General features: G+C 36.7%; 1 protein-coding gene and 1 pseudogene across 1 annotated transcript; both read right to left on the reverse strand.

The window, feature by feature from the left end:
• Positions 1 to 21,896: 21,896 nt before the first annotated feature.
• LOC114459329 (protein canopy 4-like) lies at positions 21,897 to 25,207 on the reverse strand (annotated as a pseudogene).
• Positions 25,208 to 43,637: 18,430 nt separating this feature from the next.
• On the reverse strand, positions 43,638 to 44,437 carry LOC114459321 (protein canopy 4-like). Its single transcript, XM_028441618.1, has 2 exons — positions 44,232 to 44,437; positions 43,638 to 44,080 (listed from the first exon to the last, which is right to left on the reverse strand). Exons 1-2 carry the CDS (start codon positions 44,286 to 44,288, stop codon positions 43,895 to 43,897), a joined length of 243 nt encoding a protein of 80 aa, XP_028297419.1. The 5' UTR covers positions 44,289 to 44,437; the 3' UTR covers positions 43,638 to 43,894.
• Positions 44,438 to 72,089: the final 27,652 nt, after the last annotated feature.

The following is a 72,089-nucleotide window of genomic DNA, read 5'->3' on the forward strand; positions in this document are numbered from 1 at the left end:
TATTGTCAAAACCGGTCAAAACTACAAAAAGCAAATTATTATCTTAATATAATACTGTCTAAAAAACAATTCAGCTTTGGTTATAACTTAGAAGGTAAAATGATTATTTAAATAAAAAGTGCAAATGGTCAGACTGACCATGTGTGTTTCAGAGCTAATACTAGCTTATTTTAGCAGGAATCTCAATGGAGTCTGGCACGACACAAATACACAAAATGCATAAAAATACAACGTGGATCGACTCACCGATGAGTGGGGAGATGGTGGGGTTATAGATGAAGATATTTGTCAGGTTATTTTTGATGGAAGGTTTGTTTAACTGATTATTTTTAATCAAAAAGCCAACCAGGTCGACACCACAGTGAGAGCAGCCATAGCAGCAGCAGCAGCTGAGCAATCAAGAGTGAGGAGGAGGGGCAAAGGAGCTTAAAGGCAGAGCGTGCCCATCACAATAAAACTATGACAGGAAGTGGGCTTCTAGTTCACATGGTTACACCTAGCACTGTGGACGCCACACACCACGCCAGGAATGAACGTGGCTTTGATATTGATGATGTCATCAGCTCAGTATAACATGTTCTCTGCACACACTTAGATCTCAGAGCTCATCCAGAGGCACAAGATAGAGCAAGTCCAACTTTTAGCTGATGATACAGATGTGGAAACTAAAAACATTTCCTCTCTAGCTTTGTCAGACTCATCAATGACTGATTATTTGGTCAAATTTACACTTGTTTCTGCTGAAGTAATCAGACTTAATGCTGCAGTTACAGCAGAATTAAAGAAACGATGGAAAGCGGACACAGAGAATGATGACTCAAAGGTCCCAGGTCAGGACCTGACCCAACCAACCGCCGACCCAGGAGACGTGCTAACACAGAACCAGCATCATGTGATGAAGACTGCACAGAGAAACAGGCTCACAATTCTTCATCTAAATCTTCTGTAGACCAACATTTTAAACTGAAACAAGCATCAGAAAACTACGATGATGATGGTTGGGGTACGGTGACGCGTCAGGATCAGTAGAACCAAACGATCCGTGCTGTTGTTAGGGGCAACAGAATACAAACCAACATGGAACTTTGTGGACTTGATGTTAAAAAGATCACTATGCAATGTTTTAGATTTTATCAGGGTTTTCTCTGGAATCTCTGGTTTCTTTTCACATTCCTGTGAAATGTTTAAAAAACTTTATTTCAAACATAGACTCGTCTTCTTTCCTCACACGACTTCCTGTTCAACCAATTTTGTAAATGTTTATATATTCTCTTGATTATCTGTTTAACACTATTGTTACTATTATTCCTACTATTACTATTTTTGATACTGTTATTGTCATTTTTCTTTTGTTTTGCTTTATCCCTGATCCTGTTTTTTGTACATAATTACTGTATGTACGAAGTGTGGAAAACTTTGTTAATTGAATGCCAAAAATGTGTAATAAAATGAGTTTTGAAAATAATAATTGTATATTCTCTCTTCTTTCTGTGTTTATATTTTATATCGACCCTGTTTGCAGTTTTTTCTTTAAATGCTGCTGGAAAAGAGGGACACACACACACACCAGTGTATTTGAAGTTTAACACATGAAGACATCTGTTAAAGTAACAGTAACTCTATACACTAACAGTTGTAGTTAAGATGTGTAAATAGTTTTGAGGATTTTTTTGCATTGTTTGCCCAAGTAAATGACTATGTGTACCTGTTTATTTTTAATTTATCATTAAGCGTTACATTTAGGATACAACAATATAACCTTTATTTGTCCTACAAAGAGGAAATTTACAGTGTTTCAGCAGCAGTAGATAAATAAACAGGGTAATAAACAATAGTAGATATTTACACACACATGGTCCTGTACACAGTACAGTGAGAAAGAGGAAAGATATTGGTGCATGAAGGGACATTACACAATAAAAAACATGAAAAATGTAATTCTTAAATTGTCTTTTTTCTAATATGTTTAAAGTCTAAGTTAATTTTTTTAATTCTAATTTTTGAAGGTGAGCAAAAACATGACAACAGTATAATGTACATTATAGTGAATTATTTTCCTTTTTAAAAAACTGCATTTATTACACTTTGATCGACATAATTCAATAAATATTACTGTTTTTTATTTTCTAAAAGTTCTTACATAAGTATTTTCTGTTATTATTTTTATTTGTATTTTTTTTTACTGTCTGCCCTTTTGAAATGTCCAGTTTGCAAACCAGAGCAAATAAAGATATTTGATGATAGACTACATTAACTGTCACTTTTAATCTTAAAGTACATATTAATACAAGAGCACATCTCAAACAAATACATAACAATTATAATGTAGTTGATAATGTAAAATAAAAACACATTTTCCTGATATGTTACAGTGAGAAAACACAGTTGGAGGATGTGGGAACCTCTCACTTACACAGGTATAATAATCTTATTATTATCCTGCTGTGTGAGTGTGTGTGACCCAGGCTTTGTGTTGGCAGCAGGTTGTGGGTTTGAGTCCAGCTCACAGCAAGGAGCACGTCTAGTGACTCTGTTAAAATACACCAGAAATATCTATATAGAGGTACAGGTGACACTGTCTATGATATTTCACTATTGCTTTTTGCATCTTTTCCTTTGTGTGAGGGAGTGTAAAAATTGTCCAATTGTGCAGCTAGCGCTCTACCATTTGAGCTTCATGATTTTGATTAAATACACACAATAACAATATCACATACTTTCAAAATTGTCACACAACATAAAGAGATTTTCTTGATACTTTCTTTTAAATTGCCTGATATTTGTATTCTTTCAGTGATGATTCAAATGAAGAAAATCACAGTGTAAAAAAAAAACAATGAGCACTGGAATCAATGTGTCACATTTATTTATTTAACCAGACCAGATCAACAACTTCCTGAACTGTTGGTGTCCATTTTCCAGCTGACAGCAGGTTTATGTTGGAATCCTGTGCAGCCTGATCTCTGGGTTCTTCAGTCCAACACTGGAACCAGAAGGTGTCGTCTGGGATCTGAAGATGATTCCTGCTCCATGTCTCCATCCACACAGAGATGTGAGTGGAGAACAGATGAAGTGCTGAAGGTCTTCCCACAATCGTCACATCTGAAAACATTCTTCTCATGAACTTGTTGGTGTCGATTCAGGTTATATTTCCTCTTGTAAGATTTTCCACATGTGTCACATTTATGAGGTCTTTCTGATGAGTGGCTGATTTGGTGATGTTTTAACTGTTGATATGTTGTAAAAACTTTGTCACACTGGTCACAGGGACACACTTCATGTCCAGTGTGAGATCTCAGGTGTTCAGTGAAGGTTTGTTTGTGTTTATATATTTTCCCACAGTGGTCACAGCGAAACAACAAGGTTCTAGAGTGAGTCTTCATGTGCAGCGTTAAAGATGATCTTTGTGTGAAAGTCTTTCCACACTGTTCACATCTGTGAGCTTTGGTTCCACGATGAATGAGGACATGTAGACTGAGGGATCCAGATTGACTAAAACTCTTTCCACACTCATCACATTCAAATTTTTTAACTCCAGTATGAACGACTTTGTGTCTTATTAAGTTAGAACTGTGGTTAAAAGCTTTTCCACACTGGTCACAGTTAAATGGCTTTGATCCAGAATGGATTCTTTGATGTCTAGTGAGGGATGATTTACAGCTAAAGTCCTTCCCACACTGGTCACATGTATGTTTAGCTTTAACTCCAGCTTGGCTCTGCTGTTGAACTCTTTGCTCTGAAGTTTTTCTCTTAGATTTGTTTCTTTGTTGTGGCTGAGCTTCATGGTCCTGAGAACGTTGAGGTGTCACTTTGTTCTGGCTTCCAGAGTCCTGTAGAACAGTTAGAGATTAAACACAGAGAAGGAACCAAACAAACATTTGTTTCTAAATGTGTTCCTAGAAAGAACAGTGGCTGTTAAAGATGGATCAGACATAGCATTAGGTTTCAGTAGGAGATCAACTTCAATAGAACATCCACATGGACGTCAGCAACCAAAGTTTACCAGCAGAACATTGACCAAAGCATCACTGCCTCCACAGCTCAGTGGCAGAATGGACATTAGCACTTGTCTCTGATCAAATGAAGGGATTTGAAGATTATTTACATATTATTAAATAATGAGGAGAAAATATGAGGAGAAGCTCAGATTGGTTTGCTGAAAAGGAGCAAACAGACAAGTTGTGCTTTAAATGGTAACCTGTCTAACTGATGACCTCCTTCTGATTGTGTTACTGCTTGTAACTGTAGCTTAGGCGGTAATACAGTAATACCTTGCACCGCGGTGTCTTAAGAATTCAATGAAATCAGTTTCGATAGTAATTTAAAAAAAATAATAATAATTACATGTTTAAAAAAAATGCAATGCACTTATATACAGTATATTAGTGCATGTGGGTCACTCTATTAGCGTTATTGTATGTAATTAATTTATTTCCTGATTTGAAATAAAATTATTTTCTAAAAAAAAAAAAAAGCACATGAAAAGCAAAACTAACTCCATTAGTGTTTTTACTGCTGCTGAATCTTGTTTCATTTATCTGATAATGAGTTACATAAAGTTATGACTGATAAATAACGATGATTTCTTATAATTTAACCAGATCAAGCTGATGATTTAATCATTCAGTATATTTAGGTGTAATAATCTCAATAGTTACATTAGTCTAATGGGACCAGCTTTGTCTGTGAACACGTGAAATTAAGTGGGTTAGCTTAGCATAATTAGCTTTAGTTGAGTTTTCAGTTCATAATCGTTGCTACAGGTTCATCTCTGTCCCCGTGTTTGTGGAACTTTGGGTGGATCTGATGGAGGAACATGGATTGGTTCCCTTTGTTGGATGGTTGTTTGGTTTTAACCCAACAGTGGTTTATGATGTATCGCAGCACGGCAGCTTCTGGTAGCTGTGACGAACACCTCACACACACAGACAGACGGCGGTGTGTGAGGGGGGCGGTGGAGGTGCACGTCAGAGCTTCCGTAAACAATGTTCCGCTCCAGAGAATAATAAGTTGACAACAAACAGGGACAGTTTTGGCCTGTGGAACACGTTTTTTTGGGGCATTCTTGGCTAAATTGAGGAACAAATGGCCCTTGGTCCTCGCTAATTTCCAACATGGGAATTTATCGTTTACATCATGGGATGACAAATTCTTAACGGTGAGAACATTTTTGACGATAAATCATAAACGATAAAATATTGCACATTCCTACTTCACCTCCTGCAACATCTACTGACCATCAACTTTCCTGCACCTGTGGCTAACCTTAAGTTTTAAATCCCTGGTAAGAAACTAAACCAACAAAAACACTATTCTGGAAGAAAAGAGAGATTTTAATTGTGTGGGGACAAGTGTTGTCAAAAAACTTGATACTGAATAAAGTATTGATACCAAAAAGTGAATATCGGATACAGTACGCACTTGCAAAAGTATGAATATTAACAGCGCCGTGTTCATCTCTTAATATATCTATGGTTCATCTCCAGTTTTTTTCCCTCACCTGTTTCAAGTGACAACTTTATTCGCTGCTGCAGACACAAACAGACACACGTGAAGCCCCTCCCCTCAGCTGCAGCTCAACACACTAATAGGGAACTATAAATCCAAGAATCGACCAATGAAAACGGTTAAACACAAAAAGGAACAGAATCAACACAAAATACCGTCACTGTGAGGTAAGGAATGTTTTTTATGGGAAATGTTCCGGGGACCACTGAAGTGCACCACCCTCCCCCTTCCTGCCCTGGTTGCATTAAACACTGCCTAAAACACAAACACTCTAAAATTGCCAAAAAAACCCTGCACAGATCATCACTGACTCTTAAATACAGAACCATCAGTGCCCGTTTAACTTTGCTGTGCCTGTGAAACTCTGTCCTTTTCTCATCAAGCGCTGCGGCGCTCCGTGAAAACATGAGTCAGCTTTAATCAGTTTCACCTGCTCAGAGCGTTTAAACAACATCTCATCAGAGCTACAGAAGATCTGGATAAAGTTGTTCTGTTGTTGTGGACGACACCATCGATACCAAGGATTGTAGAGTCTGAAACATGTAGATTAATGATAACTTCTGATACTGTAAAATATTCTGACCTCTAGTGGTGAAACAAACTGATGCATCCTTGTCAATTCATTTTTATTTAATCATTATGGTCTGGAATGATGTCATTAAGTTAAATTAAATTAAGTTTTGATAAACTTAATTTAAATTAACCTAAACAATAAACCTGATCAGATTCAGTAAACCATTGATCCCTGAGGGGAAATATGGTGACTGTGACATTAATGTTGTTTTCATACATTTTTATATGACATAAATAATTAAAAATGAGCAGTCAGAATAATCAATGTCACTTCAACTTAAATCTGCTAATCATAAATCCACTTATTGTGTATTATATTATGTATTATTTTTTTTTCTGAAAAAAATATTAATATTTCCAAAAAAAAAGAATTTAAAAAAATTAAAGTAGAAAACATGGAACTTGGAAAAAATGAAACAGATTTTCTAGTGCCCTCATCATAACACTGAGTAAGCTGATGTCAGCACGGCTGCAGCATGGCTAGTGCTGCTGCTGGAGGGCCTGAGCAACCAGTTTTAGTCAAAAATGAGAAGGGAAAATTTGCTAAATTTTGCTATACTTTCTCAAAATTTTGTTAATAGTTTTTATTAGGGATGTAACAATTCACTCAACTCCCGAGATGATTCGATTCATGATACGATTTGGGACTGTAGACAAATGATGACTGAAAAATATTCCTTTATTTTTTGGGGGGAAAAAAATAGAAAATACTGTATTATTTTCCTTTTATTTTTCATTGTCAAAAGAATCCCTTGATAAACTATTCAAAACAATGCAATTTAACTAAAAATTAATCTTGAAATAAATAAAGGAATATTACAAATGAAGAAGAAGCCTATCTAACTAAAAAGCAAGGAATGTCTGTGTGTGTGTGTGTGTGTGTGTGTGTGTGTGTGTGTGTGTGTGTGTGTGTGTGTGTGTGTGTGTGTGTGTGTGTGTGTGAAGCAAATATCTCGCAGATGCGGTGCTAGTTCGACCTGAAACTCGGTCAACGGGTTCCAAATACCCCGAGTGTGTGTATCTGTTATTTTGGAGTAATTTGGTAATTTTCCAAATGTTTATTTTAATTTTATTTCACTTCTGGACGGCCCCGAAATGAAACCTATTCAGCTTTTGACCTCAGGGTGTGAGAAGGCGCTAGCACACCATCTATATCTATTTCACTGCACAGCTCCTCATGCGAGCAAGAGTCACGTGTGCAGCCAGAGCCAATCGCTGCGCTCACAGCAAAGCAGACACGGACTGTAAACACGATTGAGAGAGAAGAAGATAGACTTGACCTAAACACGGAGCTCTCTGAATAGATCATTTGAAACCGTCAGCCACTGGTGAGTCTTTTGCAGACACGTTTCCCAACCCGTTAAATATTCTATCTGGAAAACTGCGGATTCTCTGTGGTGCCGTGCATGGAAGTTAAGCTCTGATCACTCGGTTCAAAGGTAAAAAAAATGATTTTTGTTTTTATAAAAAAGACAGCCGAATTGTAGATAACACTTTAATTTACTTACTCATGTCATTTGGAGCTTTACGTTTTGTTTTGCGCTGTTTTGTTACTTTTCTGATTGGCGCTACAATGTCTATGGAGTTTGGTTATCAGCGTCTCAAACATTTCACGGGAACACACAAGGTATTTTTTTATTTATAATAAAAATATACTAAATGAGTAAAAAAAAACAAAAAAACGAAACAATAATTATACAAAAAGTTCACAAAATTACTCCAGAATCACTCTATAATGGCAACCAAAAACAGTTATACACAAAAAGACAAATGAACAGCACACGGCTGATGTGCGTGCATGGAGTAGATGGATGTAGACACACACACACACACACACACACACACACACACACACACACACACACACACACACACACACACACACACACACACACACACACACACACACACACACACACACACACACACACACACACACACACACACACACACACACACACACACACACAGTTTTTATAGTAAAAATATACTAAATGAGTAAAATAAAACAAAAAACGAAACAATATTTATACAAAAAGTACACAAAATGACAACAGAAATGCATAAAAATATACAAAAAGGCTCCAAAAACACACAAAATTACTCCAAAAAACATACATTTCAGAAAAATACACCAAACAACAAACATGAAAATGACTAAAAATACACAAAACTAAATATTTATACAAAAATACACAAAATAACAATAGAAATGCACTAAACTACACTAAAAAAGATACAAAAATACACAAAATGATTCCAGAATCACTATAATGGCAACAAAAACAATAATTATACAAAAAATACAGAAACACACAACAAAAAGATACAAAGTACATTACAGAAAAATACACCAAACAAAAAAATATAAAAGTGAGTTTAAAAAAGAAAAAAAAAAAAAAAACAAAAAAAAAACAACAAACACATTTAGCATGTACGCGTCTCATAGAATTAAACCAGGAAAATTGCACCCACATTTTGCACCCACAAATATATCTATGTTCCCACATGAATGCATACTTCTGATGGGCACTGTACTAGTTAATTTAAATTCTGGTTCTATAGTAAATAATGCAAAACTGCATAATAGTTCTTTTTCTTTTTAAAAGTGCAACTAAAATGTATTTTGTGCCTTAACAATTGGACTTAAAAAAAAAAAAAAAAACAGTCATTGAACTGTATTTACGTCAGATATTTGTTTTGACCAGCAGAGGGCGCTGGTAACCCAGTGGTCGGTTGGCATGCAGTTATTCTACCAGTGAAGAAGAGATGCTACGCGAGCAGACAGAGCTAATAGAAAAACATGACTTTACAGATATTCTTTCAGTGCTAAAGGGGTAAGGAATCATTTATGAACATGTTTAAGAGTAGAAGGCGGCCAGAAAGAAAGTAGTAGCAGATTCCGCCCTCTGCCTCAGCATTTGGACTAGAGAAGGATAAATATATAGCACCCTCTACTGTTTAAAAAAAGTACTGCGATTCAATTTTCAGAAAATCGATATGAACCGTGATACCTATGAATTGATTTTTAACTGCCTTACGATTAATCGTTACATCCCCAGTTTTTATTGTTTACAGGTGCTGCTAAATTTTGTCATACTTTCTTAAAAAAGTGTAATAGTTCTTGTTAAATGTTGCACTACATTTCACCTAATTTAAAAATACTTTGTATACTGTTCATAATTTTATATTTTCAACTTATTGAAGGAAATTATGCAATTATGAAAGATGCAAAATACTGTTTTATTTCTAGATGTCAGTTTATTTTATTTATTTTAAACTCTTAGAATAATTAAATCAAACAATATTCTATAAAATTTTAACTGTATATAATTTAATACACTGTATTGTCTTCATAGAGAAGGTATTTATGGCTCCAGGAGGACTTTAATCCAGGTGAGATGAGGTTAAATGGTTCCTTGTAGAGTAAAGGTTACAGACCGCTGACCAGGGGAAGAGGGTTAGGAGACCCCACTATCAGAGCTGGACCCTCTGAATTTAATTTATGGGGTGAAACAATGCAGATGATAAGTTGGTTATGCTACTGTTAACTTAATTCAAGTACAGCCTTTCTGCAAAATAAAAAACACAGAATACATGTAAACTGTTGTTATGATTTGCTGTTATTGAAAATATTTTTGTTACGTCTTTTAAAATTATATAAAAGAAATTACCTGTTATTTCAGCCTCTGCTTTCTTTTTTTGGTTTCCAGCCCCCATCCCACCCCAACCACTCCCCCATACATTCATACCACAATCACAACTACAATCATCCACACATTCATCGTGTTGTGACAGGAAAGCCAAATATAAATATAAATTAAAAAAAAAGCACAAAGCAAACGAAAATGAATAACATAACAGAATAATAAATAAAATAAATTAAATAACACTAATCAAAAATCAATAAACAAAATACAATACAATTAACAAAACAATTATGACATAACAAATGACACCTTTAAAGGGGGGGGTATTATGTAAAAAATAAAACTGCAAGATACTTTTCATCACTCACGCAATTCAAAGTCTAACACTTTGTTAAATGTTACAGATTGGTGTTTATACTGTTTATTTAAAAGGGGGGGGGGGGGTATTATGTGAAATCGACTTTTTCAAGATTTATATCATGTTACTATGTCATTCATTAAAAACATACCTGGAGTGTTGCCTTGGTTCATTCATGTATGTTTGAGTAATCTTTAAAAATTCTGACAGCATCCATTTTAGGTGTAAATATGCCTGAGTCCTCCTAGGAACAGCCCCAGCTCCTGGAGACACCTCGGACCTTTCGTTACCACCCACCGCCCCACAGCAGAGCCCCTCCCCCTCCTATGTTCTCTTCCATAGTTCAGCCCACAGCACCCACTTATTTTAAATGCTTTTGTAAGAAACCCATGGCTTATGTTATCTGTACTCATTAATGTATGCATTAAAATAAAAAATAAAATAAAAATGTACCCCTCACCCGCTTCCAGTTCCATCAAATCAGCTGCAGTCACAACAAACAGATGAGCGATAAGTGCGTGTTGATTGGTTTACTCTGCTCATTGTAGTAGCTGCTGCCTTTTCAGATGCCTGCTTTAAAATAAGAGCTTATTTGAAAGTACACAGACACAATGCAATCCCTATTCTGGACTATAGCACCAGTAGCACGGGTAAGCGCACGCGCGTGCGTGCATGCGTCGGTGACAGGCAACGTGTAATTTGAGCGATGAGGTCGAGCAAAAACCTGCGACAAATCCCTCGTCCTTTAGTGTCCGTAGATCGGAGGCTGTAGCCCCTCCCTGCTCCCTCCCGCTTCAGTATAGACGGCTGCAGCCGAGGTTGTACGGCTTCCTTAATTTATCGGGGCAAAATTAAAGCGGTTAACTTCTTGAAAACCACAGTAACTACTGATCATAACACATTCTGAGTGAACTCATCCTTTGATATCTCCGTAAGTTGATCATTTAAACCGTAAAAATGAAGCAAGAAGGAAAATAAGTGATCAACTCTCTCTTTCCTGTCACCGGCACACGCACGCGTGGGTAGCATAGCTATTTGAGTATGTTATAGAATGTCCCTGAAAAACATGATACCCCCCCTTAATGCCTGATACCTGAAAGACAGTTGTTTTTTGGGAGTTGATATATATGTAAATGATTGTGTGTAGGACTGAAAGGATTCATAGTTACTTAATGAACTTGATTACAAAAATTCCTCGAGGCAAAAATTGTGCCTCGAAGCATTGTTACATTCCTATGACGCGCACTATATGTGCAGGGACCGCATACCGCTAGAGCATCATCAATGCACAACAAACATTCTGCATTTAGCGCCAATGTGGAGAGTAAACGACAGAGAACGTCTAAAGTCTGGGATCAATACATCCTCAAAAATGAAGAAAACAAAGTGCAATCATGTGTTTACTGTAAACAATACCTGTCATACCACAGCAGTACGACTTCAATGATGCAGCATCTGAACCAAAAGCATCCACATGCTGTTTATACAAGTGTCACTGAAACAAGGTAATGTAGCACTAATTTATATCTGGGCCGATCATCAATAAATACATAAATTAACCGGACAACATAAGAAAATGAACGCGGAAGTTTTCAAGCCTCGATATATTGACATATGCATGTGTATTTGGCTGTGTGTCTGTCAGCTGCTGCTGCAGAGGTTAGCGTTAGCATGGATATAAAACAGCAGATAACTCAGTCAGTTCTGATAATTTATCAGTGAACCTGCAGCGTAATTACTCTAAAATAGTACACGACCATCAGGTAATCTTAGATTTATGTAAATCAAACAGTTATAGTCCAATAGATGCGGCAACTCTAGCTTCAGATTGCTACAGCAACTACACACAGTGGTCTGTGTAGCAGCTGAGCCTCGTATCAGTGGTGTCCGCCAGCGGAGGAGACATAAGCGGTGTGATCAGAAGCATGAACTGCACGCGTGTACACACAAACCAATGTGATGTAGCCAAATCTAAGGCCTTAAAAGCTTTACATTTGAGAAAAAAGGCATTAAATTAGAGAAATTGTAGTATTAAATATTGTGGTACACCTCAGTGCATGTGCTCTGAAGTGTTGTGGAGTTTAAACGCTCTCTGATCATCACTGTCGAAAATGGAAAATGATCTTTTTATTCCACGTCAAAGTAAGGTGAAATATCCTTAAATTTGTGATCTGTACAGAATTTCAACAGTTAAATAACATTCTCTCTTTAATTTTAGTTTCTTTTAAATACATTTGACGAGAGAAAAAAAGCTGCCTGTAAAAAATTTACTAAAATATTAAAACTACTACTGCTACTGATAAATTCACAATTATTCTACATATTTGAAAACAAGATTTTTATGTCAGCTGAATGTACAGCAAGTGTTTAAAAGTATTTCTGCCAAGAAATAAGATGGTGAAACTAAATAAAACAAACTCAAACCCTGGAACAGTCATGTGGCAAATCAATCAATAGTTCTTGTTGAGAAAGATTATTATTATTCTGGATACAGTGGAAACAGAAACTATAAAAAATAGTTATATTGTGAACCTGTTTATATTGTCGGAAACATATATCTAAATATGTAAACGCCACTTTAAAAAAAAAAGCCAACATTATTTAAAATGAGCCTTAAAAAAAACATGGATATAATGAAAAGAGTGGATGAACAGAGGCATAAACATGCAGACTTTTACACGGACACACACGAACTTATGAAACACACACAGACTTATTAAACACACACGGACCTCGGTAAACAAAACAGGCTTCATTGGACGACTGGCACTAGGACCCAGAGGTGGAGTAAATGCGTCCCCAACCTGCATTCACAGGCTGTAATATCACCAGTTTATCATTTTACGTGTTGTTAGAGCTACTGTCTTTACCAGGGAGATAATATTTATTCATGGTGATTGTTTTCCAGTTTTACTGGGATTTTTACAAGTGATTAGTTTCTATCTCCCTTTTGCTCCGCGGTCCAAACTGAAACCGTAGCAACTAGGGATGTAACGATTCACTCAACTCCCGATACGATTCGATTCACAATACTGGGTTCACGATACGATTCTCTCATTATTAATTTTACAAAATGGGACTGTATATAAATGACTGAAAAGTAATCCTTTATTTTTTTGGGGGGAAAATACTGTACTATTTTTCATTGTCAAAAGAATCCCTTGATAAACTATTCAAAATGATGCAATTTAACTAAAAATAAATCTTGAATGAAATAAAGGAATAATACAAATGTAGAAGAAGCTTATTATTTAAATTCTGGTTCTATAGTAAACAATATAAAACTGCATAATAGTTATTTTTCTCTTTTAAAAGTGCAACTGAAAATGTATTTTGTGCCTTAACAATTGGACTTTAAAAAAACAAATACAGTCTGCACTGTATTTAGGTCAGATACTTGTTTGGACCAGTAGAGGGCGCTGGTAACCCAGTGGCCGGTTGGCATGCAGCTAATCTAACAGTGAAGAAGAGATGCAATGCTAGCAGACAGAGCTAACCTAAAAATGTGACTTTTACAGATATTCATGTAATATTACAGATATTCTTTCGGTGCTAAAGGGGTAAGGAATAATTTATGATTATGTTTAAGAGTAGAAGCCGGCCAGAAAGAAAGTAGTAGCAGATTTCGCTCGCCGCCAACACTTCTGGATAGATGAAAAAAAGTACTACGGTTCAATTTTCACAGCATCGATGTGAACCTTGATACCTATGAATCGATTTTTAACTGCCTTACGATTAATCGCTACATCCCTAGTAGCAACACACAGACACAGAGACACAGAGACACACTAAGGAAGGTTGCGGTCATTATACGGGGTGGATTAAAGAATGAATAAAGGATTGTTTTATCCCGTTCTTCTCCTTGTTATTATCACATTATAAAAAAGGTTAAAAACAGCAGGAATTAGTGCTGGTCTCGAACGGTCTTGAGTGAAAATCTCGAGTCCGGGCAGCCCGAGTCAAAATGCTTCCGGATCCGAGACCGAGACCTTTAAAATTTGGTCTCGAGACCAAGACCGGTCTCGACTACTACAACACTACTATGAAGGATTAAGTTCATTAAAATATGAATCATGGACTACTTATGGAAAAAAACGTTATTATTTTACTTCAAATTTAAGTGAAATGTCTTTAAATTTGTGATCTGGACAGGGTTTTGAAAAAAGATTACTCAAAAAGTACACAGTAAAAGTACTCAATATTACTCATGCAAGTAGTCTAGGAAGTACTAAGTTCAACGAAATATGAATCATGGACTATTTATGGAAAATTATCTTTTTATTCCATGTCAAAGTTGGGTGAAATATCCTTAAATATGTGATCTGTACAGGATTTTGACAGAGGATTACTCAAAAAGTACACAGTAAAAGTACTCAATATTATTCATGCAAGTAGTCTAGGAAGTATTAAGTTCAGTGAAATATGAATCATGGACTACTTATGGTAAATTATCTTTTTATTCCATGTCAAAGTTGGGTGAAATATCCTTAAATTTGTGATCTGGACAGGATTTTGAGAGGATTACTCAAAAAGTACACAGTAACAGTACTCAGTATTATTCATGCAAGTAGTCAATGAAGTAATAAGTTAAGTAACATATGAATCATGGACTACTTACAGAAAATTATCTTTTTATTGCACGTCAAAGTTAAGTGAAATATCCTTAAATTTGTGATTGGAACAGGATTTTGACATGACTACTCAAAAAGTACAGAGTAAAAGTACTCAATATTATTCATGCAAGTAGTCTATGAAGTACTAAGTTCATTAAAATATGAATCATGGACTAATTATGGAAAATTATCTTTTTATTCCACGTCACAATTAAGTGAAATATCTTTAAATTTGTGATCTGGACAGGATTTTGACAAAAGATTACTCAAAAAGTACACAGTAAAAGTACTCAATATTATTCATGCAAGTAGCCTACGAAGTATTAAGTTCAGCAAAATATGAATCATGGAATATTTATAAAATATTATCTTTTTATTCCATGTCAAACTTGGGTGAAATATCCTTAAATTTGTGAACGGCAGGATTTTGACAAAAGATTACTCAAAAAGTACAGAGTAAAAGTACTCAATAATATTCATGCAAGTGGTCTATGAAGTACTAAGTTCAGCAAAATATGAACCATGGACTACTTATGGAAAATTATCTTTTTATTCCATGTCAAAGTAGGGTGAAATATCCTTAAATTTGTGATCTGGACAGGATTTTGATAAAGGATTACTCAAAAAGTACACAGTAAAAGTACTCAGTATTATTCATGCAAGTAGTCTAGGAAGTATTAAGTTCAGTGAAATATGAATCATGGACTACTTATGGTAAATTATCTTTTTATTCCATGTCAAAGTTGGGTGAAATATCCTTAAATTTGTGATCTGGACAGGATTTTGAGAGAGGATTACTCAAAAAGTACACAGTAAAAGTACTCAGTATTATTCATGCAAGTAGTCAATGAAGTAATAAGTTAAGTAACATATGAATCATGGACTACTTATAGAAAATTATCTTTTTATTGCACGTCAAAGTTAAGTGAAATATCCTTAAATTTGTGATTGGAACAGGATTTTGACATGACTACTCAAAAAGTACACAGTAAAAGTACTCAATATTATTCATGCAAGTAGTCTATAAAGTATTAAGTTCAATGAAATATGAATCATGGACTATTTATGGTAAATTATCTTTTTATTCCATGTCAAAGTTAAGTGAAATATCCTTAAATTTGTGATTGGAACAGAATTTTGACATGACTACTCAAAAAGTACAGAGTAAAAGTACTCAATATTATTCATGCAAGTAGTCTATGAAGTACTAAGTTCATTAAAATATGAATCATGGACTAATTATGGAAAATTATCTTTTTATTCCACGTCACAATTAAGTGAAATATCTTTAAATTTGTGATCTGGACAGGATTTTGACAAAAGATTACTCAAAAAGTACACAGTAAAAGTACTCAATATTATTCATGCAAGTAGTCTACGAAGTATTAAGTTCAGCAAAATATGAATCATGGAATATTTATAAAATATTATCTTTTTATTCCATGTCAAACTTGGGTGAAATATCCTTAAATTTGTGAACGGCAGGATTTTGACAAAAGATTACTCAAAAAGTACAGAGTAAAAGTACTCAATAATATTCATGCAAGTGGTCTATGAAGTACTAAGTTCAGCAAAATATGAACCATGGACTACTTATGGAAAATTATCTTTTTATTCCATGTCAAAGTAGGGTGAAATATCCTTAAATTTGTGATCTGGACAGGATTTTGATAAAGGATTACTCAAAAAGTACACATTAAAAGTACTCAGTATTATTCATGCAAGTAGTCTAGGAAGTACTAAGTTCAACAAATAATGAATCATGGACTACTTATGGAAAATTATCTTTTTATTCCATGTCAAAGTAGGGTGAAATATTCTTAAATATGTGATCTGGACAGGATTTTGACAAAGGATTACTCAAAAAGTACACAGTAAAAGTACTCAATATTATTCATGCAAGTAGTCTAGGAAGTACTAAGTTCAACGAAATATGAATCATGGACTACTTATGGAAAATTATCTTTTTATTCCACGTCAAATTGGGGTGAAATATTCTTAAATATGTGATTTGGACAGGATTTTGACAAAAGATTACTCAAAAAGTAAAGAGTAAAAGTACTCAATATTATTCATGCAAGTAGTCTAGGAAGTATCAAATTCAGTGAAATATGAATCATTGACTACTCATAGAAAATTATCCTCTTATTCCATGTCAAAGTTGGGTGAAATATTCTTAAATGTTTTTTTTCTCTCTTCCAGCAGCTCTTCAGGGCGGTCTCATTGTGAATACCGTCAGTATATTCGTGCACAAGAAAACAGCGTGCGGCTGATTTGACCAGACAAATGCGAACCACGGCTGGCTTGACCGCAGTAAAACTTAGCCACATGTAGACAAAAATAAAACACATGCATCAGCCATTGCTTGTTGCACTAAAACATTAAAACATTTTGCAAATATCATATACTATATGTTGTCGACTGCTATTTTTGAAAGACTAAATTTGGTTGGTTGTTGAATTCCAAAAAAAAGTGGGCCGTGATTTCATGACCGTGGAAAAATGAGGGTCCCAGGGTGAGACTAGTTGAGAACCCCTGGTTTACAGGATAGTAGATGAAATTACTCTTTAATTACAGTATTGTTATTTACAAACTTTAAATAGAATAATAATATTCATTCATTTTCAGACCCACTTATCCCTGTTCAGGGTCACGGGGTCTGCCGGTGCCAAACTCCAGCTCTCATTGGGCGCTGGGCGGGATAAAATAATAATAAAATAAAATTATAAACAGTATTTGTGTTAGTATCTCTTCTGTAGTACTTAAAGGAAAAATATTAACTATTTCCTGTGGTTTTCAGAGTTTATAAAAATGGTAGAAAGTCACGTTTCATACATTTATATACATTTAAAAGGGCAGACCCAACAAAGACTGTCAGTTGTTTTCAGAGTACTATAGTTATTTTTTAAAGTTATTACTAATTAATGACATTATTACTGGATATTTATGAAAACATAAATCAGATAAAGTATCTTCTTAACTATATTTGCTGTAGTAAATAGAGAGCCCTAATAAAGACTGTCCACAGGGTTATTGGTGTTATTGTTGACGCTTCCTTTGGGGGTGTGACTTTGTAGACGGTCCCTGCCCACTCCTTAGCTCATTAACATAAAGTGTGTTTTTCTGTAGTTTGTTCTCTGTGTTCCACTGAGTACACACAGGTTGTTCCACCTTTACATCGTCACATATTGATAGAGAAATGTGAGTGTGAATGAAGTGGGTCACCAGTTAAACTAGTCTCCAGTGTGTGTGTAACAGCGGATGAATGTGGTGAGTGAGTGAGTGAATGAATGGAAACACACGGAGTGTTCTAACCTCTTCCTTCACAGAGCACACATCTGAAAACTCCTCCGTTTCTTCTTCTCCGCTTTTCTCCATCTTTGGAGCAAACATTCCGTCCCACACATGGTCGGGATGACGAAGCTCCTCCAGCACAGCTTTCCTCCTGCAGCCTTCATCATCATCATCATCATCATCATCACTGTCCGTCTCACTCATACTCAGCTTCATTTTCCTCAATAATATTTGTTCCTTTTCTTCTTCTTCTTCTAGTTTAACGGTAGTCATCATCCAGCTCTGTCCGTCCTCCATTTCACTGCTTTGTTCCTGACTCTAGCTGGTTGCCAGATACAACCGACGATTCCCCGCATGAAATATGTTGAATATCCACAGAAATGCCCTAAAAACCATCCGTTCATCATCCAAATAAAACATAAATATCACCTTTAACCAACGTTATTCACTGTTTGATCACTAAGTTAGTTATTTTATAATCTCACAATCAGCGGGAAAATACTCAACCTGGCAACCACTCAACTGTTGCGCTGACGTCACAATAAACTTTTTATAGAATAAATGTGTTTAATGGTGATTTAAGAGTGAATAAAGTAGTTACAGACTGAAGGATTTGGTCTGTGGATGATTAATAGATTTCAGAGGAAATTTGTTGATTTATTTATGATTAAATTATGTTTGGTTTGTTCTCAGAAACAATAGATATTGTAGATTAATATTGTACAAGCATTGACAGTAAAATCACTGTAGATCACATTAAATCTACAGTTGCTTTTACCTTATTTTTAAAAAGAATATGTTTTATTACTTATTTTTTAAGGAAAGTAAATTATTTAAACAAGCATTGAAACATAATCCTTTTCTTCTTCCTTTGAAAATAAATTATATTTTAAAAGTTATTCCCTCTTTTTGTACATATAAATACACAAATATGTTATGGATTTATGAAGTTTTTTTTTAGTAAAACACAAATGTAGATATTTTAAAATGAAGCTGTTTTTACATTTTCTAAATGAGTTGAAAATGTTTATAAACTATGTAAAATGTGTCTTTTCCAAACATTTTGTTAAATTAATTATTTTAGTTTTAAGTTTAGTTTTTTCTGTTTCTATCATGATTGTCAATGTTGTGTATTGTCTTTTGATCAGTCTGTACAGTCTACATTCATATACAAACATCACACCAATCCACTTATCCAAGCAGCAATAATAATAATAATAATAATAATAACAGGGGTACATTACAACTTTCTCTTCTGTTTTGTAATGTTTTCAATGACTTCAACACATTTTTAAGATCACTTTTAAAAGCTTTAACATTTGGGATAATTTTAAAAAACTACATTTATGTATCAAATGTTTTCCAAATATCATCAAATTGCTACATATAAATTCCACATCCTTGTCCTTCAAAATAAAAGCAAATGTAACCAAATGCTAATCAAAGCCAGGTATCACAGTGTGTGTGAGCAGCCAATCATCAACTCTTTCCTAAAACCTCTTCACCACAGAACAGGAAAAAAAGACGTGTTGTTGAGTTTCATTATTAGTTTGACTAAACATGCAGCTGTAATCATCTATATTAAACCTAATCATTAAAAATATATTTACATGGATAAACATCATTCATTGTTTTAAAATTAATCTATTTCATTTTAGGAAATAAAGGAAATGATAAATATTTGTCCTAATTTTGATAATATCTGTTTTCTAATAGTTTGAAGATATTATTTGTCTCTTTACTTGAAGATGAAAACATTGTTTAATAAATAACAGTGTCTAAAAACAATAACTTCCAATGAACAGTTTATTGATCTTTGTGGATACTGATGAATACTGTAATATTCCTTTAATGAAATGAATCAAGGCAATAGGAATAGCCCTGACTACTAATGAATGTTGTTTCTGAGAACATTTATCTTTAAAATCACAATGATTGTAAATATTACCATTGTCATCCATTAAATGTATTATTGTCCCTTTTCAATCCAGTCTTTAAAGAATAAAGTTTTCCTCTTGTATAAAATACAGCTGTTATTCCAGATTGTAGCTTTATGTGGACTGAAGTGGTGCTTCTAAAGCATTTTATAATATAATAACACCTGCATATGATCATGTGATCACTTAAAGGATGAAAATCACAAGATGTTTGAATGTTTTTACATGATGATCTTTTTAATGACGTCCTTTCTGTTGCAGACAAGGAGAGCTGAGGTAAAGGTAGCACTGCCTTGGGCCACAGTGTTTTAAGTGGGAGCCTCTGTCATCATCAACATCTGTGATAAACACCTACAACATGAGACATGTCCCCAGATAAATGATGGACAGTTGGTTGAAATGAAATATTGACAAATAATATTTTGTCAAAATTCTTGTTAGTTTTCATTTGTAATTTGTGGTTGATTAAAACTAGCATTAGGAGGCCACAGTGCAGGGAGAGCCACTGTCATGGAGGTGATGACATCATTCTGAAGGTAGAAATCAACGTTAAAACAGGACAAAGTCATGTTAAAAAAGGACATGTTTTTCTTCCCAGAACGCATCATGTCACTAAAATCTCACTCTTATCATTTTCTGAAACTTGGCAGCCTGTGAATACTGGTGGATTTATTTAATAAATATCATTCTGGATGATCAAACCTCCATGGAGGTTCAGAGAGGGATTTGAAACTGAAGGAGCCACTGGGAGAATGTAGAAAGTTCTTCTGGTCTAGACCTCATCATTTCCTCGTCTCCACAGACAACAGACAGAATAAAGCTCAGTCAGCATTAGACGATGTGATGTAAACTTTCACTGTCATTTATTGAAGTGTATATAATGATTATTTAATATTCTGTAAACCCTGAGTTTTTTTCTTTCTTTTTCATTTCTAGATGTTTCTCATTGTTTCAATGAATGAGAGATTTTAAGAAGGTAGACATGAGATTTTTCAAGGACAGATTGTAATAAGACATGATAAAGGGGAGTGACTTCAGTCTTCAAGTATTTGTTATAAAGAGATACATTTAGTTTTAAACCTTATGGACAATAACAACTTATTTATTTACTATATTATATTTTGCCGTTACAAAGTAGATTCACGAAAACATTGAGTACTTTGTGTATGTTGAGGTCAGTCCAAATGTCCTCTTTTTAAAAGTCAAAATATGCTAACTGCTCCAGTTCTCTCTCAGGATGGACTTTCAGGACTTCTGTTACTTCTTCACAGACGTGGTGGTTTGTCGCCTGGTGGAAAAAACTCAGCTGTGGCTGCGCCGTCACTGGAAAGAAACCCAGTGCTTTGGAGAGTGGACTCCAGCTCCCAGAGACCCTGGAGCAGCTCCAGGGGCCACCCGTCACATGACCTGTGCACTCAGTGTGGATAATAAAAACAAACCAACACCTGTGGGGACACAGCAGCGAGGGAACAGGAAGGAAGCTCGCCTCAGAGAGAGTCAACTGGGAGGAGCTAAACTGGTTAAAACTTACAAATTAGAGCAGCCAAAACAGACAGAAAAAGTGGTAAAAAGGTTTCAAAGTGTCAATATTGGAACAATTGGTTTAAACTGGCAAATGATGGGCATGACAAATCATGAATGTGGTTAAATTGAAGAAAAAAAAATGAGCATGAAATATGGTGAAAAGAGGTTAAAAGTGACAATAATGGGTCAACATATGCAACATTAGGTGGTAAAAATGATGGAAAGGGTTTATAAGTGCTGAAAACGTCTTGAAAGTGGAAAAAATGTACAGAAAAGACATTGAAATTTGATGAAGAAGTGTCAGAAATGGGAGCAATGTAGCAAAAATGCATTAAAAGAAGCAAAACTATGGCAAGAAAAAGTGATGAAAACGGGTTAAAATATGGCAAGTTTGGTGTAGTTGCAGAAAAAAAGTGTAAAAATATGAGCAAAAATGGGCTCAAATTGTTCAGAAAATATTCTGACGACCACTTCCCAGTGTCTCGGTTGAGAACCCCTGGTATCTCAAGGGTCTTTCTGGTTTTTTTTTAAGTTGGTACATTTAGCACCTCCTGTGGTTCTAATCAGGAACTGCTGCACTAAGGAGACTTGGTAAGTTTAACTCTCAAATACGGTACTTTCCAATCCTGGTGCTTTTTTGATTCCACTCTGCATTGTCTGCTCTTTCTTTATATTTGTCACTTTGCTCTGACATCTTCAGGATGTGCTTCTCACACAGGAAGTTCTCCAGCCTCTGGTCCTGGTGATGGAAGTACCAGTCCTCCACTACGTCCTCGTACTGCTCCAGCATGGTCTCACACTGAACACACACCCACACAACTGCATTAGTAAACACATGTTATTTAAGACACTAAACTATTACCTATTATGAATGACTCTTGTGTTGATTTAACTTTTAACAAAAACAAATAAATGTCGTCTAAAAGTTTTAAATGATCAGGTCCACCTGTTTCTTCATGTCGGTGACCTCTGCAGACGGTTGGTCCCACAGCTCGTACGGCATTCCCAGGTCCACTTTCACTTATTACCCACCAGGTTTTTTAGTGTGGTCATGGTCTGACTGGTTCCCTGTAGTCACACCAACAAAACACTGACTTCCTGCTTGGGTCACGTGATCAGCTTTAAAGGGATCGTCCACTTTTTTTTTTTTACAAGTTTGGTCTAAAATGATTGAAATATACTATTAGAAGATCTATACCAAACAAAACTTATTATTATGCACCATATTTATTTTACTAACTTTTAAAAATGGGACTATTTTACCGTTTAAGAACCTGTGTTCCACCATCTTGAAATCAGGTGATTGATGATGTCACACGGCCCCACTGCCTGTAAACATCCTATTGGAGTGAAGCATTCAGCCTGCTTTTTAGATCCTTTAGCAGCTTTTTCAAAAAATGCCAACTCGTGCTGCTTTTAGTTGTTCTAAATCAGGGGTCACCAACATGGGGAGCCCACATGGACCATTAGAGGGGCCCTCAGGCCTCTTCTCGCATTAACCAATGAGCTTTGTTTAAAATCTGATTTACTTTACTCAAACTCACAGAGATAAATACAGGTAACAAATGTTACCTGTAGGGCTGCACCATTTTGACAAAAAACCTCATTGCGATTTTTCTGACAGATATTGTGATTTCAGTTCAATTTACGATTTTTAAAAATATTTCATACATTTAAATGCATATGCTTTTTTTTTTTTAAACCAATTTCTGTTTTCCACATCAGTTTTTTCAAATTCCATTTTTTTAGAAATATTAATCAATTTTTTCAGAAAATATTAGTTCCTGTAACTCCTGTGAGGAAACAAAATACTAATAAATAAAAATAACCCCATAATTAAACAAAAATGGATGAGAAAAATAAAGTAAGATACAATTAAAAGGAAGATATAAGTTGTACTGTGAGGAAACAAAATAAATACCAATAAAAAAGAAAACTATAATTAAACAAAAATCTATGTTTAAAATAATGAGTAAAATACAATTAAAAGGTAGATATAAGTTGTAGTGACATGGATTATTCTGACTGCTCCTTTTTAATTATTCATGTCATATAAAGATGTATGAGAACAGCATTAATGTCACTATATTTACCCTCAGGGATCAATGATTTACTGAATCTGATCAGGTTTATTGATTAAATTTTGATCAAATTAATTTAAATTAACCTAATTTAAATGATCCTGATGACATCATTCCAGAACGTAATGATTAAACAAAAATAAATGTGCAACACATCACGTGTAAGAAGTGTTTTTTCACCACTAGAGGTCAGAATATTTTACAGTATCAGAAGTTATCAATAATCTGTGATGTTTCAGACTCTACAATCACTGGTATTGATGATCTCGTCCACAACAACAGAACAACTTTATCCAGATGTTCTGTAGCTCTGATGAGATGTTTAAACACTGAGCAGGTGAAGCTGATTAAAGCTGAGTCATGTTTTCACAGAGCACAGCAGCGCTACAAACAAACGGAGCTTTATAGACACATTAAAGTTAAACAGGCACTGGTGTCTCTGATTTAGGAGTCAGTGATGATTTGTGTAGTTTTTTACCAGGTTAGACGGTGTTTGAAACAGACAAGGATGAGAGTGAGAAGAACATTTCCACATAAATAAACATCCTTTCCCTCACGGCAGGGCCAGATTAACACCGCTGTACCCTGGGCAACAATATTCAAGGGCCCCATCATCACGACCCCAGGATTACTATAATATGGCAAAGAATAAATAAATTCCAGTAATATACATACATTTACTCACTGCACCAATGTCTAACTGTCATCATGTGCATTATGACGTACAGATGTGCAAATGCTCATAGAAATACAAATGTACCACTATGTCATCTTATCAAAGCCCCTCACTCACATATGATGCTATGAAAATAAAACACATCAGCATCAGTTTAATCTGGCAAAACATAAACATCTGGAAACCTGACAATTTCTCTCAAAGAAATGCTGATCTGGCAAAATACACTGGAGTGAAAAAATGACCTATATTCAGTTTATGCTTCTTTATATGTTTCTGTTTTAGTTTCTGTTTAGTGCTCCCACTGAGCTGCCTCTACATGTTTGTATTTTTTAGTTGTGTAGATCAGTGGTTCCCAGACTTTTAGTGCCCATGGTACACCAACGAACAAGTATAAATCTGTAGCCACACCTATTGTGTAAAATAGCCTTTATAACACGTGTTATCACTCATATCATGTACAATATCTGTAAATATGCATCATTATTTATGAAAGCCAAATAAAAAAAACAATAATTAAACAAATATGGTTTGGTTAGGCATAGATCTTCTAATAATTACATTTCAAAGGTTTTAGGCCAAACTTGTAAAACCAGTGGAGGATTGTTTAAAGGTAACAATGAGGCGGTGGACTGACCTTGGCGTAGCGTAGACTTCCAGGCCTCTATGCGTGAACGCTGTACTGCAGGATGCGTTCACAGATGTTGTCCACGGCCTCAGTCAAACGGGTCTCCCTAAACATCAACACACAGATCATCAACTACCCACGATGCAATGCTTTAAAATCCTAAGCATTCTAAAGCTATTTAAGGATAATTATGGTTGATGAGTGTGTTGTTCTTACAACGTGTACTATTTAATATTGCGTCTACTCTTGCCCGTGTCCAGCACCTCCCCCAACTCCAGCACCTCCTTGGACCGACCTGTCCTCTCCAGCGCCTCCTGCAGCTCCACCGTCAAGAACTTACACACTAGAGGATGAAGAAGATCCATTAACAGCTGCTCTTTTTTCTTTGAACTTTATTAATAAATAGCTTTATCATTACTGTTCTAAAATAACATTTGTGATTGCAAACTTTACTTTTATGAGATTTGAAGAAAAGCCAAAATGTTTCTTTTTTAAAAGGTTACACTTTATTTCTATTTTTAATTGCCACAATAAGGGCATTCTGCAACTGCACCAAACTTGCCATATTTGAACCTATTCTCATCACTATTTCTTGCCATATTTTTTGCTCCTTTTAGTGCATTTTTTGCTACATTTCTGTCACTTCTCCAACAAATTTTTATTACCTTTTCTGCACATTTTTTCCACGCTGAAGACATTTTCAGCACTTACAGTATAAACCCTTTCCACCACTTTTTCCACCTAATGTTGCATATGTTGACCCACTATTGTCACTTTTAACCTCTTTTCACCATATTTCATACTTATTTTGCCATTTTAACCACATTCACCATTTGTCATGCCTATTATTTGCCAGTTTAAACTCATTGTTCCAATATTGACAATTGAGTCATGTATTATTTTTTTTTTTTAACCACTTTTTCCGTCCGTTTTTGGTCACTTTAATTTGCAACCCCTCCCCCCCTCTTTTTCCCCTTCTTTTCTTTTTTCTTTTACTTTTCTCTAATTTGCAACTTTTAACAATTTTCTGTGTTTTTTTAAAATCCCATTTTACCACCTTTTCCACCGTTTTGTGGTCACTTTTTAATGCATTTTTATTTCTGATTAAAACAAGGATTTAAATTTTTAAGATGCGAATAATGATAGAACTTCCTGGATAACACTGGATATTATTTAAATAAATAAATGTGGTTATCACAGATTCATTCATTTTACAATTAATAACAAGAAGAAGAAAAAAAGAAGTATTATATTTACTATCAACATCTTAGTGGCAGATACCATAGCACACCTTCAGGGGTGAGTGCATTCCCTGTTGCTTTATCAGTATAAATAGATTTGTATCATTATGTTTGGATATGATTATTACACATGTTATAAACACGTAATGACTCATTACTCTCTGTTGATACACAGTAGTAGAGCCTGATTAAAATAATCCTACCTTCACATTTGTTGAGAAGTCTATCTCCTTCCTCCACACTGACTCCACTATAAAGACCAAACAGCTGTAAAACCATAAAAAGCTTCATTATTTCATCCTAAACTCTGGGTGACGTCAGGAAGGTCTGGAAGACAACGGCCACATCGGCATGATCGGAGCATGCGCAGTGAAACGTTACAGGCATGGCTAGTCGAGCATCGATCAGAACAGGGAGCGAGAGAGGATGTTCAAAAGGATTTAACTTAAACTTACACATATAAAACACACATACCGGTACATATCTACGCTTATACTTGTTTTTGAGTTGTTTACTATTCCCCGTTTTACTTTTGTTGTTCTTTTAGCTTTTGACGGTGTATTTATTGTTTTTTCCCCTCATTTTGTTGTTTTTTGATTTATTTATTTTTTTGTGTTTTACATTACTTTCATTGTCTTGTTCTCCAAAAGTTTTTATTTGGCATTGTTTTTGGGTTATGTATTTTTAACCCTAACCCAGGCAGGTATCTGAGGGTATGATGTACTTAAATCCTCTCTTTATGGTCATGAACACGCTGCATGATAACTTTACAGAGAGAGCACACACGGAGAACATCTACACCCGGACTGACCGGAAACACTACATTACCCACACGTAAACAACCCGGTTATGCCGCCACCTCCCACAATGCAACACCTCTCTTAAAGAGACAGGCCGTGCCTGTAACACCTGTCATTAACTCCAGGTTTGATGTTATATTTTCAGTAATTATATTAATATTTTATAAATATATGATAATAATGGAATATTATTGCTGTCATTTTATTTGTTTTTAATTTACTGCGTTTTTCATCAGGAATTGAGGCCATTTTTGTTTACACATAATTTTAATATTATTTAGGTGTTTATTTTAATGTTTTAGTGTTTTGTTAGTCTAACTCATTAATTTAATAAGTGTTTTTAGTTTTCTATATTCTACTTTAATTTGTAAAGTAATTTAAAAAAAATGAAAATTCCCACATATTAATTAAAAATCTTTTAACTATCTATGCTTTTGCTATTCCAGGCCACACGAGGGCGCCAGAGCCCATTGCATTATTTGAATAAGTTTTAAAAAGTCTTTAAAGGTACACCACTCATAGGTCGCCAGTCCACCTCAGGGTTAACACACAAAGACACACATTCTTACATTCAATTTAAAGATTAAAACAGTTTTTTTTTTTTTTGTAATGTTTTTTCATCTCCATGGAGAAATTCAGTTTTCCATATATGAACAAAAAGAAACAGAGGAAAAATAAATCTTGTATTATCTGTTCCTAATAACAACTTAAAAATGAAATCAATTAGATTCCACAACATTCCACCTTAACTCATCACCAGGTCACAAATCATAACAAAAACACCATCATTTCTCTTAGAGTTCTACAGTTATATTCATGTGTTTCCAATTTTTTTTCATAACCTCTGAGAATTTTGTCTTTGTACATTTTCTTAAATTTGTAAAAACTTATACAACGTTTAAATTCCACAGTTTAATTCCATAAACAGACAGAGATTTCTGTTTTAATGATGTCCATACAAACATATTCCAGAAGTTATATTTTCTTCTATGGCAAACGTCATGTGCAACATTGTCTAGAAATTTTTTTTTGTTTAGCTTTCCACATAATAATCAGAATTTCTAATTCGACATGATCCTTAAATTTAAGTAGTTTATTATCAATAAATATATGATTGGTGTGCTCTCTGTAACCTTTCTTACTGATGATTGTAATGTGGTAATGATATATGTGTTACACCAGACTTCAGTACAATAACTGAAATATGAGAGAATCATCAAGGAATAAATCCTCCTCAACAAGCTGCAATCAAACACATCTCTAACTTTATATAAAATGACAATACTTTTGCTGACCTTTCTTTGTACATAATCAATATGAGCTTTCCAATTAAATTTTTCGTCTAAAACAACACAGAGAAACTTAACTTCCTTGACTTTTAAAGGAAAAACGTAATGAACCCAACCCTACAGTTTATGCACCATGGAAAAGATTACAGTCAGACTATGGTCGAAGTTAGGAAAATATGGGAGCCAATTTAGCCAAAAATGTAATGGGCCCTATATCACTGTAAACCCAAATAAGTTACTAGAACTCAAAAAATTTGAGCAATCGATTACCTCAATTTTTATTTTTTTTAAAAATTGATTAACTTCAAAGTCAAAATGTTCCAGAACTTAAAAGGTTGGATGACTGTCTACTTGTACTTTTTGATAATAGTTAAATTAAAGTGCTGTATGGATGAAGTTGAACGTTCGGGCTTACAGCGTAGACTCTTCTATTTAGATGTGTGTTATTTATTTATTCATTATTTTTGCTTGATGTACTGTATGATTTTTTGTGTGTGTTTACTTTTATTAATCTAATTTATTTGTATCTGTCCTGTCTTTATGTGTGGTGAAATGATGAAGATGAAGCAACAATTAAATGTAAAAAACAAACCCCTATTTTATGTAATTAAACATTTTAAAGAAGTTACCACGTGCACGCACGTTAGTTTGGGTGTGGCCTCAGCTCCGTGGGCCCTGTACAGGGTTAACCTGGAACTGCACCTTTTTGTTCTGTTTAGCTGACTCGTCAGGTCCAACTTTCAGTTCTTACTTTGTCAATCGTTACCTTGTCTTTCTTTGTTTTTTTGTTAGTTTTGGGACATGGGATTTAGGGCTTTGTTGATAGCTCCTTTTTCCTCAGCAAACAGTGGAAACCCAGCAATCCTGGCACTGCATAAATAAAAACGTTAAAATTGTATATCCTGGTTTTCCCGTATCCTTTATAAATATGTTCATTCCTTTCGGGTCGTAACAGTGACCAACACATAAGACTGGTCTAAGCGCTAATGCTAACCACTTTATGAAAAGAAGAAACTATTTTAACTAGTTTATTTATAGTAAATCAGTGAGATATTTATCAACCATAACTTTATGTAACTCTATCAGATATAAAATAAACTAGATTCAGCAGCAATAAAAACACTGTTGTAGTTATTTTTTTTTTCATGTGCTTTTTATTTGTTTCTAAAATAATCATTATAAATGAGGAAATAAATAGATGATATACAATATTACTAATGCAGTGATCCATATGTACAAACATGTTTAATAAATATCAGCTCTATGAGTCAGCAGATATTGTAGCTTTTTATAATGAATAAATGTTATTAATGAAGCACATTCTGGTGATGATTTATTCAGTTTAATTTGTGTTTGTAAGGAACCTGTTTACACTTAAAGGTGAGAATTGTTTTATTCATTTATTTATTGTTTTTATTTATCGTACTTTGACCCAAGCCAAATGTAAAAAAAAATTGTAGCAATATAGAGCAAATAATTGTACGATTTGTCATACGATTAGTCAGTTAATCGTTTCAATAATCAATGACTAGTCGACTATTAAAATAGTCATTAGTTGCAGCCCTAGACTCTACACCATGGCACTAGCATTGAGATGCAGAAAGCACAAGTAACCAATAAATATTGTAAATACAGTACACTGACTAAAATGAAATACATATGATAAAATAACTAATAACTTTCATGTTTTTCATGTTGTAGGCTGTCAATCACTGAGTTTCCTGGTTTTACTCCTTGGCCATGTTTGCACTTTTTTATTTATGTTAATTTATTTTACTTTGAAATGTGACCAGCAAAGTCTTGTTTTAAGATTCACTAGGATTTAACTTCAGTGAAAACAATTGATATTATTTATTTTAATTGTATTTTTCTGTGTTTGTTAAACCGTATTTCAAAATTGTGCCTTTTTGTAAGACTCTACATTTAATTATCATTAATAAATATTTATAATATCACATAAGTCATTATTTCACAATTCCTCTCAACTTTTAACATTTTTTTTTTTTTTTACAAAAACACGGTGGGCTTCACTATCCCCAGACTTAGCACATATTCTGGGGCAAACCCTGGGTCAGGACCCAAAAGTGGGTCGTGAACAGCTGGTCAAAATAAATAAATACTTGTTAAAGTAAAAAGTTAATGTCTCTCATGTTGGACTTGTCTTTTATTTTTGAAAGAAACTTTTCTTTTGATAGGCATGCTGAGAAATGCATGTTGCACAGGAAAATATATAGATTTATATTTTTAAAAATATTATATATGTGTGTTGTCGACAGCTATTTTTGAAAGACTAAATTTGGTTGGTTGAGTTCTAAAAAAAAAGTGGGTCGTGATTTAATGACCAGTTGAGAACCTGGTTTACAGGATAATAGATGAAATTATGGTTATTTACAAACTTTAAATAAAATACGAATAAAATAAAAAAATAAAAATAAACACTATTTTTGTTGATAGTTCTTCTGTAGTACTTAAGATAAAGTATCTTCTTAACTATTTTTGCTATAGTAAATAGAGAGCCCTAATAAAGACTGTCCACAGGGTTATTGGTGTTATTGTTGACGCTTCCTTTGGGGGTGTGACTTTGTAGACGGTCCCTGCCCACTCCTTAGCTCATTAACATAAAGTGTGTTTTTCTGTAGTTTGTTCTCTGTGTTCCACTGAGTACACACAGGTTGTTCCACCTTTACATCGTCACATATTGATAGAGAAATGTGAGTGTGAATGAAGTGGGTCACCAGTTAAACTAGTCTCCAGTGTGTGTGTAACAGCGGATGAATGTGGTGAGTGAGTGAGTGAATGAATGGAAACACACGGAGTGTTCTAACCTCTTCCTTCACAGAGCACACATCTGAAAACTCCTCCGTTTCTTCTTCTCCGCTTTTCTCCATCTTTGGAGCAAACATTCCGTCCCACACATGGTCGGGATGACGAAGCTCCTCCAGCACAGCTTTCCTCCTGCAGCCTTCATCATCATCATCATCATCATCATCATCATCATCATCATCATCACTGTCCGTCTCACTCAGCTTCACTTCCCTCCACAATATTTCTTCTTTCTCTTCTTCTTCTAGTTTAACGGTAGTCATCATCCAGCTCTGTCCGTCCTCCATTTCACTGCTTTGTTCCTGACTCTAGCTGGTTGCCAGATACAACCGACGATTCTCCGCATGAAATATGTTGAATATCCACAGAAACGTTCCAAAAACCATCCGTTTATCATCCAAATAAAACATCAATATCACCTTTAACCAACGTTAAACTGTTTAATCACTAAGTTAGTTATTTTATAATCTCACAATCAGCGGGAAAATACTCAACCTGGCAACCACTCTCAACTTTTGCGCTGACGTCACAACCAGCGTTTTTTAGCAACTTAATTGACAAACCAGTCAGAATAAATGTGTTTAATGGTGATTTAAGAGTGAATAAAGTAGTTACAGCCTGAAGGATTTGGTCTCTGGATGATTTAATGGATTTCAGAGGAAATTTGTTGAGTATAAATTAATTCATGAATAAATTATCATTGGTTTGTTCTCAGAAACAATATCTATTTTAGATTAATATTGTACGAGCAATGAAAATAAAGTCACTGTGTAGATCACATTAAATCCACAGTTGCTTTTGCCTTGTTTAAAAAAAAATTGTTATTTAAATTATTATTGTTATATTATATTTTTTAAGGAAATTTCATTACCATGATGTTTTTCTTCTTCCTTTGAAAATAAATTCTTTTTTTTTTTTTTTTTTTTTACAAGTTATTAACTCTGATTTTAGTAAAAAAATATTCTGATGATATATTTGTGTTTGCTGAAAGCTAAAGAAAGTCAATTTAAACTGTTAAATAATATCTACACATGTAATGATTTCATACATCAATTGTTTATTAAATGAGATCCATTATTTGTCCCACAAGAGAAAATTTACATTTCAGTTTTATCTCCGTCCAAGAAACATTAAAACACAATCACATATAACATGGAGGACAGGAGGTATATTTATATTTATAGTAAGACAGTTGAGCTTTGTTTTGTTTTTGTTTTGTTTACATGTAAGTATGGTATAGTCAAAAGATGCAACCACATTTGATATTATTTTATAAGTAATTGTTTTGATGCCACTTATTATTATTATTATTATTATTATTATTATTATTATTATTATTATTATTATTATTATTATTATTATTATTGTGTACTTAGTAAAAGTAGTCCTGTAAAAATACTATTGTAGAGGAGCGGAACCTTCGGCACTATAGATTGCAGTTCCCCGGTTACATTAGTGTGGACTCACTTCCTGTTTCCGCTCATACGTAATCTGGGAGAAGACGAGTGTGCATCGTGGTTCCTACTCTAACACTCTACATGTACTTTACAGGTTAGTGCTTGGTTTAAAACAACTGTTTATGAAAGCTTTAGGCTTTCATTACTTTATAAGTCACTTTGTTTTGATAAGTTGTGCAACTTGTGATGTCAGTTTTATAGACTTTAACAGCGGTAGAGCCGAGCCGCCTCGCCACGGTAGTCTCGCGATATTTAGTGCAATTCCCGCTATAGTTAAAGGTATTGTGGACGATGTTTACAAAAAGAAACGCCCTCTCCACATTTTGGAAAAAAAAATAAAAATAAACGCGCATGCGCAACACATCTACGTGTGCGGGAGAGCGTGCACGAGCCCCGTTTTCCTCGTGGACAGCTCTGTTTACAAGTTGGTGTGGACATCGGTCATACAAGCTTACCTTACAAAAGAAGATTTGCACTTTTCCCACTATGTCAGACTCGCCACCGGTAAGTGAAAATCTATTTTCAAAGGACCCGGTGCGCACCGGGCACGAGCACGTACGACGGCCTTTAGTAAACATGATTGACAATTAGGAGGACCAATAGTCTTGATGATCCACCCGGAAGCTAAACATCGTACAATACCTTTAATATATGTAGCTAGAGGCACCGAAGGGTAACTGAATTTTGCACTATTTACATGGAAACCTATAGCACATTAAAGCTGCAGTATGTGTAAATTTCTGATATTACAATCAGTCATCTGGAAATGTAATAAGCAGTAATTACATATGATTTTGGATAACAAAAGATGAATAAATATAGAATTGCATTCTATTTTGACTTAATTTGTAATTGTTTGTACTGGACATTGAAATGTATTGTAAATGAGCTTCAAAGAGAATTAATATACACAATCTGGTAAAAGACAAGAGTGCTGTGTGGTTCTTACTCTTAAACTCTACATGTACTTTCCAGTGTTTTGCAGACATTCTCTTTGTTAACGTGGTCACCGACCGGGACTCGTAACATAGGCAGGACCCTAAAAGCTCATCCTGTACATTGCTTTGGTTAAAGACTTATCTTTTAATATAACCCTTAGTAAGATAATGTACTTTCATGTGATTAACTGAATTTATAATGTTCAAGTTTTTAAAAAAATATTTGAACAGATATGGACAAATCAACACGAAGGGGAAAAAACCCAAGATTTATTAATTGTAAGATTATTATACGTTAATATTACCTTGTTCTGATTACATTTTCCTGCATGGTGAAACACATTTATTAGCTCTTATTAGGGGTGGGCGATATGGGAAAAACATCATATCACGATTTTTTATTTGTAAAATCACGATCACGATTTTTTTAATTCAAGTCATTAAGACTATTTTAAAGTTATTTACTAATAAAAACAAATTAATTCACCTACTTAAAACTGTCGCCCTAAATAAGAAAAAATGAATAAAAGATCATTTAAGACACTGTCATTTTCTAATAATTTTTAAAAATGTATAAGTTATTTATCAAACTGGTTCCAAGTACAATTAACATCAAACAAAAAGGGTGACAAGTTATTTTAGTCTCAGTCTTTTTACTTTGTTTAACTAAAGTGGTTTAGCATTAGCATCACTTGCTACATAACAAGGCATCATATCAGTCTAGTGATTTGTTTGTTATTGAGTAACACACTCATAATAATAAAATCCTACTTTAAACAGTGTTTAAACGCCTCATTTCACACAGTTTATACAATCATATCCTTTATAAGATAAAACGTTACTCCTTTGGTTACATTAGGCCTGGGTGATATTACGGAGCGTATTTCTGACCTGTTTAAGCACTTAATAATTCTTTGGTGTCTGTAATGCTGACATGCTGACTAGTAGTGGTGCAACGAATCAAAAAACTAACGGTTCTGATCGTATCACGGTTTTGATTCATGGATCGGATCATTTTTCTGATCAGCAGAAAAAAAAGAAAAAGACGAATAACTTTACTCTCCATTTATTTAGTAGAACACTTAGTGCAACATTTCTCTGCTCATTAAATACAAACAACATTTAACTTGAGGTGTCAATCCAATGCTTAAATAACATTTTTAATCATATAAAGTGTAATATAAGGCATGATACATCATCCTTTAAACAGGTAATTACCTGTAATTACATACACATAAGTGTATAGTAATTACTATGCACATAAGTGTATGGAGATAAAAAAAAAATACAAGTTATGACACCTTTTTTAAACATAGAGAGTGAATTAAAAACGAGCCTATGCCCACATCATCAAAAAGAATGAAAGAAGAAAAAAAAGCAGATCTGAGTTTATAATTTAAATTTCCTACAATAGTCAAGGATGGCCATCTGGACTAGAGCTAATATTTATTTAATAAGAGCTTTAAAAGACATGGATGGAGACATGACGACATTCATACAGACTTATTACGCACACAGAACTGTTCCTTTCTCTGCCTCCCTCTGTGTGTGTCTCTCTCTTCAACTCTCACACAATCACACACAGATACACAGGCAGGAGCGTGAATCACACATGTGTGGGTACGGTCGCTCTGTCACGTGCGCGCGAGCAAACACACAAACACACACACGGACGTCGCAAATGGAACAGGCTTCATCGAGGCATTACTAATAATGATTTAAAAATAATAATAATAATTTCTTCCATCAACCAATCCGTGGACCACGTGCGTGCCGAACCGTGGAGAGTGATCCATGCCGATCATGGATCAATGATGATCCGTTGCACCACTATTGACTAGCAAATGGTGTGATTTGGCAGAGAAAAACCTTTGGATGTGCTGTGTATTGACCACAGACGGCACCGCAAGGGTTAAAATGTGAACTACAGACGGTTTTACAATCTCCGTGATTTGGGAGATTGTCATGTTTTAATCCTTAACTACGGTGGCTGGGAAGTGTCAGGTGAATGCATTTACAGAAACGAACACAAATGCAAAAAGGTCACAACACGAATGCAAACCGGCCACAACGGAAGTGTTTCTGACGGACCGGTATTACAGTCGGACGGGTATTATATGATAGACTGATATGAAAAATATAAGAGTATCCTCATCAACTTTCACTTACTTTCATACGCGTTTCGATGTCTTCTTCTTGTTCTTCTCTGTTCTGGTGGATTAAAAAACATCCGCGTCTGTAATACCGGTCCGTCGGAAACACTTCCGTTGTGGCCATTTTGCATTCGTGTTGTGACTTTTTTGAGTTTGTGTTCGTTTCTTTAAATGCATTCACCTGACACTTCCCGGCCACCGGGTTTCCGCAACTATAAGTTCCTGGACAGGAGTCCAAAGTAATATTTATGCATCATATTGGCTCTCATTATGATGAAATCACTTTTTATCAATAATTTACAGTTTTTTTTAGAAACAGAACATCTTTCTGTGTCTTTTTAAGAGATATAAAGTATTTGTTGTGTGGATGGGAAGTAGCAGGTTCTAGACCAGAAATGAGGGTATTTTATATTGACTGTTTTCTGTTTCCATCTTAACATATAATGTCTATGTTTCCACAGGAGAATCAACAGAAGTGTAAATGACATGGATGGCAGCACTGCACAACAACAGGTCAGTGTAGCTGCTCTCCACATATTTTAACAACTGTACTGGCTGCACAACATGCTATATTAGCCAATCATACACAATAATGCTTTGGTCATTTTTTAATTCTTCACTTTCATAAAAACACAATCCTAATATCACACAGTGGTAAATGAAGTAAAATACACTTAATATGATACTACTGATGTCTTTTGTGTGTCTTGTTGCTGAAATATATGCCTAAATATAAATCCTTCATTTAAAACCTGACTCACTGATCATGTGACAGTACATTTATCTCCCTGGTCCAGTATAAGAATTCATATCAACAGTCAGACGACAACTATAATGTAACAGTAATAATTTCATCTCCTTCCTAAAATCACCAGTTCTACAGATCAGTAAATGAACAATTATCAGTTGTATAATGATCCATGCATGCTTTAGAAAAGAAGGTACCACATACAATCATCACCATCAATCTATGATCAGCTGAATCTATACACATGATCAGTGTGAGTGAGTGAGTGATGTCAGTGTTTCTAAGGTGAGTGTGATATGATGAGTGAGTGAGTGAAGGACAATTGTTATTTGTTCATCTGTCTTTGTGAGTGGATCATTTCTCAATGACTGGTGTTGAAATCATTGATGTCTCATGTTATTTTATTTTTCTATTGAGATCATAACCAGAGCATTGAGGCCATTTTATGTCATTATATTCCTATGGAAATATTTGATCATCTTTAAAGTTAAGAAGCACATCAACATGCTGATGAATAGTTGACTTATAACTAGCGTATTGTAGTTTAATGAGATTTGCAAAATGTTTGAATGTTTTAGTGTCAATATTAAGTTTTCAAACAGTGGCTGAAATAACAGGTCATTTATTTTATATCATTTTAAAAGACATAAGCAAAGCATAACAACAGGTTACATGTTTTTTATTTTTATTTTGCAGAAATTCTGTACTTGAATTAACTTAACAGTAGCATAACTTAACATCTGCATTGTTTCACCCCATGGAATTAAATTCAGAGGGTCCAGCTCTGATAGTGGGGTCTCCTAACCCTCTTCCCCTGGTCAGGGGTCTGTAACCTTTACTCTACAAGGAACCATTTAACCTCATCTCACCTGGATTAAAGTCCTCCTGGAGCCATAAATACCTTCTCTATGAAGACAATACAATGTATTACATTATATACAGTTATAATTATATAGAATAATGTTTGATTTAATTTGACTTGATTTTTTTTATTGATCATGTAAATAGAAACCTAAGAACAGCTTAAAATAAAATAAATCAACATCAAGAAATAAAACAGTATCTTGCATCTTCAAATTCTTACACATCTCAGTTTACATGAACATAGAGCTCGGCCATTTTGCCTAAAAAAAATCTCAGATTTTTAAAAAGAAAAATTCAAGTTTCGATTTGATTTTCAATATTTTTTTTAATGCACTTTAAAATGACTGCAGACATCAGATTCATTGTCAAAAGTGCAACTTTATTTCTGTGATTGTCCTCAAGAGTTAAAATGCATAGAATAATCTCAAAATAAAAGTAAATAAGGCTGTTATTCAACAATTTCAAACTTTAATCCAGGTTTAAGCAAAAGTGCAACAACAACTTCACAGATGCTTAAATTTTCTGATTAAGAAATCATATAACTACATATTCTATAACATTACAGTTAAAAAAAATAATAAACTCTTCCTCTGTTTCGCTGACTCGTCAGGTCCAACTTTCAGTTCTTACTTTGTCAATCGTTACCTTGTCTTTCTTTGTTTTTTTGTTCGTTTTGGGACATGGGATTTAGGGCTTTGTTGATAGCTCCTTTTTCCTCAGCAAACAGTGGAAACCCAGCAATCCTGGCACTGCATAAATAAAAATGTTAAAATTGTATATCCTGGTTTTCCCGTATCCTTTATAAATATGTTCATTCCTTTCGGGTCGTAACAGTGACCAACACATAAGACTGGTCTAAGCGCTAATGCTAACCACTTTATGAAAAGAAGAAACTATTTTAACTAGTTTATTTATAGTAAATCAGTGATATTTATCAACCATAACTTTATGTAACTCTATCAGATATAAAATAAACTGGATTCAGCAGCAATAAAAACACTGTTGTAGTTATTTTTTTTTTCATGTGCTTTTTATTTGTTTCTAAAATAATCATTATAAATGAGGAAATAAATAGATGATATACAATATTACTAATGCAGTGATCCATATGTACAAACATGTTTCATAAATATCAGCTCTATGAGTCAGCAGATATTATAGCTTTTTATAATGAATAAATGTTATTAATGAAACACATTCTGGTGATGATTTATTCAGTTTAATTTGTGTTTGTAAGGAACCTGTTTACACTTAAAGGTGAGAATTGTTTTATTCATTTATTTATTGTTTTTATTTATCGTAATTTGACCCAAGCCAAATGTAAAAAAAATTGTAGCATTATAGAGCAAATAATTGTACGATTTATCATCCAATTAGTCAGTTAAACGTTTCAATAATCAGTGACTAGTCGACTATTAAAATAGTCATTAGTTGCAGCCCTAGACTCTACACCATGGCACTAGCATTGAGATGCAGAAAGCACAAGTAACCAATAAATAATGTAAATACAGTACACTGACTAAAATGAAATATATATGATGAAAATAACTAATAACTTTCATGTTTTTCATGTTGTAGGTTGTCAATCACTGAAGCCTCTGAGTTTCCTGGTTTTACTCCTTGGCCATGTTTGCACTTTTTTATTTATGTTCATTTATTTTACTTTGAAATGTGATCAGCAATGTCTTGTTTTAAGATTCACTAGGATTTAACTTCAGTGAAAACAATTGATATCATTTATTTTAATTGTATTTTTCTGTGTTTGTTTAACCGTATTTCAAAATTGTGCATTTTTTGTAAGACTCTACATTTAATTATCATTAATAAATGCTTATAATATCACATAAGTCATTATTTCACAATTCCTCTCAACATTTAACATTTTTTTTTTTTTTTTACAAAAACACGGTGGGCTTCACTACCCCCAGACTTAGCACATATTCTGGGGAAAACTTTGGGTCAGGACCCAAAAGTGGGTCGTGGACAGCTGGTCAAAATAAATAAATACTTAAGTAAATGCCTCATGATGGACTTGTCTTTTATTTTTGAAAGAAACTTTTCTTTTGATAGGCATGCTGTGAAATGCATGTTGCACAGGAAAATATATAGATTTATATTTTAAAAAATATTATATGTGTGTGTTGTCGACAGATTTTTTTGAAAGACTAAATTTGGTTGGTTGAGTTCTAAAAAAAGTGGGTCGTGATTTAATGACCGTGGCAAAATGTGGGTCCCAGGGTGAGACCAATTGAGAACCTGGTTTACAGGATAATAGATGAAATTACTATTAATTATTGGTTATTTACAAACTTTAAATAAAATATTAATAAAATAAAAAATAAAAATAAACAGTATTTTTGTTAATAGTTCTTCTGTAGTACTTAAGATAAAGTATCTTCTTAACTATATTTGCTGTAGTAAATAGAGAGCCCTAATAAAGACTGTCCACAGGGTTGCTGGTGTTATTGTTGACGCTTCCTTTGGGGGTGTGACTTTGTAGACGGTCCCTGCCCACTCCTTAGCTCATTAACATAAAGTGTGTTTTTCTGTAGTTTGTTCTCTGTGTTCCACTGAGTACACACAGGTTGTTCCACCTTTACATCGTCACATATTGATAGAGAAATGTGAGTGTGAATGAAGTGGGTCACCAGTTAAACTAGTCTCCAGTGTGTGTGTAACAGCGGATGAATGTGGTGAGTGAGTGAGTGAATGAATGGAAACACACGGAGTGTTCTAACCTCTTCCTTCACAGAGCACACATCTGAAAACTCCTCCGTTTCTTCTTCTCCGCTTTTCTCCATCTTTGGAGCAAACATTCCGTCCCACACATGGTCGGGATGACGAAGCTCCTCCAGCACAGCTTTCCTCCTGCAGCCTTCATCATCATCATCATCATCATCACTGTCCGTCTTACTCATACTCAGCTTCACTTCCCTCCATAATATTTGTTCCTTTTCCTCTTCTTCTTCTAGTTTAACGGTAGTCATCATCCAGCTCTGTCCGTCTTCCATTTCACTGCTTTGTTCCTGACTCTAGCTGGTTGCCAGATACAACCGACGATTCCCCGCATGAAATATGTTGAATATCCACAGAAATGCCCCAAAAACCATCCGTTCATCATCCAAATAAAACATAAATATCACCTTTAACCAACGTTATTCACTGTTTGATCACTAAGTTAGTTATTTTATAATCTCACAATCAGCGGGAAAATACTCAACCTGGCAACCAATCAACTGTTGCGCTGACGTCACAACCAACTTTTTATAGAATAAATGTGTTTAATGGTGATTTAAGAGTGAATAAAGTAGTTACAGACTGAAGGATTTGGTCTGTGGATGATTTAATAGATTTCAGAGGAAATTTGTTGATTTATTTATGATTAAATTATGTTTGGTTTGTTCTCAGAAACAATAGATATTGTAGATTAATATTGTACAAGCATTGACAGTAAAATCACTGTAGATCACATTAAATCTACAGTTGCTTTTACCTTATTTTTTAAAAAAATATGTTTTATTACTTATTTTTTAAGGAAAGTAAATTATTTAAACAAGCATTGAAACATAATCCTTTTCTTCTTCCTTTGAAAATAAACTATATTTTAAAAGTTATTCCCTCTTTTTGTACATATAAATACACAAATATGTTATGGATTTATGAAGTTTTTTTTTAGTAAAACACAAATGTAGATATTTTAAAATGAAGCTGTTTTTACATTTTCTAAATGAGTTGAAAATGTTTATAAAGTATGTAAAATGTGTCTGTTCTAAACATTTTGTTAAATTAATTATTTTAGTTTTAAGTTTAGTTTTTTCTGTTTCTATCATGATTGTCAATGTTGTGTATTGTCTTTTGATCAGTCTGTACAGTCTACATTCATATACAAACATCACACCAATCCACTTATCCAAGCAGCAATAATAATAATAATAATAACAGGGGTACATTACAACTTTCTCTTCTGTTTTGTAATGTTTTCAATGACTTCAACACATTTTTAAGATCAATTTTAAAAGCTTTAACATTTGGGATAATTTTAAAAAACTACATTTATGTATCAAATGTTTTCCAAATATCATCAAATTGCTACATATAAATTCCACATCCTGGTCCTTCAAAATAAAAGCAAATGTAACCAAATGCTAATCAAAGCCAGGTATCACAGTGTGTGTGAGCAGCCAATCATCAACTCTTTCCTAAAACCTCTTCACCACAGAACAGGAAAAAAAGACGTGTTGTTGACTTTCATTATTAGTTTGACTAAACATGCAGCTGTAATCATCCATATTAAACCTAATCATTAAAAATATATTTACATGGATAACCATCATTCATTGTTTTAAAATTAATCTATTTCATTTTAGGAAATAAAGGAAATGATAAATATTTGTCCTAATTTTGATAATATCTGTTTCCTAAAAAGTTTGAAGATAATATTTGTCTCTTTACTTGAAGATGAAAACATAGTTTAATAAATAACAGTGTCTAAAAACAATAACTACCAATGAACAGTTTATTGATCTTTGTGGATACTGATGAATACTGTAATATTCCTTTAATGAAATGAATCAAGGCAATAGGAATAGCCCTGACTACTAATGAATGTTGTTTCTGAGAACATTTATCTTTAAAATCACAATGATTGTAAATATTACCATTGTCATCCATTAAATGTATTATTGTCCCTTTTCAATCCAATCTTTAAAGAATAAAGTTTTCCTCTTGTATAAAATACAGCTGTTATTCCAGATTGTAGCTTTATATGGACTGAAGTGGTGCTTCTAAAGCATTTTATAATATAATAACACCTGCATATGATCATGTGATCACTTAAAGGATGAAAATCACAAGATGTTTGAATGTTTTTTACATGATGATCTTTTTAATGACGTCCTTTCTGTTACAGACAAGGAGAGCTGAGGTAAAGGTAGCACTGCCTTGGGCCACAGTGTTTTAAGTGGGAGCCTCTGTCATCATCAACATCTGTGATAAACACCTACAACATGAGACATGTCCCCAGATAAATGATGGACAGTTGGTTGATATGAAATATTTACAAATAAATGTATTTTGTCAAAATTCTTGTTAGTTTTCATTTGTAATTTGTGGTTAATTAAAACTAGCATTAGGAGGCCACAGTGCAGGGAGAGCTGCTGGTATGGAGGTGATGACATCATCCTGAAGGTAGAAATTAACGTTAAAACAGGACAAAGCCAAGTTTTTTTAACCAGAACGCATCATGTCACTAAAATCTCACTCGTCATTGTGTGAAACTTGACAGCCTGTGAATACTGGTGGATTTATTTAATAAATATCAGCAGGAAGACCATTCTGGATGATCAAACCTCCATGGAGGTTCAGAGAGGGATTTGAAAGTGAAGGAGCCACTGGGAGAATGTAGAAAGTTCTTCTGGTCTAGACCTCATCATTTCCTCGTCTCCACAGACAACAGACAGAATAAAGCTCAGTCAGCATTAGACGATGTGATGTAAACTTTCACTGTCATTTATTGAAGTGTATATAATGATTATTTAATATTCTGTAAACCCTGAGTTTTTTTCTTTCTTTTTCATTTCTAGATGTTTCTCATTGTTTCAATGAATGAGAGATTTTAAGAAGGTAGACATGAGATTTTTCAAGGACAGATTGTAATAAGACACGATAAAGGGGAGTGACTTCAGTCTTCAAGTATTTGTTATAAAGAGATACATTTAGTTTTAAACCTTATGAACAATAACAACTTATTTATTTACTATATTATATTTCGCCGTTACAAAGTAGATTCACGAAAACATTGAGTACTTTGTGGATGTTGAGGTCAGTCCAAATGTCCTTTTTTTAAAAGTCAAAATATGCTAACTGCTCCAGTTCTCTCTCAGGATGGACTTTCAGGACTTCTGTTACTTCTTCACAGACGTGGTGGTTTGTCGCCTGGTGGAAAAACTCAGCTGTGGCTGCGCCGTCACTGGAAAGAAACCCAGTGCTTTGGAGAGTGGACTCCAGCTCCCAGAGACCCTGGAGCAGCTCCAGGGGCCACCCGTCACATGACCTGTGCACTCAGTGTGGATAATAAAAACAAACCTACACCTGTGGGAACACAGCGGCGAGGGAACAGGAAGGAAGCTCGCCTCGAAGAGAGTCAACTGGGAGGAGCTAAACTGGTTAAAACTTACAAATTAGAGCAGCCAAAACAGACAGAAAAAGTGGTAAAAAGGTTTCAAAGTGTCAATATTGGAACAAATGGTTTAAACTGGCAAATGATGGGCATGACAAATCATGAATGTGGTTAAATTGAAGAAAAAAAAATGAGCATGAAATATGGTGAAAAGAGGTTAAAGTGACAATAATGGGTCAACATATGCAACATTAGGTGGTAAAAATGGTGGAAAGGGTTTATAAGTGCTGAAAATGTCTTGAAAGTGGAAAAAATGTACAGAAAAGACATTGAAATTTGATGGAGAAGTATCAGAAATGGGAGCAATGTAGCAAAAATGCATTAAAAGTGATGAAAATGGGTTAAAATATGGCAAGTTTGGTGTAGTTGCAGAAAAAAATGGTAAAATATAAGCAAAAATGGGCTCAAATTGTTCAGAAAATATTCTGTCGACCACTTCCCAGTGTCTCGGTTGAGAACCCCTGGTATCTCAAGGGTCTTTCTGGTTTTTTTTAAGTTGGTACATTTAGCATCTCCTGTGGTTCTCATCAGGAACTGCTGCACTAAGGAGACTTGGTAAGTTTAACTCTCAAATACGGTACTTTTTTGATTCCACTCTGCATTGTCTGCTCTTTCTTTATATTTGTCACCTTGCTCTGACATCTTCAGGATGTGCTTCTCACACAGGAAGTTCTCCAGCCTCTGGTCCTGGTGATGGAAGTACCAGTCCTCCACTACGTCCTCGTACTGCTCCAGCATGGTCTCACACTGAACACACACCCACACACACAACTGCATTAGTAAACACATGTTATTTAAAACACTAAACTATTACCTATTATGAATGACTCTTGTGTTGATTTAACTTTTAACAAAAACAAATAAATGTCGTCTAAAAGTTTTAAATGATCAGGTCCACCTGTTTCTTCATGTCGGTGACCTCTGCAGACGGTTGGTCCCACAGCTCGTACGGCATTCCCAGGTCCACTTTCACTTATTACCCACCAGGTTTTTTAGTGTGGTCATGGTCTGACTGGTTCCCTGTAGTCACACCAACAAAACACTGACTTCCTGCTTGGGTCACGTGATCAGCTTTAAAGGGATCGTCCACTTTTTTTTTTTTACAAGTTTGGTCTAAAATGATTGAAATATACTATTAGAAGATCTATACCAAACAAAACTTATTATTATGCACCAAATTTATTTTATTAACTTTTAAAAATGGGACTATTTTACCGTTTAAGAACCTGTGTTCCACCATCTTGAAATCAGGTGATTGATGATGTCACACGGCCCCACTGCCTGTAAACATCCTATTGGAGTGAAGCATTCAGCCTGCTTTTTAGATCATTGAGCAGCTTTTTCAAAAAATGCCAACTCATGCTGCTTTTAGTTTCTCTAAATCAGGGTTCACCAACATGGGGAGCCCACATGGACCATAAGAAAATAAAAAACCCATAATTAAACAAAAATGGATGAAAAAAAAAAGAAAGATACAATTAAAAGGAAGATATAAGTTGTACTGTGAGGAAACAAAATAAATACCAATAAAAAAGAAAACTATAATTAAACAAAAATCTATGTTTAAAATAATGAGTGAAATACAATTAAAAGGTAGATATAAGTTGTAGTGACATGGATTATTCTGACTGTTCCTTTTTAATTATTCATGTCATATAAAGATGTATGAGAACAGCATTAATGTCACTATATTTACCCTCAGAGATCAATGATTTACTGAATCTGATCAGGTTTATTGATTAAGTTTTGATCAACTTAATTTAAATTAACCTCATTTAAATGATCCTGATGACATCATTCCAGAACATAATGACTAAACAAAAATAAATGTGCAAACATCACGTGTAAGAAGTGTTTTTTCACCACTCGAGGTCAGAATATTTTACAGTATCAGAAGTTATCAATAATCTGTGATGTTTCATACTCTACAATCACTGGTATTGATGGTCTACAACAGAACAACTTTATCCAGATGTTCTGTAGCTCTGATGAGATGTTTAAACACTCTGAGCAGGTGAAGCTGATTAAAGCTGAGTCATGTTTTCACAGAGCACAGCAGCGCTACAAACAAACAGAGCTTTATAGACACATTAAAGTTAAACAGGCACTGGTGTCTCTGATTTAGGAGTCAGTGATGATTTGTGTAGTTTTTTACCAGGTTAGACGGTGTTTGAAACAGACAAGGATGAGAGTGAGAAGAACATTTCCACATAAATAAACATCCTTTCCCTCACGGCAGGGCCAGATTAACACCGCTGTTCCCTGGGCAACAATATTCAAGAGCCCCATCATCACGACCCCAGGATTACTATAATATGGCAAAAGAATAAATAAATTCCAGTAATATACATACATTTACTCACTGCACCAATATCTAACTGTCATCATGTGCATTATGACGTACAGATGTGCAAATGCTCATAGAAATACAAATGTACCACTATGTCATCTATCAAAGCCCCTCACTCACATATGATGCTATGAAAATAAAACACATCAGTATCAGTTTAATCTGGCAAAACATAAACATCTGGAAACCTACACTTTTTTTCTATTTTTAATTGCCACAATAAGGGCATTCTGCAACTGCACCAAACTTGCCATATTTTAACCTATTCTCATCACTATTAAAATAAACTGGATTCAGCAGCAATAAAAACACTGTTGTAGTTATTTTTTTTTTCTTGTGCTTTTTATTTGTTTCTAAAATAATCATTAGAAATGAGGAAATAAATAGATGATATACAATAACACTAATGCAGTGATCCATATGTACAAACATGTTTCATAAAATATCAGCTCTATGAGTCAGCAGATATTGTAGCTTTTTATAATAAATAAATGTTATTAATGAATCACATTCTGGTGATGATTTATTCAGTTTAATTTGTGTTTGTAAGGAACCTGTTTACACTTTAAGTTGAGGATTGTTTTATTCATTTATTTATTGTTTTTATTTATTGTAATTTGACCCAAGCCAAATGTAAAAAAAATTGTAGCATTATAGAGTAAATAATTGTACGATTTATCATCCAATTAGTCAGTTAAACGTTTCAATAATCAATGACTAGTCGACTATTAAAATAGTCATTAGTTGCAGCCCTAGACTCTACACCATGGCACTAGCATTGAGAAGCAGAAAGCACAAGTAACCAATAAATAATGTAAATACAGTACACTGACTAAAATGAAAAATATATGATGAAGATAACTAATAACTTTCATGTTTTTCATGATGTAGGCTGTCAATCACTGAAGCCTCTGAGTTTCCTGGTTTTACTCCTTGGCCATGTTTGCACTTTTTTAAATTATGTTCATTTATTTTACTTTGAAATGTGACCAGCAAAGTCTTGTTTTAAGATTCACTAGGATTTAACTTCAGTGAAAACAATTGATATTATTTATTTTAATTGTATTTTTCTGTGTTTGTTAAACCGTATTTCAAAATTGTGCCTTTTTGTAAGACTCTACATTTAATTATCATTAATAAATACTTATAATATCACATAAGTCATTATTTCACAATTCCTCTCAACATTTAACATTTTTTTTTTTTTTTTTTACAAAAACACGGTGGGCTTCACTACCCCCAGACTTAGCACATATTCTGGGGCAAACCCTGGGTCAGGACCCAAAAGTGGGTCATGAACAGCTGGTCAAAATAAATAAATACTTAAGTTAATGTCTCTCATGTTGGACTTGTCTTTTATTTTTGAAAGAAACTTTTCTTTTGATAGGCATGCTGTGAAATGCATGTTGCACAGGAAAATATATAGATTTATATATTTTTTTAAATTATATATGTGTGTTGTCGACAGCTATTTTTGAAAGACTAAATTTGGTTGGTTGAGTTCTAAAAAAAGTGGGTCGTGATTTAATGACCGTGGCAAAATGTGGGTCACAGGGTGAGACCAGTTGAGAACCTGGTTTACAGGATAATAGATTAAATTATGGTTATTTACAAACTTTAAATAAAATATGAATAAAATAAAAAAATAAAAATAAACAATATTTTTGTTAATAGTTCTTCTGTAGTACTTAAGATAAAGTATCTTCTTAACTATTTTTGCTGTAGTAAATAGAGAGCCCTAATAAAGACTGTCCACAGGGTTATTGGTGTTATTGTTGACGCTTCCTTTGGGGGTGTGACTTTGTAGACGGTCCCTGCCCACTCCTTAGCTCATTAACATAAAGTGTGTTTTTCTGTAGTTTGTTCTCTGTGTTCCACTGAGTACACACAGGTTGTTCCACCTTTACATCGTCACATATTGATAGAGAAATGTGAGTGTGAATGAAGTGGGTCACCAGTTAAACTAGTCTCCAGTGTGTGTGTAACAGCGGATGAAGAAGAGAGGAACACTTTGAAGGAGATGAAGAAGGTGAAGCTGTTGAAGACAAACCAGTAGAAACATGGAGAGCTTGATGGAGATGGCATCAGGTTTCTGAGCAGCACTTTGGACTCTTTAGGTGTGTAAATCACTGCCTGTGTTTGCTCCTGCAGGGCGGACCATGGAGGAGAGCAGAGGATCAAAGCTGGTGTGAGGAAGTGTAAGTGTGTGTGTGTGTTCATTCAAAGTGTCCTCATGAAGCTCTGAGTGAATGAACATGTCAGTGATACAGAGACAATGAAGCATCACATGATCAACTGTTGTTTCTTTGTGTCTCATCAGATTTCTGTCACATTCACCTCGACACAAACTCCATCAACAGAAACCTCAGACTGTCTGACAACAACAGGATGGTGACATGTGTGAAGGAGGAGGAGCTTTATCCTGATCATCAGGACAGATTTGATTACTACTGTCAGGTTCTGTGTAGTACTGGTCTGACTGGTCACTGTTACTGGGAGGTGGAGTGGAATGGAAATGTTAATATAGCAGTGAGTTACAGAGGAATCAGTAGGAAAGGAGACAGTAATGATTGTTGGTTTGGATTTAATAATCAGTCCTGGAGTCTGGAATGTTCTAGTGGTTTTTACATCTTCAGACACAATAACATAATCACACGTACCTACTGTCCCTGTGGTTCCTCTGGTAGAGTAGGAGTGTATGTGGACTGTCCTGATGGACGTCTGTCCTTCTATGAAGTCTCCTCTGACTCTATGACACTCATCCACACCGTCTGTACCTCCTTCACTGACACTCTGTATCCTGGGTTTGGGATTTGGTTTGGTTCCTCAGTGTCTCTGAGTCCTCTGTGAGACAGACAGACAGACACACACAGACAGACAGACAGACAGACACTAAGACAAAGAGACAGACACACTGACAGACAAACAGACAGACAGGCAGACGGACACACTGACAAACAGACACACACAGCTACACAGACAGACAGACAGACAGACAAGCAGACAAACACACATACACAGAAAGCCAGACACACAGCTACACAGACAGACAGACACACAGACACACTGACAGACAAACAAACATACACACAGACAGACAGACACTTAGACAGACAGACACGCAAACAGACAGACAGACAAACAGACACGCAGACAGACAGACAGACACATAGACTGACAGACAGACAGACAGACACGCAGACAGACAGACAGACAAACAGACACGCAGACAGACAGACAGACACATAGACTGACAGACAGACAGGCAGACAAACACACACACACACACACAAACAGACAGACAGACACAGACAGACAGACAGCTACACAGACAGACAGACACACCGACAGACAAACAGACACGCAGACAGACCGACAGCAACACAGACAGACACACACATAATGACAGACACAGACACACAGCTACACAGACACACACGCACAGACAGGCAGGCAGAAACATAGACAGACAGACACATAGACTGACAGACAGACAGACAGACAGACAGACACACAGACAGACACGCAGACAAACACACACACACCTACAGACAGTCAGCCACACAGACAGACAAACACACACTAACACACACATAGACAGACAGACAGACAGACACAAACAGACACACACAGCTACACAGACACACTGACAGACAGACAGACACAGCTACACAGACAGACACGCAGACAAACACACACACACACACACACCTACAGACAGTCAGACACACAGGCAGGCAGACACGCAGACAAACACACACACACACACACACATACACACACACCTACAGACATTCAGACACACAGACAGACAGACATACACACAGGCAGGCAAACAGACGGACAGACAGACAAACACAGCTACACAGACAGACAGACAGACATACCTACAGACTGACAGACAGACACACAGCTACACAGACAGACAGACACTTAGACAGACACACAGACAGACAGACACACACAGCTACACAGACAGACAGACAGACACTTAGACAGACACACAGACAGACAGACACACACAGCTACACAAACAGACAGACAGACACGCAGACAAACACACACACACACACACACACACACACACACACCTACAGACAGTCAAACACACAGACAGACAGACAGACAGACAGACAGACAGACAGACAGACAGACAGACAGACAGACAGACAGACAGACAGACAGACAGACAGACAGACAGACAGACAGACAGACAGACAGACAGACAGACAGACAGACACACACACACACACACACACACACACACACACACACACACACACACACACACACACACACACACACACACACACACACACACACACACACACACACACAGACAGACACACTGACAGACAGACACACACAGCTACACAGACAGACAGACAGACAGCCAGCCAGACAGACAGACAGATACAAAACAGACAGCCACACAGACAGAGAGATAGACAGAAGTGTCTCTGAGTCCTCTGTGAAACAGACAGACAAGATGACTGACTTCCTGTTTGGTTTTGGGCGGGGTTATAATGTATCTTTTTGCTCATCTTGTGGTCAATAATACATGTAAATTTGATGTGAATCCATTGAAAAATAGCAAAGATACAGCATTTAGAATGTGACGGTGAAGGATTTTACAGTGACATTATAGGCCCCTCCCACTGATCACAGCCTGTTTTTTCTATCAGGACCTGTTCCCATCTTATAAGATTCATCCAACACTATTTTGAAGTCAACACGACATATCTTCTTTCCGGACGCCTAAAAGTGGAACCCTCTGAGAACACAAAGCATGAGGTCACATCTGTCTCATGTTCTTCTTCTCCACAAAAGTGAAACTGTTCCTAATTCACATGTTTTTTTATGAATGATGATAAATGTGTACAGAATAAAGCAGATGATGTTAGTCCATCACCTGAGGATTATAGAGGGGATATATTTTCTATCAGGCACAGTGAGACAGGCTGAAATCATTTGTATCTCCTGATAACATGTTCTGGTCCACAGTCCTGTATCACCATGTGTCTGTGTTGAGAATGTCTGAATAAATACTATGAAGTTATGATGATCAACAGAGGCTGAATAAAAAAATACACCAATATCTAAAGATCAGATCTCCTGTGTAAAGGAAAGTGAGTTACATCAACAACTACTGTTGGCAGTGCTGCAGTAAGTTCATCAGAACATCATTGAGTGAAAAAGGTGGATCTGAGTCTGACAGTGTGTTCAAATGTTCACAGTGGTGTTGATTTTACTGTATCACAAGTAATTACAGCGTGTTTGAGTCTAGAACCCAGAGAGTATTTAGCTAACGTTTAGTTAGCAGGCTGGTCGCCTAGCAACATTACACTATCATAGAAAAAGGAGAATATATGACATTGTCAAGCAGATCTATGAATACTATTAACTTTAACAACCTGTAATGTACAGAATAGCAAAAGCATTTATTTAGGTAGAAATTGTATTATTATTATCAAATTATATATTATTTAGGGGTCTATTGTGTCTGCTTCATTGGAATTATTAGGTATATATGAATTATTTAATATTTAAAATATAATTTTTGTTTGTTAACAATTTAGATTTTGTGTATTTTTCTCAAACTGTCTTTTTAGTGTTAATCTTACTGTCTGGATTATATCAGTTTTGTCTCTGTTTACGTCCATGGTTTTGTTGTTAGATTTAGATTAAGTTGAAATTAGTTAAAAAAGGAACCATGAATAATAATCCATGTTTTACAATCAAAGCTTGATCGTAACAATCCACATTTAGTTTTAATAATAAGGTTTGACCTGGGGGTCACTACTTTGGTACGACACAGGAAGTGGGCATCCCTGCTGTTTGTGGCGTGAACGTTGGGCGTGGCCTGCCTGTGAATACACTGTTTATGTCCTGCTGGCCATTACAGTGCATCATAGACCTGCTGCCTGCACGTCTTTAAGTTTGTGTTTCCTAGTGTGTTCTGCTCACACTCGTCTTATCTTTATATGATTGGTGCTAAGCCGCTATACGGCAGACTGTGTATATTGTTGTGTATTCCTGCTCCATTTTAATCCTAGGTTTTAATGCTGATTCAGGAGCTGACAGTCCCATCTGGTGGTGGTAACATTATGTTTGTTTGCAGTGCACCCCAATTATTTTGTATGGTTAAAGACCATGAAAAAGGGGGAACACCTTCTGAGAGTTCATAGTTATAGACCTTATGCAGAAGTGGAGTCAGCTCTTTTTTAAATGCTTTGTAATATTCTCCATGGAGGCCATCCACTCACTGACATGTGTGTGTGTGTGCCACAGACGACACTGCAGTAGTTCACACTGATCAACTGGAAAAATGTTGTAGGAGCTGGAGAAACACACTGTCACATTAAATAAAGCATCACTATAAAATCAACCACATTTTATATTTAATAATTTAATAATAATTTACTCACACTTTGCAAGTTTTAGATATTGATACATTTTACAAAACAACTTTTTAATGTGATGTATTTGATCGTTCTGATTTTTTAAATGGACACAAGTCCTGAGAAAAATGGCGTCCATTTTTGGACCATTCAGGTTTTTGTTTGTTTTTTCTCCTTTTCATATTGAAGCAAAGATACAGTAAAATGTCATACAAGAGAAAATTATACCACTTTGTTTCACATATTGTTTTTTTTAAAAAAGACCAGTAATGATAGTATATGTCCACTTTATTTAATGACTTCCTCTTATAATAAAAATATAGAACAACAAAAAAAACGTGTTAAATGTTGACCACAAAAACCTATGGGCTCAGTCATGTGCTGGGCACGATGACCTCACCTCCCAGGGTGAAACATGGTCCTCTGACAGTTCAGGTTTTTTTAACCTCATCAGTAACCTGGACTGGGCAGTTGATGGGAGAATAACCTTGCATCATCTCATTTGCTATTTTTAACAATAATTCCATGTCTGAATCATCCAGCGTCAGCTCCGAGGTTTCTCCTGGGGTCAGAACCTGGGTGGATTCCTCCAATCCAGACGGGATCAAACACTGTGTTGACTGATAAAAACCAGTGTGAGAAAACGACTGAGTGGAATTCTCAAGGTGCTGTTGGTGAAAATCAGGTAAATGCTGCCCAAGCTGATAGTGAACAGCAGGTTGATCTGATGAGCAGGTAGGATTACTGCCTTCACCACCATGCTGATTTTGGTCTGGAAGCTGTTGAGTCCTCTTCTGGTTGGCCACAGCATTGACCCTGTTTTTGACTGGTTTTCTTGTCATCTTGTGAAGAAGTTCAGGGTGTTCCCTTTTGAATTTGGGGTTCTGAAAGTATTTACATCCCCCCTTAATGACCTTGGACCGAAGCTTCTTGAAGCCATAGAGGTTGAGCTGGCGGTGGAAGGATTTGAAGTGTCTGTCTGAAATCTCACACCCTTGGGACAAGACCTCCTTCTCAAAGAGGAACTGGTTAATGATGACTATCTCACCCCTGCTGTCCCAGAAAGTAGCATTGTTGGCCGGGTCATTCACCAGATTCCACAATTTGGCTGGGAATGTTTTTGTCTCAATGATGTCTTGAAAAGACCGTTGAGGAGCAGATGATTCCATATTCCTGACACAATTTCTGTAGAAAATTCTGTAGAAATGTTGGCTTCAAAAAGTTGTGTTGTTTTGAGAGTTTTTCTGTGCTGTAGAATGACTAAAGATGAAAGCGGAAGCAGCTCAATGAAAAACTTCAAAGCGGCCTTTGTGAAACTGTCAACAAATGGTTTCCAAGGCAACCAATTCATTCTATGCAGTTTTAAATGTACACAAAGCTGCTATGTCCAAATCTGGCTGTCATCAGTGTATCTACGAAATCACCAGCCGCAGAGGGAAATGGGGGTCATGGGGGGGGGGTTGCCATTTTGAAACTTTCTTTGTCGCATTTTAGACCCTTTTTTTAAAAAAAATGACACTCTTTGGTGGGTTTTTATTTTTTACTTTTTATTGACAACAATCAAAGCACATACAAACAGCAACAACAGTCCTGAGATTGGGCCCTATAGCTCTCAATAAAAAAAAAAAATATATATATATATATATATATATATATATATATATATATATATGGTTGCAATAAAGGACAGGGGAAAAAGAATAGACGGTTAAAAAAAGTAGCCTATTCAAAAAGACTTAAAACTGGTCCCCATCTTTAAAAGATTAAAGATGTGAGTCTGCTCTCGGTGCTGCTTCCATTCCGGGTCCTTCTGGCCTGGGGTCCGGACACTGCTGGCTCTGGGCCCACCGGCGGGCGCCTGCCGGCTGCCCGTTCCGCGCGGCTCTGGCCGTCTGCGGGGCGGAGGCTTTGGCTCCTCTGCTGGGGTCTCGGGCGGGGGGCTCTCTGGGCCCTTCCCTCAGGGGGTTGGGTGCTTGGGTGTGGGTGGGTGGGGTGGCTGGATGCTGGCAGGGGGCCTTGGGGTTGGGGGTTCTGGTCGGTGGGGGGATGCGCTGGGTGCTCGGCTGCTTGGGGCTTCTTTGGATGTGTATGTGGGGGGCGGTGCCTGCCTCTCGGCCTGGGATCTTGGGGGCATCTGGGGGATTGCTCGGCCGCGGGGGGGTTGCCTGGGGCTCCCTGGCCCCCGCTCTTTCTGCTGGCCTGGCTGCATCTGCGGGCCCAGGGCAGTTCCTGGGTTTGCAGTAGCATTTTTTTTTTGCACATATACTGGTATACGATGCACTGGCACGCCTTGGGATGTGGGATAAAACTCATACTGGGCTTAACCTTAGACACATTAATCCCAAATACCTGCTTTAGGTACTACCATTCACTCATTCCCCCTGTTCACAGCCACCACCATTATAGCTAAGCTTCACACTTGTCACCATACTGGCTGGATTACACAACATAATAAGCACAATTTATTCTACAACCTCACATCTCACCCTCACTGCAAAACAGTGAGGGTGAGTCTCTCCTCCCTGCTCCCTTTCCCCTCCCCTTCCCTTGATGTTAGTAATATTACGTTGCCGCTTGTCCTTCTTACCGACATATTCATGTATCGTCATCCTGCGCATGCGCTTTCAAATCCTACCAAATTCTGCCCGCTATGATGCGCTTAAATCTCCGGAGAAAACATCCAGCCACGCTTTGCCCCAGCTTCGTGCAACACAACGTTTAACCATCGTTTTTGGTAAGTTTAGCAATTAAGAAAGAGTAAACCTAGAAACTTAAAATATTATCTGTTGTTTAATATCAAAACTAAAGCTGAAGTGAGACATGTGAACTGCTGCAAATGACACCGGCGTTACTATCGACGGTGAAACCGGGGTCCAGGTGTGGTGTCGGGCCATGGAGGAAGGAAGAAAATTAACAGCACTGTAATGAAGCGCTAGATATGCCTCTGTTTTAGTGAATGGAATAGCTCGAGACGCTTTTTTTTACTCAAACCCAGGCTACAGGTAGCATCTCACTGCTAGTGTACCAGTTATAGCTCCACTAAAGCACACCGACGGCACAAACAACCCTACCCCCGCGTCCCCCATCGGAGCCGCGGGACGCAATGCAGGGTCTCTCGGTGCTCCTACACCTGCGTAAACCATATGTTGTGGATGTAAACCTGTCGGTTCTGCTGCGTTCGGCCTGAACGTGCCTTTAGAGCAGCCAAATGAAGAGACTTCCCCGCGAGCACTCGAAGAATTTGACTATTGATGCCGACAAAAAGCTATAATAGCCGTGAAATGAGTTTAGACTGAGTGAGTACAGCTTCATTTTCTTTTTAAGTGGGTTTCAAACCTATAGCAATGCATTTGTACCCTCATATTTGTGAAACTAGTCCTGTCAGAAGTATGTATTGATATAGTGGGAGCTTCAGTAGAGTTGTCAATTATGGCCAAATGAGATGTGTTTGAAGGTTGGATGTACAAAGAGGTGTACATTAACCTGTACTCTGTAGTGTTATTAAGGAGGATATTTGCAGGTGCAAGCTGTGTACGAAATTTCAGGTCTCTGTAACTACACATGGATTAAACTGTGTTTTCTTTTAGAATGCTCCGCGTGCTTAATGATAGGGTACAACACAACTCAATGTGTGTCAGGGAGATATGTGCCATTGAGGTTTTTTTTTACCATTCACGAAATTTCAGCTCGATTAATCACGGCGTCACACGTATTATTATTTATTAAAGATGACGAGAGTGTGTGTGTGTGTGTGTGTGTGTGTGTGTGTGGCTCAAAAAAACATTTTTCACTGGGTCCGAATACCATGATGTTATGCCACTGCTTCCGGATGCTCTATTTTAGGGTAAACACTGAACAGACGTCCTCATTCAGAGGCATAAAAATTGTCTTGGAGGAATTTTGATTACCCTTCAAATGTCCGGGATTTTCATGCTACATTTACTCCATCCTACTCAATAGAATGAAGTGGTATGTAATATCCCACCCCAGCACGTTGCGAAGGACAGCCATGTTTGTAGTTTTTTCTGTTGCTATTCGCTGGGCCGGCCTGAGAAGCAAACTACATCTCCCATAATCCTCGAGTAGGGTAGAGTAGAGGCTCGCGGGAGATGTTCCCGCACAATTGAGTGAGCGAAGGTGAGTAGAGTGTATTTTTTTTCCATCCACAGTGAAAATAGTAATGCAATAATGACTGCTGTCCGTGTTAATACATGTTGTTAGATGATGGAATAGCTAGATAACCGAACTCGAAGTGAGAAGGTTTAACTACCCCGCACGTTCACACAGTGACGGCAACATGCTGCTGACATGCTAAAACAGGTTGGAAACACATGTTTTTCCCCTAAATATAAAAGTCTGTTTAAGATGTGTTTTAGCCGGGTTTTTGCCTGGAATCTGGCACTCTCTTAAATTTGAGCTCTGGTCACTAACGCCAGAATGAGCACGCTCACAGTATCGTTCATGAGGCAGAAATACAGTACGTTAAGTTCACATTCACTCAAAATATGAACGAGCATTCATTGAACTAGTTCAGGATCAACACTGCAGCTCAGGGCGGGCATGGCTGACTCTGTGGGGGGGGCACAGCCCGCCAATGTCCGCCCGTGCGCCGTGTCTGGGTGCATGTCATTGACCATAGTCAATTATCTAAGCCGTGTGCGTGTCTGCATTCCTCCCAACGCTGCACGTTCTGTTTTAACAAGTGAAACGATTTGAAGACAGAAAGATACATACGTCACATCTCTGACAACACTCGTGCTTCAAATTAAAAATCTGTCTCATCATTTTTTCACAAATTCCAGTGTCATCTACAAGCATTGGGAAAACGCCACGATCCTTCTTTCCTTCTCTCCTCCTTCACACACATCTTACGCAGGTTTGCCTTTGCTGCGCGCAGTGGGTGACCACCTGAGACGGGAGAATACCGAGTGACAAGAAGCGCGCAGCCAAATGCGCGTAAAAAGGCGCTTAAGTCCAGACGGGAGAATACACTCCTTAATGTGGAAAACCTGAACGTTTCTCTGCGTTCCATCTGTTCCGTGGAGAAACCTTGACCCCCTCCCCCCGTCTCTGAGATAGAGTGCTGCTGACAGATGTAGTTATTTTTAGAATAACAAAAATTAAGATTAATCAACAGTCTGCAGTGTTAAAATAGCAATGTGATAATCTCTTTGGAAAACAGGGGGGAAAAAGCCATCTCACAGACAAACTTGACTTGCTTTTCTTTTGGAGAGCAAGCCATTAACTTGCTTACCAGTTTTACCCACTATATGTTTTGTTTACACAGAACTCTGAGAAAGATAATAAAGATGTTTGGAGAGACGTCAGCGTTGGCATCCTACTCGTAACCGATGACGGCCTTACCACCGATGAAGACCTTCACCTCTCCCCACTGTCATCATCCCTCATTGTAGAAGGAGGTATCGTTTTGATGACATGAAAAGCCTGCCTCAAGCACTTCTTTTGGTCTTTGGACTGATTTACTCTTTAAACCTGGAATACTTAAAATTAATGAAAAATACCCTCAATTTCATTCAAATGGTCATTTTGGGACTGGGGGGCAACAAACTACCCCCAAAGTTGCAGGCCCTGAAAAATCGGCTTTCATATTTGGGGATAAGGAGTCAGTAGCTCTATGTTACCTTTTATTTCCCCCTTATTATTATTTTTTTCTCCATGGAGATTATTAGGTCAGCCAAACGTTCTTTAGTGTTAATACAATGGAGGTTTGATTTTGCACTATGTATCCAACTGTGATACAGATTTGTTGTTGTGTTTATGTTGACGTGTTTTGGTGTTTGCTCTCAACTACAAATTTAAAAATGGATTCAAGTGTCCAAAATGAGTGTCCCATAATGGAAATGTTTAGTGCAACGTTCTTATCAGATTGCAATTATAGCTGAAGATAGGGTTTATATACAGGTTTTTATGTGTTTCATAAGCTTGAAAGTGTTGGAAATGTTATATAAGCATATATATATATATAATATTTTTTTTAGTGATTTTGAGAGCCATAATAGTTTATGCTAAAGTGAAAATGTCTAATAAATTAGAGTTCTATTTTTGAAAACGCTTGTTTCTTTTCATTTTGAAATGTAAAGCGAAACGGTTTTAAAATATGTAACGTCCCTTCTTAAAATTTGATTTAAAAAACTGCAGGTACTGTACATTAAATTCAAAGTCAGTGTTACTTGAATAGTAAGTGCAATGGGGTTACAAATCTTTAATGTTTGCATTACATACATTGCATGTACTGTAGTTTAACTGAGGGAGCAATATTAGTATGACAAGAACTGCAGATGGGTAGTAAAAAAGCCTAGTAAGTACTAAAATAAATTTAAGTGCTGACTATTAATTACATTTTGTAAATATTACCTCAGTGTAAAGTAAAGCTTATTTAAAAAGCCTAGTAAGTGCAACTATGACTTCAAGTACTGAATACTAAGTAAACAATGTTCATATTACTTGAGCTTCAAGCGATGCTTACTAAAAAAGCCTAGTAAGTGCAACTAAAACTTTAAGTACTAAATACTTGGTAAACCTTGTTATCATCACTTGAAATGCAAGTACTGTGTACTGATAAGTTCTCGTTAAAATTACCACACAGAAAGCACCGAAAACTAAAGATTCATGTTGGTATTATAAACTAAGCCTGTTATAAGTGCTTGAAATATTGAGTGCAATGGGGTAACTAGCTTTTCCAAGTAAGCGGAATGCATTGGATTTTACAGTGTAGAGATAGTGAATCCTGAGATGTAGTGTAGGGAGAGCGTCCAGCCCTAGCACACAGTATTGTTTAATCCCATCTACACTGTCAGCAGATGATAGAGCAGCAGTCTAGGAACTACAAGTCACTGAAATATTAATAAACACAATAAGGCCAAAACAGCAGTAACAAGCAGGAATGTGGCCGTAGTGATGAAATATTACCAGCCTTCTGTGACAACGACGTGCCCGGTAGCAAACAACGAGACACAACCTGAGGATGAGTAAAAGCAGTCAGTGAGTCTAAACCAGTTTGTGTGAGTTAGTCTGTACCAGTGAGACATTTTATATCAGGATTATTATTGTTTTTACACAGCGTAGCTTCACTGTTTTTATATCTTTTTAGCCAACGTACATCTTTTTATTAAAAATAAATAAATCCCAAGGCTCATCACTAATTAGAAATGTAAATAAAAACATTAGAAAGAAAAAAACCAACAAGAAGAAACTTTGAAGCCTATATTTACAATATACAGTCATTTTTAGCAAAGTGTCTTTAATGAACTCCAAGCAGTGTTTACCATGTAAATCATCTTTTTCTGTATTCAGTAGACATTATAAATGTATCAAACACTAGCCTACGCCTTAATATTGTTGTCTTTATTATAATAAATAATTAGTTATTTTAACATAAGCACCACTGTTTGTTTATTCATTTTTTTCAATCTGTTTTCCAAAGTAATTTTTATAAAAATTGTTTTCCGAATTATTATTTTTTAAATCCGTTTTTCAAATTATTTCTTTTTAAAATCCGTTTTCCAAATTATTATTATTTTTAATCAGAATCAGAATCAGAATCAGAATCAGAATCAACTTTATTGGCCAGGGGTGAATGAATACACACGAGGAATTTCTTTTGGTGACCTGTGCTCTCTCAGGTAGTATAACATTAAATAATAACAATCAACTAGAATAAAGAAAAGTAAATAAAATAGAGAAAAATAAAAAGAAAAAAGAAGTATAAACATAAATATAAGAGTAGTTAGACTAATATGTGCAAACTAAATAAAAAATAACAAGATAATAATAATAGTAATAATAATAATAATAATAATAATGAAAATAAAATAAGAATACAATAATAATAATAATAATAATAATAATAAGATAATAGTGCAGTAGTGCATTGATGAGTAGTGCAAATAGGTGAACATTTAAATGAAAAAGTTATGTCCATGAACATGAACATTCACAGTAACAGGTTGTTCCAGGGTTGATATGTTTAGTTCCAGGTTATTTCACAGTAACAGAAACAGGTCTGACATCCGTTTTCTAAATTATAGAATCATCATAGACACTCAAAGCTCTTTACATAATTTTTGTTCTTGTTTCCGTGTTGTGTTACAGTAGAATAACATGTTTAGGTATTAGAACGTTTCAGTTCTACACACGTTTTCAACTGAACTAGACGATGAAATGTGAAAATGTCTGTATTTATCAGAGAAGTTATACATGGTCTAACTTACTACTTAACATGCTAGAATCAGTGCTACTGTACGTACAGAGCTATACAGTGTGTATGTGAGCTCATGATGCTAATGATGGTGAACAGCTATAACCAGTGTTTATTACACACATACTGTGAGGACGTTTTGTGTCCAGACATAATTATTAATTTATAGTTTAAATAGTGTTTACATACATATTATTTACAGTTAAAAAGCTTTGTTTACTAAATTCCTGTAAACAATTGTTCTAATGCAGTGGTTCCTAAACTTTTCACAGTCCGTACCCCTTCAAACATTTAACCTGAGGCCATGTACCCCCTAGTCCTGCACACTATAATGTAATGCAGTGTTTTTTAACCTTGGGGTCGTGACCCCATGTTGGGTCACCTTGAATTAAAATGGAGTCTTCTGAAATGTCTAATAATTTATGATTAAAAAAAAAAAATGATTAAATTGTAATTTTAAAATGTTTTAATTATTATTTTCAAATCATAACACCACACACAAAACAACCTTAAATAACTGTATTCTATGTTTTCACTTTCACAAATTTAATCTACATAAAATAAAATGCAGTATAAAAATATCTGAGCTGACACATCTTGTCACATTGTGTCCTAATCCTCACAACAACAAACATTATCAAAAGATGATTCTAGAAAGAAAATAAAATAAATGTGTGTCTTTGTAGTTTTTTCATTTCAGATGTGATTGATCCACTGAAGCAGAGGATGAATGCTGTAACCATCACTGCTGTGTTACACATGGACCAAAGTTTCCTCTCAGCCTGTTGTTAACAGAAATAAAACACTTTCTCATCTGCTTTGCTTCACTTCATTTGGGGCCAACATTGTTGAATTGATTGATCAGCACATTTGACTCTACACAGATATACAGTATGTATGAATAACGTGCTTCATTAGAGAAAATAACACACAGAGTATTAAGGAAATGAGTGTTTTTCTTCTTTTTTAATGTAATATCTTTATGTAGGTCAAACAGTCAAACATTGTTTTGGGTAGTACATGTGAGTGACATATAACATTCTGTCAACTGGACCTTCCATGCTGTGGTTGGTGGGTGGGTGGGTGTTACACCCCGAAAAGGGAATAAACACATTAGGAAGGACACGGGAAAACAATTAGGATTTTGTAACTTTTATTCATGACTATTAACGATTATTTTTACTTCTCCAAAAAAAAAAAAAAAAAAAAAAAGAAGAAAGCTCAGGAACCTAAAAAACAGAATATGTTAAACACAAATAAAGGACACAAAAAAACCCCAAACCATCCCATATTCTTGAACTAATTAACTTTAACAAAAGTTAACCTGGTGGGCCGGCCAAAAAGAAGAGAAAGATGCGGTACTGGGCCAACCCTATACAGGGCCGTAGAAGCCAGTACCACATCCAAACTAAGAAAGAAAAAAAACCCAATCTACTCCTGAAAATCAACTGATAGGGAGTTGTAACCACAATCTGCGTAATCACGCTCCACTCTTCAGCTGGAGAGACACCAAGCGGTGTCCATTTACGCATCAACATCCCCTCATTCAAAAAGTAGCCTGTAGACATTGATTCCCTCAAGTCGTCAGACACAACGACTTCAAACAGACGTGCCAAACTTTCGTCTGCTTTTTGATCGCTGATCAACTGCTGCCTGGACAGCGACAGCTTACTCACGTCAGGGCCACCACTTTCACACTCCCCAGTGCTCCGTGTAGGTACTATAGGCTCTGCGTCACAAACCTTGTCAGTTTTAAAGTCATGCATAAAACTCTCACTCAAATCAATGTCCTCTTTATCCTGCGCCCGCTCACGTTTCGCAGCTGCCCGTGTAACGGCACAAGATGTGAAAACGCGCGGATAATTCCGTGCCAGCTCATCAGGACCTTTGGACCTAACAGGAACAGGTGTAACCTCAGGTGTAACCAACACTCTGCCTCCCGCTAAATCGTTCCCCATAATAACAGAGACTCCCTGTATCGGGAAATCCGGACGCACGCCCACCACAGCGTATCCAGACCATAAGTCTGACTGAAGCATGATCTTATGTAAGGGAACACCAATATCCTGCATACTGAAACCACGTACAGGCACCTCAATACCAACAGCAGTACTTTTATCTAAAGGCAACACACCCTCCAAAATAAAAGACTGTGAGGCTGCAGTATCCCGCAGGATTTTTACCGGAGTTTTACACTCACCGGACAGCGACACAAACCCGTCCATGACAAACGGTTTGAAGTCTGCGTATTTAGAGTTTCTTTCACACGGAAGTGACATACCAACCTCATACTCAGTTTTAATCAGAGCCACTGGTCTGGTATTTTTCTTTTTTAGCACAGGACAACCCGAAATGACATGTCCTTTCTTTTTACAATAAAAACAGTACACATCATCCTTTGTCCTGGCCTCGGGTGCATCAGATTTAACGTCTGCACTAGACACCGAGCTAAGGACAGGTTCCATCTGTCCACTCACATTTTTACTCACGTCTTTGCCATTATTAATACCTCGGTCAGATTTATAAAATGAAAAAGGGCGCTCTGAGAATACAGACTTGTGCGTCAACACATATTCCTCCGCCAACACAGCAGCCTTAACCACGTCAGTAACTTTATTTTCATTTAAGTATGTGGTGACTTTATCTGGGAGACAGTTTTTTAAATCCTCCATTAATATTAGCTGCTTTAGCTGGTCAAAATCAGTGACATTTTGGGATGAACACCATCTATCAAACAGCACTTCTTTTTCTCTGACGAAATCTACGTAGGACTGATTATATTGTTTTTTTAGTCGTCTAAACTTCTGACGATAAGCTTCAGGGACCAGCTCATATGCATGCAGAACCGCAGCCTTAACTTTATCAAAATCAAGGCTATCAGTAGCCGACAATGACGCATAAGCCTCCTGCGCTTTTCCAACTAGTGAACACTGCAACAACACCGTCCACGCTTCCCTGGGCCATCTGAGAGACATTGCCACCCTCTCAAAAAGAGTAAAATATTTGTCCACATCTTTCTCATTAAATTGTGGAACAAGACGAATATTCTTACTCACATCAAACGCACGTTCCCTTTGTGGCTGCTGCTGCTGCAGCACCGCCAACTCCAGCTCACGCAGACGAATTTGGGCCTCCTGCTCAACTTTCACTTTCTCCAGCGATAATCGTTGGAGTTCCACTTCCAACTCTTTTAACCGTACCGAGTCCTCACTAGAGGACAAACGAGGACCCTCTGCTGGGAGTGATGAAGCAGGTAGAACTCCTCTCTCTACAAGTTCCTCAAGCAGTTCGGATTTAACCATACTCTTCCTACCCTGCTTAGAAACAGCCACTCTATAATAATCAGCCAGCATAATTAAATGCTCTCTCGTACATTTGTGAACCACCTCTACACTGGGCGCTTTCACAAACTCCTCCAGATTAAACACGAGAGACATAATTACACAAATGCGCAGCAACAACAGTTACACCTGTTATTGCACAAAACTCCAGACTAAACTCCTCAAAAAGTCTTGGATAACCTCTCACTCACTCACAATAACCCAAAAATATTATCCAAAAACGAAGTCCAAACAAACATACCCCTTAATCAAAAAGTTACCTGCAACAAATAACCCAAAAAACGAAGGGCCAAAAAACTAAAGGCAACAAAAGGGCAACAAATGACTACGTGCTAGATTTTTGGTTTGAACGAGCCCCCATAATATGTTACACCCCGAAAAGGGAATAAACACATTAGGAAGGACACGGAAAAACAATTAGGATTTTGTAACTTTTATTCATGACTATTAACGATTATTTTTACTTCTCCTGAAAAAAAAAAAAAAAAAAAAAGAAGAAAGCTCAGGAACCTAAAAAACAGAATATGTTAAACACAAATAAAGGACACAAAAAAACCCCAAACCATCCCATATTCTTGAACTAATTAACTTTAACAAAAGTTAACCTGGTGGGCCGGCCAAAAAGAAGAGAAAGATGCGGTACTGGGCCAACCCTATACAGGGCCGTAGAAGCCAGTACCACATCCAAACTAAGAAAGAAAAAAAACCCAATCTACTCCTGAAAATCAACTGAAAACGAAAACAGGACAGCCGGTCCCATCAGAAACAAACAAAACATACCTAAAACCCAAAAAGAGAAGCGCAGGTGGAGGAGCAGGAACAGACCTCCGCCCAGCTCCGCGTCTGCAGGTGAATGAGAGAGAGAGTGCACTCCAGGCCCAGCCTATTTATAGGCGGAGCCGTAGGCTTTTCAAGCGCCTGAAAAATAAATCCCCAAATTGGAAAACAGTAACAAAAATAAAGAAGAGGTAATTTAATCACAACAAAAACTACCTTATAACCAAGAAATAAAAAGAACAATGTCTTAAAGTCATAAATGTATAATATAACACAAAGAAACTTGCAAATACCTAACACCCCCACCCAGTGACACTGAATAAGTATGAACTGTGGTCTCCACACACAAAGGCCACATTCAACTCATTCAGAGCCATAGCGTTAGAGCCTATAAACGTGATAGGGCGTCAGCGATGACATTATCACACCCACGAATGTGCGTGATCACAAGATTAAACTGTTGTAATCGCAAAGACCAATTCATCAGCCTGCGGTTCTTGTTACGCATCCTATCAAGAAAAACCAGCGGATTGTGGTCGGTGTAAATGACCACAGGCACACTAGAACAACCGACATACACCTCGAAATGTTCTAAGGCCATGATTAAAGCCAGCGCTTCTTTCTCAATGGTGGAATACCACCGCTGGTGTCGATTCAGCTTTTTCGAAAAAAACGACACGGGATGCTCGACACCTTCACCATCATCTTGCAGGAGTACGGCCCCCACGCCCGAATCACAGGCGTCCACAGCAACCTTAAAGGGTCTTTCAAAAGAAGGAGCCGCAAGTACGGGTGCGTTGACAAGCAGTGTCTTAGTCTGGTCAAAAGCAAATTGACAAGCCTGAGTCCAACAAAATTCAACTTTTGGACTGAGAAGGTCAGTTAAAGGAGCCGCCACTACAGAAAAGTTTTTACAAAAACCACGGTAATAACCGATCATGGCCAAGTAGCGACGGAGCTCTGTACGATTCACAGGCGGTGGGATTGCTGAAATAGCTTCGACTTTAGCCTGAACTGGTCGCACCTGACCTCCACCCACTTGTTTCCCCAAGTAAGTGACAGTTGCTTTGCCAAACTCACATTTAGAGAGGTTCACAGTCAGGTTGGACTCCCGCAGCCGCTGGAAGACTCTACCCAGATGCTCCAAATGCTCCCCCCAGGATGACGAGCAAACAACAACATCATCTAGGTAGGCTTCACAAAAAGGCAAGCCAGATAAAACGACATTCATAAGCCTTTGGAAAGTAGCGGGTGCGTTGCACATGCCAAAAGCCATCACATTGTACTGAAGGAAATCGTCGGGTGTGACAAACGCAGATATCGCCTTGGCGCGTTCTGTCAGGCAGACCTGCCAGTAGCCTTTCAACAAATCAAGCTTACTGACGTACTCTGCTGCGCCCACGTGATCCACGCAATCCTCCATCCTCGGCAACGGATAACAATCCGGCCTAGTCACCCCATTCACCTTCCTAAAATCAGTGCAAAAACGGTCTTCACCATTGGCTTTTACTGTCAATAGGCACGGAGAACTCCACGCACTACTACTATTCTCGGCTATGCCGTGTAGTACCATGTAGTCAACCTGTTTTTTTAGACGAGAGCGTTTTTCAGGATTGACTCGGTAAGGATGCTGTTTAATGGGCTTAGCATCCCCCACATCGATATCGTGGTAGAGCACGTGCGTCTTAGAGGGAACATCCCCAAACAGTGAATCATATGATTTAATTAATTCAACCAGACCACGATGCTCCGACTCAGATAGATGGGAAAGCAACATTGGCAAATTCTGCAACACGACTGAGTTAGCAAACCGTCCCTCAGTCAGCGCCACAGACAAACCATCCTCCTCCGGAGGTGCTGAAACAGATGCCTCCTGTCCACCTGTCACCAAGCTCACCCGCGCTTCAGCACTTTCAGCACCACCTGTAACGGACAGCTCCGCACGTTCCACAACCTCACCGACCGCAGACACAACTGGCTCGCCATGCTCAAAATACGGTTTCAACATATTAACATGGCACAGCCGCGTCGAACGGCGATGGTCCGGCGTGATAATTAAATAGTCCCTTTCACCTACTTTGTTTTTAATAAGGTACGGACCAGCATATCGTGCCTGTAAACTAGAGCCAGGGATTGGAAGTAACACCAATACTTTTTCTCCCGGTTTAAATTCTCGCATTTTAGCCCGTCTGTCAAACAAAGACTTCATACGTGCCTGTGCAACCTTGAGATTTTCCCTGGCTATCTCACATGCACGGTGCAGTCTATGTCTAAACCGACAGACATAATCCAACAGGTTGGTCTCTGCTTCCGCCCTCACCCACTTTTCTTTCAGCAGTTTTAAGGGGCCCCGAACATTGTGTGCAAAAACCAGCTCTGCTGGACTAAAACCCAGGGACTCCTGGACCACCTCCCGTATGGCAAACATTTGCAAATGCACCCCCTCATCCCAGTCATTCTCAAACTCCAGACAGTAAGTGCGAAGCATTGTTTTAAGCGTCTGGTGGAAACGTTCTAACGCCCCTTGACTTTCGGGGTGAAATGCGCTTGAGTGGTAGTGCTGGATATTAAGTTGCTTTAGGACCTGGGCGAATATTTTTGACATAAAATTCGAGCCCTGGTCAGACTGTACCACCCGCGGTAACCCGAACAAGGAAAAAAACTTAACCAATGCTTTCACAACAACTGGAGTGGTGATTTTACGCACAGGGAAAACCTCCGGAAACCGTGTGGCCGCGCACATAACAGTAACTAGGAATTTATTCCCAGACTTAGTTCGAGGTAGCGGACCCACACAGTCAACCAGAACACGTTCAAATGGCTCACCCACAGCTGGGATTGGATACAGGGGGGCGGGAGGAATGATCTGATTAGGTTTACCAGAGACTTGGCACCAATGACAGACCCTACAATGACGTACGAAGTCACTTTTCAACCCGGGCCAAAAGAAGTGGCGCAAAATGCGATCATATGTTTTTTTAACGCCCAGATGGCCAGCGAGCAGATTGTCATGGGCCATTTTCAATATTTCAGTCCGATAGGGAGTTGGAACCATAATCTGCGTAATCACGCTCCACTCTTCAGCTGGAGAGACACCAAGCGGTGTCCATTTACGCATCAACATCCCCTCATTCAAAAAGTAGCCTGTAGACATTGATTCCCTCAAGTCGTCAGACACAACGACTTCAAACAGACGTGCCAAACTTTCGTCTGCTTTTTGATCGCTGATCAACTGCTGCCTGGACAGCGACAGCTTACTCACGTCAGGGCCACCACTTTCACACTCCCCAGTGCTCCGTGTAGGTACTATAGGCTCTGTGTCACAAACCTTGTCAGTTTTAAAGTCATGCATAAAACTCTCACTCAAATCAATGTCCTCTTTATCCTGCGCCCGCTCACGTTTCGCAGCTGCCCGTGTAACGGCACAAGATGTGAAAACGCGCGGATAATTCCGTGCCAGCTCATCAGGACCTTTGGACCTAACAGGAACAGGTGTAACCTCAGGTGTAACCAACACTCTGCCTCCCGCTAAATCGTTCCCCATAATAACAGAGACTCCCTGTATCGGGAAATCCGGACGCACGCCCACCACAGCGTATCCAGACCATAAGTCTGACTGAAGCATGATCTTATGTAAGGGAACACCAATATCCTGCATACTGAAACCACGTACAGGCACCTCAATACCAACAGCAGTACTTTTATCTAAAGGCAACACACCCTCCAAAATAAAAGACTGTGAGGCTGCAGTATCCCGCAGGATTTTTACCGGAGTTTTACACTCACCGGACAGCGACACAAACCCGTCCATGACAAACGGTTTGAAGTCTGCGTATTTAGAGTTTCTTTCACACGGAAGTGACATACCAACCTCATACTCAGTTTTAATCAGAGCCACTGGTCTGGTATTTTTCTTTTTTAGCACAGGACAACCCGAAATGACATGTCCTTTCTTTTTACAATAAAAACAGTACACATCATCCTTTGTCCTGGCCTCGGGTGCATCAGATTTAACGTCTGCACTAGACACCGAGCTAAGGACAGGTTCCATCTGTCCACTCACATTTTTACTCACGTCTTTGCCATTATTAATACCTCGGTCAGATTTATAAAATGAAAAAGGGCGCTCTGAGAATACAGACTTGTGCGTCAACACATATTCCTCCGCCAACACAGCAGCCTTAACCACGTCAGTAACTTTATTTTCATTTAAGTATGTGGTGACTTTATCTGGGAGACAGTTTTTTAAATCCTCCATTAATATTAGCTGCTTTAGCTGGTCAAAATCAGTGACATTTTGGGATGAACACCATCTATCAAACAGCACTTCTTTTTCTCTGACGAAATCTACGTAGGACTGATTATATTGTTTTTTTAGTCGTCTAAACTTCTGACGATAAGCTTCAGGGACCAGCTCATATGCATGCAGAACCGCAGCCTTAACTTTATCAAAATCAAGGCTATCAGTAGCCGACAATGACGCATAAGCCTCCTGCGCTTTTCCAACTAGTGAACACTGCAACAACACCGTCCACGCTTCCCTGGGCCATCTGAGAGACATTGCCACCCTCTCAAAAAGAGTAAAATATTTGTCCACATCTTTCTCATTAAATTGTGGAACAAGACGAATATTCTTACTCACATCAAACGCACGTTCCCTTTGTGGCTGCTGCTGCTGCAGCACCGCCAACTCCAGCTCACGCAGACGAATTTGGGCCTCCTGCTCAACTTTCACTTTCTCCAGCGATAATCGTTGGAGTTCCACTTCCAACTCTTTTAACCGTACCGAGTCCTCACTAGAGGACAAACGAGGACCCTCTGCTGGGAGTGATGAAGCAGGTAAAACTCCTCTCTCTACAAGTTCCTCAAGCAGTTCGGATTTAACCATACTCTTCCTACCCTGCTTAGAAACAGCCACTCTATAATAATCAGCCAGCATAATTAAATGCTCTCTCGTACATTTGTGAACCACCTCTACACTGGGCGCTTTCACAAACTCCTCCAGATTAAACACGAGAGACATAATTACACAAATGCGCAGCAACAACAGTTACACCTGTTATTGCACAAAACTCCAGACTAAACTCCTCAAAAAGTCTTGGATAACCTCTCACTCACTCACAATAACCCAAAAATATTATCCAAAACGAAGTCCAAACAAACATACCCCTTAATCAAAAAGTTACCTGCAACAAATAACCCAAAAAACGAAGGGCCAAAAAACTAAAGGCAACAAAAGGGCAACAAATGACTACGTGCTAGATTTTTGGTTTGAACGAGCCCCCATAATATGTTACACCCCGAAAAGGGAATAAACACATTAGGAAGGACACGGGAAAACAATTAGGATTTTGTAACTTTTATTCATGACTATTAACGATTATTTTTACTTCTCCTGAAAAAAAAAAAAAAAAAAAAAAGAAGAAAGCTCAGGAACCTAAAAAACAGAATGTGTTAAACACAAATAAAGGACACAAAAAAACCCCAAACCATCCCATATTCTTGAACTAATTAACTTTAACAAAAGTTAACCTGGTGGGCCGGCCAAAAAGAAGAGAAAGATGCGGTACTGGGCCAACCCTATACAGGGCCGTAGAAGCCAGTACCACATCCAAACTAAGAAAGAAAAAAAAACCCAATCTACTCCTGAAAATCAACTGAAAACGAAAACAGGACAGCCGGTCCCATCAGAAACAAACAAAACATACCTAAAACCCAAAAAGAGAAGCGCAGGTGGAGGAGCAGGAACAGACCTCCGCCCAGCTCCGCGTCTGCAGGTGAATGAGAGAGAGAGTGCACTCCAGGCCCAGCCTATTTATAGGCGGAGCCGTAGGCTTTTCAAGCGCCTGAAAAATAAATCCCCAAATTGGAAAACAGTAACAAAAATAAAGAAGAGGTAATTTAATCACAACAAAAACTACCTTATAACCAAGAAATAAAAAGAACAATGTCTTAAAGTCATAAATGTATAATATAACACAAAGAAACTTGCAAATACCTAACAGTGGGTGGGATCAATGTGTGACAGAGGGACATGATCACATTCACTATTCACTGTACAGTCTTATCTTAGTGCTGTATGTAACATTACTGGTGGTGTTACTTTGAGGGTCAGTAACTATCAAGGCTATTGTCTGCATCTGTAGGGACGAGGAAACGCTGAAAAACTCTAATACAACCATTTTCAAGTCCATGTACATCCATCGTATGAATGTAGTGTGTGAGTGAGTGTTGGTGGTGGTCAGAGGGACCGATGGTTCACTATGGTAGCCTCACTTCTGTCAGTCTGCCCCAGGGCAGCTGTGGCTACAATAGTAGCTTACCACCACTGTGTGTGGAGTGAAAGAATGATGCACATCAATGTAAAGAGCTTTGAGTTTCTATGAAAAGCACTAAATAAAATCTAATACATTAATATTATTATTATCCACAGGTATCCATGAAGTTACCGTAGTATTGTAGTTGTTGTTAATGAATTCAACCAGGACTCTAAGCTATGCTTTATGACGACTGTGTCCTCTAGAACTAAAGTATCATCTTTACCTGTCCGTCACTCATGTTAAAGTTGTGCCAACTAGCAAACAAATTATTAATATCTTTATATTTTAACTCACTTTCAAAGTTAAAATCAATAAACAGATGAATATCAAGCACTGTGGATGATGTCATTGTGATGAACTCTGACCCAGAACCAGTCTCTGTAACTCACAGTGTGAGATAATAAGTAAGTTACACTACGAGATAATTAAGTCACAGTGCGAGATAATTTTTTTTTATCCATGTCACCTCCAGGGCTCCTTATGTATTAGTGAATATTTCTGAGATAAATCTCTCCTCATATAATGAATGGAGCTTTTTTAGCTTGTGTTGGTTAAAGCTGTTTATAAATCACCACCAGAAAATGACACTATTTTAATAAACAGTTTCTCTGTGCAATACCTCTGTGAACTGTAATTGTTTATATTGTGTGTTCATCACTGAAATTTATTTAAGATTATATTAAATCTGGAAGTTTTGCATCTTTTCACATAATGAATTATAGTAAAACATTGTAGTCACAAGTATTTAAATTCAAAATAATAATCTTTATTCTGTATCTTGCTTTTGTGCAATGCTTTACTATAATAATATTAATTACCAAGATATTTAAATTGACTTTTATTTACTTGTTTGTGTTCTTTTATATGTGTATGTGAAACATTTTTATCACAAGTAAATAAAATGTCAAAAAAGTAATTTTGCTCATATTTTCTTCTCATGTAAAGCATCTTTGTGGATATGGTGAAGACCACTATGTAAGTGTTAGAAATGATTCTGAAAATAATAATAATATAACAATAATGTAAATGTTAATTACGTGGTATTAAAAATATAAGAGGGCCAAAATAAAATCTGTCCTAGGGCACCAGAGAGGTTAGGGTCAGCACTGCCCATCATTCTTTGGTTATTTCGTTAAATTAATTATCTTAATTTCTGTCATGACATTTCAACCAAAAACTTAAAAAGTGTATCTGCAGAAAATCCAACATGACATGACATCAGCTAATTGCTGTCGCTCTCCCAGTAAATTTTTTTATTTATTTTTTTAAGCAATACAGTTAAAGTCACGTGTTTAGCCAACCAGACGCATGGAGAACGTCATTTACGCTTTTTCTTCCGACAACAACAA

Source organism: Gouania willdenowi, unplaced genomic scaffold, assembly GCF_900634775.1.
Source record: "Gouania willdenowi unplaced genomic scaffold, fGouWil2.1 scaffold_296_arrow_ctg1, whole genome shotgun sequence".
NCBI lineage: Eukaryota > Metazoa > Chordata > Actinopteri > Blenniiformes > Gobiesocidae > Gouania > Gouania willdenowi.

What these genes read in the sequence shown, in the direction of transcription:
- LOC114459321 (XM_028441618.1), bottom strand. Translation starts at nt 44,288, where the DNA reads ATGCCGTACGAGCTGTGGGACCAACCGTCTGCAGAGGTCACCGACATG. An exon ending in TCACCGACATGAAGAAACAG is followed by an intron (nt 44,081 to 44,231) that starts GTGGACCTGATC and finishes GTGTGTGTTCAG; the next exon opens with TGTGAGACCATGCTGGAGCA.